Source organism: Amblyraja radiata, chromosome 9, assembly GCF_010909765.2.
Source record: "Amblyraja radiata isolate CabotCenter1 chromosome 9, sAmbRad1.1.pri, whole genome shotgun sequence".
NCBI lineage: Eukaryota > Metazoa > Chordata > Chondrichthyes > Rajiformes > Rajidae > Amblyraja > Amblyraja radiata.
In genome coordinates this window covers 62,801,588-62,873,275 of record NC_045964.1, presented here as the reverse complement: position 1 = coordinate 62,873,275, position 71,688 = coordinate 62,801,588, and the positions used below count along the sequence as shown (strand labels likewise).

The following is a 71,688-nucleotide window of genomic DNA, read 5'->3' as shown; positions in this document are numbered from 1 at the left end:
TGATCCCAGGAATGAGTAGGTTCAACTATGATGAGCGTTTGTCGGCACTGGGACTGTACTCGCTGGAGTTTTGAAGAATGAGGGGGGGAACCTCATTGAAACATACAGAATAGTGAAATGCTTGGATAGGGTGGATGTGGAGAGGATGTTTCCACTAGTGAGAGAGTCTAGGACCAGAGGTCATAGCCTCAGAATTAAAGGCCGTAGGAAGGTGATGAGGAGAAATTTCCTTTAATCAGAGGGGGGTTAAACTGTGGAATTCTTTGCCGCAGAAGGTTGTGGAGGGCAAGTCAGTGGATATTCTTAAGGCAGAGATAGATAGATTCTTGATTAGTACAGGTGTCAGAAGTTATGGGGAGAAGGCAGGAGAATGGGGTTAAGAGGGAGACATAGATCAGCCATGATGGGCCGAATGGTCTAATTCTACTCCTAACATTTATGACCCAAAACCTCACCCATTTTTTCCATCCAGAGATGCTGCCTGACCCGTTAAGTTGCTCCAGCATTTTGTGTCTACCTTCAGTGTAAAACAGCATCTGCAGTTCCTTCCTACACATTTAGTTTATTGTCATCTGTACTGAGGTACAGTGAAAGGGAATATAGGTTGTGGGATCACTTTACAAAGTATTTTGAAAATTGACGTTGGGTGGCCATGTTGCCGTTATCTTAAGACGTTGGCGAGGCCACATTTAGAGTACTGTATATGGTTTTGGTCACCATGTTATAGGAAAGATGTTGTCAAGCTTGAAAGGGTTCAGAGAAGATAATAGACAATATACAATAGAACAATAGGTGCAGGAGTTGGCCATTCAGCCCTTCGAGCCACCACCACCATTCAATGCGTTGGGGAGCACTTCGGGTCCAGTGATCACAATACCATTAGTTTCAATATAATTATGGAGAAGGTCAGAACTGGACCAAGGGTTGAGATTTTTGATTGGAGAAAGGCTAACTTTGAGGAGATGCGAAAGGATTTAAAAGGAGTGAATTGGGACATTTTGTTTTATGGGAAGGATGTAGAAGAGAAATGGAAGGCATTTAAAGGTGACATTTTAAGAGTACAGAATCTTTATGTCCCTGTTCGGTTGAAAGGAAAGAGTAATAATTGGAAAGAGCCATGGTTTTCAAGGGAAATAGGACACGGTTCAGAAAAAGGGAGAGATCTACAATAATTATAGGCAGCATGGAGTAAATGAGGTGTTTCAGGAGTATAAAGAATGTAAAAAGAATCTTAAGAAAGAAATTAGAAAAGCTAAAAGAAGGGCCACATTCTTTAAGACTGAGGTGAGAAAAACTTTTTCACCCAGAGAGTTGTGAATTTATGGAATTCCCTGCCACAGAGGGCAGTGGAGGTCAAATCACTGGATGGATTTAAGAGAGAGTTAGATAGAGTTCTAGGGAGTCAAGGGATATGGGGAGAAGGCAGGCACGGGTTATTGATAGGGGACGATCAGCCATGATCACAATGAATGGCGGTGCTGGCTCGAAGGGCCGAATGGCCTCCTCCTGCACCTATTTTCTATGTTTCTATATGAGGTTGCTTTGGCAAGTAAGGTAAAAGTAAATCCAAAGGGTTTCTACAGCTATATTAATAGCAAAGGGATAACGAGGGATAAAATTGGTCCATTAGAGAGTCAGAGTGGACAGCTATCTGCAGAGCAAAAAGAGATGGGGGAGATATTGAACAATTTATTTTCTTCGGTATTCACCAAGGAGAAGGATATTGAATTATGTGAGGTAAGGGAAATAAGTAGAGTAGCTATGGAAACTATCAGATTCAAAGAAGAGGAAGTACTGACACTTTTGAAAAATATAAAAGTGGATAAGTCTCCAGGTCCTGACAGGATATTCCCTAGGACATTGAGGGAAGTTAGTGTAGAAATAGCAGGGGCTATGACAAAAATATTTCAAATGTCATTAGAAACGGCAATGGTGCCAGAGGATTGGCGTCCTGCGCATGTTGTTCCATTCTTTAAAAAGGGTTCTAAGAGTAAACCTAGCAATTATAGACCTGTTAGTTTGACGTCAGTGGTGGGCAAATTAATGGAAAGGATACTTAGAGATAATATATATAAGCATCTGGATAAACAGGGTCTGATTAGGAACAGTCAACATGGATTTGTGCCTGGAAGGTCATGTTTGACTAATCTTTCGTGAATTTTTTGAAGAACCATGTGGAACCTTGCCAAAGGCCTTACTGAAGTCCATATAAACAACATCCACCGCTTTACCCTCATCAATTTCCCTAGTAACCTGTTTACACCCGTGGAGTAGCAAGATGGATCCAACAGTGGCTGAATGGGAGATGCCAGAGAGTAATGGTGGATGGCTGTTTGTCAGGTTGGAGGCCGGTGACTAGTGGGGTGCCTCAGGGATCTGTGTTGGGTCCACTGTTGTTTGTCATATACATCAATGATCTGGATGATGGTGTGGTAAATTGGATTAGTAAGTATGCAGATGATACTAAGATAGGTGGTGTTGTAGATAATGAAGTAGACTTTCAAAGTCTACAGAGAGATTTAGGCCATTTGGAAGAGTGGGCTGAAAGATGGCAGATGGAGTTTAATGCTGATAAGTGTGAGGTGCTACCTTAGCAGGACAAATCAAAAAAGGACGTACATGGTAAATGGTAGTGAATTGAGGAATGCAGTTGAACAGAGGGATCTAGGAATAACTGTACATACTGTAGTTCCCTGAAGGTGGAATCTCATGTAGATAGGGTGGTAAAGAAAGCTTTTGGTGTGCTGGCCTTTATAAATCAGAGCATTGAGTATAGAAGTTGGGATGTAATGTTAACATTGTACAAGGCATTGGTGAGGCCAATTATGGAGTATGGGGTACAATTTTGGTCACCAGATTATAGGGAAAATGTCAACAAAATAGAGAGAGTGCAGAGGAGATTTACTAGAATGTTGCCTGGGTTTCAGCAACTAAGTTACAGCGAAAGGTTGAACAAGTTAGGTCTTTATTCTTTGGAGCGCAGAAGGTTAAGGGGGGACTTGATAGAGATCTTTAAAATGATGAGAGGGTTAGACAGAGTTGACGTGGATAAGCTTTTTCCGTTGAGAGTAGGGAAGATTCAAACAAGAGGACATGATTTGAGAATTAAGGGACAGAAGTTTAGGGGTAACATGAGGCGGAACTTCTTTACTCAGAGAGTGGTACCTGTGTGGAATGAGCTTCCAGTGGAGGTGGTGGAGGCAGGTTCAATTTTATCATTTAAAAATAAATTGGATAGGTATATGGACGGGAAAGGAATGGAGGGTTATGGTCTGAGCGCAGGTAGATGGGACTAGGGGAGAGTAAGTGTTCGGCATGGACCAGAAGGGCCGAGATGGCCTGTTTCCGTGCTGTAATTGTTATATGGTTATTCTCATAATATTATTCACCTCAACTAAGTCGTTTCTCCACCTCAGTTGCTGCAGAGAATACAAACCCAGTTATCGAATCTTTCTTCAAAGTGAAAACAAATTTCCAGCCCTGCCAATCCGTATTTGGCCCATATCCCTTTAAACCAGTGTGTGTATAAGGGTGTGTGTTAGGTTGTGTGTGAGAGTGTGTGTCAGTGAAGCGGCGACAACGCTCGGAGTGAGCGGAGACTTGGCGATGCCCGGGGCGCATTTCCCCCCCTCCCCGGGAATGCGGGCCAGCCCAGGTGCTCTGTGTCCAGCTGGGGTCCGGGGGAGGTGAGGGTTCGTGACCCGGCGGTCTGGGGGAGCTGAGGGTCAGTGACCCGGGGGTCGGGCATCAGAGCGGAGCTATAGCCAGAGATTCATCCCCGCAGCTCCGGAGGTGGCACCGACGCCCACACTCACCCGGTTCGCTCCTGGCTCTGGGCCGGGGTTAAAACTCCATGCGGTGTGGACAGAGCGGCCGCCAGACAGAGCCGCCGAAGGCGAGGGTGGGAGGTGTGAGCGGTGTCTCGGTGGGGGGGGGGGGGGGTCGGTGCTGGGACCACCGCCGTGGCTCACCTATCACACCATCTGCACGGGAATGTGAATGCGGTTGAGGCAGCATCTATAGAGCGGTAGACAAAAATGCTGGAGAAATGCTTGGGTCTGAAGGTCAAACTCAGACATTGATGCTGCCTCACCTGCTGATTTTCTCCAGCATTTTTGTCTACATTGCCATTTTAAATAGTGTGCGATGGGCTTTAGCTCATTCTTTACGGGGAACCTGCCGACAGAAAACTATTCTCATTGGTGAGTGTGGAGGAGTGTGACAATTTATTTATTTATTTGTTTATTTTTATATATATGGGTGTTTTTAATTGAGCGTGAGAACTTCTGTCATCAGCGTGAGAATTTCGGCAAATGCGCCGAGTCTCACGCTCAATGCGTGAGTTGGCAGCCCTACTATCATGAGAGGAATAGATCGGGCAAATGCAACCCGTTGGATTGCAACCTTGTGGTGATCGGGGAGCTTGTGTGTCTCAGTGACCCCTAGAGCTATGCCAGCGGGAGATTCGCCTCCTGTTAGGGTCTCCCATGCTGGACAGGTCAAAGGGTAGAGGCGAGACGGAGAGCGATCCACTGGTCCTCCAGGTTGGAGGTTGAGCACAGGGACTAACAACCCTGTCTCGTAAAACAAATATGTTACGGAAACAGCAACTGAAGGAATCAACACTACTGAGTGGAGGACCTTCGTTGCTGCCCTACATGCGCGGAGGTTTAATAGGCAGTAAGTAAGTAAATGCACTGAGTCTTTTACCCAGAGTTCGGGAATCGATAACCAGAGGACGTAGGTTTAAGGTGAGGGGGGGAAATGTAATAAGGACCCGAGGGGAAACATTTTTTACACAAAGGGTGGTGGGTGTATGGAATGAGGTAGTTGAGGCAGGTACTATAGCAATGCTAAAGAAACATTTAGACAGGTACATGGATCAGATAGGTTAAAGGGATATGGGCCAAATGCAGGCAGGTGGGACTAGTGTTGATGGGACATGGTGGTTAGTGTGGACAAATTGGGCCAAAGGGCCTGTTTCCACGCTGTATCACTCTATGACCTCAGACTGTGAGGTTATTTATTCCTTATGTGTGTGAGATTGCAACACATCACTATGATGGTACTGGGGGTGAGCTACACTGACAGAGCAGCTGCCTTTCACACCAAAGCCTGGTCGGTTCTGTGTAGGGGGAAACTGCAGATGCTGGTTTACACCAAAGATAAGACACAAAATGCTGGAGTAACTCAGCGGGACAGGGCAGCATCTCTGGAGAGAAGGAACGGGTGATGTTTCGGGCAGAGAACTTTCTTCAGACTGAGAAACGGTCTCGACGCGAAACGCCACCCATTCCTTCTCTCCAGAGATGCTGCCTGGCCCGCTGAGTCACTCCAGCATTATGTGTCTATCTTCCCGGTCAGTTTTCGTGGATAGATACAAGCAATCCCGTGAGAGGCAATATTCCCGTCCGTTCCTGACTTTCCTGCTTCCACTGGAGAATGGCAGGAGATTGAGAGCAGGCTAATCAAGAAGCAAGCAGTGCAGTTGTACCATTGCAGCATCTTGTACAGCCAGCAACAAACAGTACATTCACTTGCACCAGCTGGGTGCAGAACAAAATCTGGAGAAGGGTCTTGACCCGAAACCTCGCCCATTCCATTTCTCCAGAGATGCTGCCTGACCCGCTGAGTTCCTCCAGCTTTTTGTGTCTATCTTCAGTTTAAACCAGCATCTGCAGTTCCTTCCTACACAAAGTCAAACAACTCCTCACTGTAACACACACACTGTAATGAGTTGCTGCCTTACAGCGCCAGAGACCCAGGTTCAAACACTGTGCTGTCTGTACAGTGTTTGTACCTTGTCCCTGTAACTGCCTGAGTTTTCTCCGGGTGCTCCGGTTCCCTTCCGCACTCTAAAAATCTACAGATTTGTCGGTTAATTGGCTTCTGTAAAATTGTAAATTGTCCCTTGTGTGCGTAGGATAGTGCTAGTGTATTGGGGTGATGGTTGGGCAGCGTGGACTCGACGGGCCGAAGGGCCTGTTTCCACACTGTATCTCTAAAGTCTAATACCCATTCTATCCCCATAGCACAATCTGCATAGCCCAATAATATAACGAGGCCACTCTGCCCCAACTCTGACACGAACCAAGTCTATCCCCACAGCACAATCTGCATAGCCCAATAATATAACGAGGCCACTCTGCCCCAACTCTGACACGAACCAAGTCTATCCCCACAGCACAATCTACTAACCCCAACTGTAGATTTAGTTCAGTTTAGAGATACAGCGTGGAAACAGGCCCTACGGCCCACCGAGTCTGCACTGACCAGCGATCCCCGCACATTAACACATTAACATACACAATAGGGACAAATTTTATACCCAGCCAATTAACCTACAAACCTGTATGGAGTGTGGAAGGAGTAACTCAGCAGGACAGGCAGCATCTCTGGAGAAAAGGGTGGGTGAAGTTTTGGGTCTTCAGAAAGCAGGGAAAGGTCTGATCCCAAAACATCACCCATCCTTTCTCTCCAGAGATGCTGCCTGTCCTGCTGAGTTACTCCAGCTTTCTGATCTGAAACAGGAACGAATGAATGAAGCATGTAATCATTTATTTAATTAATTAGTTGATTTATTGGATGCTTAATTAATATATTTCTTAATTGTTTCATGAATGAGTGAAAAATGCTTCATTTAGTCACATCAAAGACAGACACAAAATGTTGGGAGTACGTAACTCAGCGGGACGAGCAGCATCTCTGGAGAGAAGGAATGGGCGACGTTTCGGGTCGAGACCCTTCCTCCACTCAAAACATTACCTGTTCCTTCTCTCCAGAGATGCAGCCTGTCCCGCTGAGTTAGTCCAGCATTTTGTGCAAGGGTTCCCAACCGGTGGTAAATGTAACCCCCAGGGGGTACGTTTCGCCTACCCAGGGGGTAAATTTGTTGATTCTGGATTTGTACATAGTTTTTCTCATTGACTGACTGTGTTTGGTTGTGGTTTCTGTTCATCATTAGTTGTTCATAAATTAGTGAAATAGCTTTGTTATGTGCTATTAAAGTTTCCAGGGGTAAACGGGACGAAAAAGGTTGGGAAGCCCTGATTTGGTGTCTATCTTAGTATCTGCAGTTAATTCAATCGTCCATCGATTCTCTCCTTCCACAGATGCTGCCTGACACGATGAGTAGATTTCGAGTGCCCTGCATCTGCAGTTCCTCACGTCGCCTCTTGGTCCACCACCCCCCACCTCCCCCCAGCTAGAAGACTCCACGGGACCCACCCCAACCACCACAAAAAACCCTCCCCCCACCCTCTCCACTTTCAGAATATATCCTAAAAAGCACCCTAGATGGACACCACAAGCTGAACTCACTCAGCGGGCCAGGCAGCATCTCTGCAGAGAAGGAATGGGTGGCGCTTCGGGTCGAGACTCTTCTTCAGTCCAGAGATGCTGCCCGTCCCGCTGAGTTACTCCAGCTTTTCATGTCTACCTTCGGTTTAAACCAGCATCTGCAGTTCCTTCCTACTAAAAAAACCCCACCCTATCTGCTGGAACCCCTCCGTCTCCCACGACACTTGGAATCACAGAGACCTCTCTCTATCTCTCTGGGGACACCCATGATTAAGATATCTAGCTGAGCGATAGACTGGCCTTTTTATTTTCTCTTCTGGGGGTGGGGTGGGAGGGTGAATTAAATCTGCCCCAGGAAACCAGAAGATCCAAACTTCAACCAGGAGCGGGAGATGGGCATTTCATTGATATGAAGATAGGCACACACATTAAATAAAAAAAGCTGGAGTGATTTTCATTGCACGCGTTGTGCAGTTGGTTTCGCCCAGCTACCTGGGACTGGGGTTTATAGTGCCGGCAACGTAAGGGTTAAAATAATCACAATAAACTGGAGCCGCGTGGAGTGGCCAGACATTAGTACCTAGTTTGTCTAGCCTAATGTCTCTGGGTTGAAGATCTACAAGTCTAGTGCGAGGAAGCCCTGTGCTGAAATGACTGCATTTTGTGCGCTGCTTGGAGATATTGGCAGTGAAATTGGATGGTCTCTTGTTTACGTTTGAGCAAGCGAGTCTGATCAGTAGCCTTTTAAAACAACTTTGGGTGGCGCAGCGGTAGAGTTGCTGCCTTAACAGCGCCAGAGACCCGGGTTTAATCCTGACCACGGGTGCTTTCTGCACGGAGTTTGTATGTTGTTCACCCGGCGACCTGCATAGATTTGTATTCGAATTTCCTCCCACTCCAAAGACGTACAGGTAGTCTAATTGGCTTGGTGTAAAATTGTAAAATTATCCCTAGTGTGTGTGTGTGGGGGGGAGAGATAGTGTTGGTGCGGACTCGGTGGGCCGAAGGGCCAGTGTTTCCGCGCTGTGTCTCTAACCACAACTAAACTCCCGGGGGATGGGAAGCGACTTTGCAGCCAGTTCTTTGAGGTAATAGCAATCGCCAAGGCTACAGTAGACACAAGGAACTGCAGATGCTGGTTTACTAAATAAAAAGGCACAGATTGGTGGAATAACTCGGCGTCTGGCCCGCTGCGTTACTCCAGCATGTTATTGCAAGGATGGGTTTTTAAACGGGACGGTCAAATGAATTCCCATCCAGGATGCCCAGTCCCGACAGAGCCGTCAGCTTAGCCCAACTTTTATGTACATTCCACATGCCGCAAACCCATGGCGATGAGATTCCGCCAAACAAGAGAACCGTGCCTAATGAATTAAGTCAAACCCGAATGTAAAGCGTTTGGCAGTGGAGTTTGTTTTCCCCAAAACACTCGCACGCTATCTCTTTGTTTAAAACGACACAACGCTTGGACTCCACGGCGCTGTCCCAACGCCAGCACTCGGGATGTTCGTCCCTGACCTCCCCTCCTGAGCTTGGTCTTTTAAAAAATTAATTACACTCACCTTACATCAACCGGCCTCCCACACACATGTAGTTGAGGCGAGGGGATTGGGGCAATGGGCTCGCGTTTTCCCTCTCCGCCTCGCCTTGCTCTCCTGTGGCTTTGCGCTGTTACACACACACACACACACGCCGGTACCAATTTCAGACGTGAGCGGACATTCCCAATTCTGGAGTGTCCTGGGGCGGGCGTCTCAAGGGTGGAATCAGAGCTGTGTTAAACCCCGCCCCTGCAACGAAATGGTCACCCTGATCCCCTTCCCATCCACCCACTCACGCACACACACTCTCTGTCTCACACTCTCTCTCCCACACACATACATGCGCGCACACACACACACACTTCAGGATGAAAGGGCTCCACTGTCTCACTTTGGGTCACCTCCAATGGCAGGCGATAAACGACCTCATTGGTGATCCCTCATACTATCTTTGATCGGACTTTACTGACTTCACCTTGCCACTACACGTTATTCCCTTATCATGTGTAGGAAGAAACTGCAGATGCTAGTTTAAACCGACGATAGACACAAGTTCATAAGTTATAGGAGTAGAATTAGTCCATTCAACCCATCGAGTCCAGTCGGCCATTCAATCGTGTCTGATCTCTGCCTCCTATCCCATTTTCCTGCCTTCTCCCCATAACCATTACCCAAGATAGACAAATTCTAATCAAGAATCTATCTATCTCTGCCTTTAAAATATCCATTAACTTGGCCTCCACAGCGCCTCTGTGGCAATAAGTTCCACAGATTCACCACCCTCTGACTAAATAAGTTCCTCCTCACCTCATTTCTAAAAGAACGTCCTTTAATTCTGAGGCTATGACCTCTGGTCCGAGACTCTCCCACCAGTGGAAACATCCTTTCCACATCCACTCTATCTAAGGCCTTTCATTATTCTGTAGGTTTCAATGAGGTCCCCCATCAACCTTCTAAATTCCAGCGAGTAGAGGCCCAGTGCTGTCAAACGCTCGGTGCAGAGTCGGTGGGCATAAGGGCCTGTTTCCATGCTGTATCTCTAAACTAAACTAAACTAAACGTCCAATCGCACCATACATTAGTACAACTGGTAATGCAAAAGAGAAAATAAACAGGTGTAGAATATGGTGTTATTACTGCCACAGAGAAAGTGCAGATATGAAAAGTGCATAGGCAGCAACAAGGTAGATTGGGAGATCGGGAATATATCCTTGGCATATGGGTTGTCCGTTCAAGAGTCTGATAACAGCGGGGAGGAAGTAGTATTGAGAAGATCGTTTTTAGAGATATTTTATGTTGTGCCAGTTATACGAATATGAAACTTGCAGTGATGTTATTCTTCAGGTGACTACCAGACAGTGAAGAAGTCAGAAGAAGGGTTTGAAAACAAAAACGTCACCTATTCCTTCTCTACAGAGATGCCGCCTGGCCCGCTGAGTTACTCCAGCATTTTGTGTCTATCTCCTGCACACCTTATGTTCACCATGGAGAATTGTTAATTTCCTTGATGAATTTAGCCCGTGCCTGATGAGTTTCAGTCTGGACGTCATTGATCAGTTCAATTTCAGCACTGCCTTGATTAGGTTGGTTTCAGTCCTGGATTGATAATCCATTGTCACCGTATCAGCGCCAAATGTCCATCCACTGATTTGATCACAGGTTCTTTCTCATCAGTTTAGTTTGGTTTAGAAATGCATTGCGGAAACAGGCCCTTCGGCCCACCGGGTCCGCGCTGACCAGCGATCCCCGCACATTAACACCATCCTACACACACTACGAACAATTGACAATTATACCAAGCCAATTAACCTACTGCTTTTATTTATTAGTTGTTGATGGCTGTGGATGTTCACCGGCTGCGACATCATATGTTGCCCATTCCTAAATCGCCACTGACCCATGCGGTCTGCTTTGATGTTAGAGTTATAGAGTGATACAGCGTGGAAACACAACTTGCCCACACCGGCCAACATGTATGTCCCAGCTACACTAGTCCCACCCGCCAACATTTGGTCCATATCCCTCCAAACCTGTCCTATCCATGTACCCAGCAATTTTCCCCAGCAATTTTGTGTACCTATCCATGTACCCGTCTAATTGTTTCTTAAACACTAGGATAGTCCCAGCCTCAACTACCTCCTCTGGCAGCTTGTTCCATACACCCACCACCCTTTGTGTGGAAGAGTCAGGGAGAAATACAGCATGGAAACAGGCCCCATGGCCATCAAAGTCCCGGGATGGCGGGACTGTCATATGCTGAGAGAATGGAGCGGCTGGACTTGTACACTCTGGAGTTTAGAAGAATGAGAGGGAGGATCTTATTGAAACATGTAAGATTATTAAGGGTTTGGACACGCTAGAGGCAGGAAACATGTTCCAGATGTTGGGGGAGTCCAGAACCAGGGGCCACGGGTTAAGAATAAGGGGTAAGCCATTTAGAACAGAGACGAGGAAACACTTTTTCACACAGAGAGTGGTGAGTCTGTGGAATTCTCTGCCTCAGAGGGCGGTGGAGGCAGGTTCTCTGGATACTTTCAAGAGAGAGCTAGATAGGGCTTTTAAGGATAGCAGAGTCAGGGGATATGGGGAGAAGGCAGGAACGGGGTACTGATTGGGGATGATCAGCCATGATCACGTTGAATGGCGGTGCTTGCTCGAAGGGCTGAATGGCCTACTCCTACACCTATTGTCTATTGTCTAAAGTCCACTCTGACCAGCAACCACCCACTTACATTAATCCTTAGACCTCAGATCTTATCTTGGAGATACAGCGCGGAAACAGACCAGTGATCACCCCGTACACTAACACTATCGTACTAGGGACAATTTTACAACTCACAGATGCCAAGTAATCTACAAATCCTGTACGTCCTTGTAGTGTGGGAGGAAACTGAGCACCCGGAGGATACCCACGCGGCCACAGGGAGAAGGTACAAACTCTGTACAGACAGCACCCATAGTCAGGATCCAACCCGGGTCTCCGGCGCTGTAAGGCAGCAGCTCATAAGATCATAAGTGAGAGGAGCAAAATTAGGCCATTCGGCCCATCAAGTCTACTCCACCATTCAATCATGGCTGATCTGTCTCTCCCTCCTAACCCCATTCTTCTGCCTTCTCCCCATTACCCCTGACATTCGTGCTAATCAACTCTCCCACTGTGCCGCCCAAACCCTACACTCATCTGGTCCAATTTGTTTCTATTCTTTCCATATTGCCCACCTCATCTCCAGGTACTTTCCACTGCAACCACAGGAGATGTACCACCTGTCCCGACACTTCCCACTGCCTCCCTCCTACCCATCCAGGGAACCCCACAACCCTTCCACATGCACCTCTAACCTCGTCTAAGAGAGAGAGAAAGGCTTGGATAGAGAGGACGTGGAGAGGATGTTTCCACTCGTGGGAGAGTCTAGGACTGGAGGTCACAGCCTCAGAATTAGAGGACGTTCTTTCAGGAAGGAGATAAGGAGACATTTTTTTAGTCAGAGGGTGGTGAATCTGTGGAATTCATTGCCACAGAAGGCTGTGGAGGCCAAGTCAGTGGATATTTTTAAGGCAGAGATAGATAGAATCTTGATTAGTACGGGTGTCAGAGGTTATGGGGAGAAGGCAGGAGAATGGGGATAGGAGGGAGAGATAGAGCAGCCACGATTGAATGGCGGAGTAGAAGTGGTGGGCCGAATGGCCTCATTCTACTCTTATTCCTTGTGATCTTCTGTATTCAGTGCTCCTGATGAAGCCTCCTTTACATCGGCAAGACCATGCGTAGACTGGGTGACCATTTCCATGAGCCTGCAGGATCTCCCGGTTGTTCACCATTTTAACTCCCCTTCCCATTCCCATCCTGATCTTTCTGTCGTGGGCCTCCTCCATTGCCAGAGTCAGGCCACAGCACCTCATATTCCGCTTGGGTAGCTTTCAACCCTGTGGTATGAACACTGAATTTTCCAATTTTTGCTAACTAACCTACAAATACCCCCCCCCCCCCTTCTTCCTGTGCCCCACCTAGGAGGGTCCGGTTAAGGGGGAGAGATAGAGGGAAGTCCTAGAAACAGTGAGAGGAAAAGAGAGAATACGAGGGAAAGAAAGAGAGGGAGTTGTATGGGAAAGGGAGAGGAAGGGGTGAGAGAGGGGGAGAGAGGGAGAGAAAGAGAGAGGGAGAGTTGGGAGGGAGGAGTGTGAGTTTGGAGAGGGAGGGTGTAGGAGAGAGAGCGAGGGAGAGTTGGGAGGGAGAGGGGGAGAGGAGGAGAGAGAGAAATAGTTGGGAGGGAGAGGAGATAAGAGCGAGAGAGGGAGAGGGAGAGAGTGAGGGGGAGGAGAGGAGATGGGAGAGAGGGAGAGGGAGAGAGTGAGGGGGAGGAGAGGAGATGGGAGGGAGAGGGGAGAGGAGAGAGAGGACGAGAGCGATGAGAGGAATGTGCAGAGCAAGTAGACTAGGTCATGACGGAAACGAATTCCGGACGCAGGACCCCTGGAGAGAGCTCATGACGCTCCCGTAGGAGACTCACCGAGACGCATGAAGAGAGAACCGGAGATGGTGAGACTCGAGCCAACAAAGAAATGACATTGCGAGACTCGAGGACGCCAACCATCTTCAAGGTAATTAGCCGTGGGAAGGACCAGACGCCTGAGGCTAAGCACCACCTCCCTACGACGCCCTTGACGGAGTCCGTCACGACGAGAATAGAGAGGAAGAGAAGCCTAGAAATCCGAGACCACAGCGAGGTTCGACGAAGGAGCAGAGCGAGGACCGAGCAATCCCGGTGAACGGAACACCTGAACCTGACTGATGGGAGAGAGACTGAGGGGAGAGAGAGAGAGGAGCTAGATGGATGATGAGAGAGACCGACATATGGAGATGAGAGTGAGTGAGAGAGACGAGAGATGAGAGAGAGAGAGAGAGAGAGAGAGAGATGAGAAGAGAGAGAGAGAGAGAGAGAGAGAGAGAGAGAGAGAGAGAGAGAGAGAGAGAGAGGGAGAGAGTGAGAGAGAGAGGGAGGGAAAGTTGGGAGGCGAGGAGAGAGAGAGAGAGAGAGAGAGAGAGAGAGAGAGAGAGCGAGTTGCACTTCAGAGGAAGCATTGGGCCCGGTTGGACATCTCTTCACAGCTCTGACAAACCTGGTCATGGCCTGAGGGCAAACTGCAATTTGCTGTGATCTCTCCCCCGCACCCTGAGGTCCTGTTTAACAACTTAAGATTTCATTGCCAGAAAGTAAGAATAAAAACATGATATAAAATCTCTCATACGGCAAGACACTTTCATCTACTGCACATTTATATTCTTTTGGAAAACCGTGGTTGGTTAATAAATCGTGTGACATTATCTCGGAAGTTGTAACCTTGTCCTTTATGCACAGAGAGTGTGTCCTACACACAGAGTGGTGAATCTCTGGAATTCTCTGCCACAGAAGGTAGTTGAGGCCAGTTCATTGGCTATATTTAAGAGGGAGTTAGATGTGGCCCTTGTGGCTAAAGGGACCAGGGGGTATGGAGAGATGGCAGGTACAGGATACTGATCATATTGAATGGCGGTGCAGGCTCGAAGGGCCGAATGGCCTACTCCTGCACCTATTTTCTATGTTTCTATGCTTTACAAGGATGTTTCCAGGACTCGAGCGGCTGAGCTGCCGGGAGAGGTTGAGCAGTACAGGGCTTTATTCATTTGGAGCCCAGGAGGCTGAGGGGAGATCTGATAGACATCACTCTTGCACTATATTCAGCCTTGGATCACCCTGACAAAAAGAACACATTGGCTGCAACTCTCACCAACTTCTACAGATGCGCCATAGAAAGCATTTCACTGGGATGCATCACAGCATGAATGAATGAATGAATGAATGAATGAATGAATGAATGAATGAATGAATGAATGAATGAATGAATGAATGAATGAATACGTTTATTGGCCAAGTATTCACATACAAGGAATTTGCCTTGGTGCTCCACCCGCAAGTGACGACATACAGTGACAATAGACAATAGACAATAGGTGCAGGAGTAGGCCATTCGGCCCTTCGAGCCAGCACCGCCATTCCATGTGATCATGGCTGATCATCCCCAATCAGTACCCCGTTCCTGCCTTTTCCCCATATCCCCTGACTCCGCTATCTTTAAGACAGTTAGGAATGACACATAAAACATTAAACATTAATAATAAATCATGGTTTGGGGAACACCTTTGGGGAGAGTTGTGGACCCACTACAGGCCAGCACACAAACCAGCCTGCCTTCCATTGACTCCATTTACACCTCACGCTGCCTCGGCAAGGCCAGCAGCATAATCAATGACGAGTCTCGCCTCCGGTCATCTCCCTCTTCTCCCCTCTCCCATCAGGCAAGAGGTACAGAAGTGTGAAAACACACACCTCCAGATTCAGGCACAGTTTCTAAGCAGCTGTTATCAGGCAACTGAACCGGCCTCCCACCAGCTAGAGTGCGGTCCTGACTTCCCATCTAATACATTGGAAACCTTAAAACTATCTTTAATCGGACTTTATCTTGTACTAAATGTTGTACCGTGTATCCTTTATCTGTACACCGTGGACGGCTCGATTGTAATCTTGTATAGCCTTTCTTTGACTGACAGCATGCAAGCCAAAGCTTTTCACTGCACTTTTAGTTTAGACAATAGACAATAGACAATAGGTGCAGGAGTAGGTCATTCGGCCCTTCGAGCCAGCACCGCCATTCAATGTGATCATGGCTGATCATCCCCAATCAGTACCCCGTTCCTGCCTTCTCTTCATATCCCTTAACTCCGCTATCCCTGGAGGCTGGTTCTCCGGATACTTTCAAGAGAGAGTTAGATAAACTCTCTCTTGAAAGCATCCAGAGAACCGGCCTCCACCTCCGCTGTGTGAAAATGTTTTTCTTCATCTCTGTTCTAAATGGCTTACCACTTATTCTTAAACTATGGCCCCTGGTTCTGGACTCCCCCAACATCGGGATCATGTTACCTGCCTCTAGCGTGTCCAAACCCTTAATAATCTTATATGTTTCAATAAGATATCCTCTCATCCTTCTAAATTCCAGAGTATACAAGCCCAGCCGCTCCAATCTATCAACATATGACAGTCCCGCCATCCTGTTTAGTTTATTGTCACGTGTACCGAGTTACAATGAAAATCTATTTTGTTGCATGCTGACCAGTCAGCGGATAGACTATACATGATTACAATCAAGCCATCCACAGTGTACAGATACAGGATAGAGGGAATAATGTTTAGTGCAAAATAAAGTCCAGTGAGGTCCGATTAAAGATAGTCCGATGGTCTTCAATGAGGTGCACAGCAGCTCAGGACCGCTTTTTAGTTGTTGGTAGGATGGTTCAGTTGGCCGATGACAGCCGGGAAGAAACTGTCTCTGAATTTGGGGGTAATGTGTTTTCACACCTCTGTACCTCTTGTCTTATGGGGGGTGATCATCATCTCTGATGAAAGACACAAAATGCTGGAGTAACGAGGGGGGGACAGGCAGCATGTCTGGATAGAAGGAATGGGAGACGTTTCAGGGTGGAGACCCTGCTTCATCATCTCTAATAATCTGTCCTGGGCCCAGCACAATAATGCAATGAAATAGAAAGCTCACCAACATCTCTACACATCAGCTGTTTGTGGAGATGAGCTACTGTACGTCAGCAAGTGCCCAGCCAGAGGCCTCAATAGATAGATTTGCAATTCAAGGGGTGCTGTCTTTCCACCAACATTAGTTTAGTTTAGAGATTCTGTGTGGAAATAGGCCCTTTAGCCCACCGAGTCCGCGCTGAACTATGATCACCTGTACAATATATCTATGTTATCCCAGTTTCACATCCTACACACCAGGGCCAATTTATAGAAGCCAATTAACCTACAAACCTGCACGTCTTTGGATTTTGGGAGGAAACCGGAGCTCCTGGCGAAAACCCACATGGTCACAGGGAGAACGTACAAACTCCATAGAGACAGCACCCGTAGTCAGGATTGAACCCAGGTCGCTGGTGCTGTGAGGCAGCAACTCTACCACTGCGCCACCATCCACCCTGGACTGGGGAGGAGGGGGAGGTGGGAGGTGGGGGGGCGTACGAGTCGAGCATTATAGGTGTGCTGGAGATGGGGAGGCAACATGACCAATGGCACAAAGTGGCTTGTGAAGGAGGATAATAATAATAGTAATGGATGGGATTTATATAGCGCCTTTCTAATACTCAAGGCGCTTTACATCGCATTATTCATTCACTCCTCAGTCACACTCGGTGGTGGTAAGCTACTTCTGTAGCCACAGCTGCCCTGGGGCAGACTGACGGAAGCGTGGCTGCCAATCTGCGCCTACGGCCCCTCCGACCACCACCAATCACTCACACACATTCACACACAGGATGTGAAGTAATGTATGATGACGACAGTGAGCTGATGGGCAGCACGGTGGCGCAGGAGTAGAGTTGCTGCCCTTACAGCGCCCGAGACCCGGGTTCAATCCTGACCACGGGTGCTGTCCTCACGGAGTTTACACGTTCTCCCGTGACCGCATGGGTTTTCTCCAGGTTCTCCGGTTCCCTCCCACAGTCCAAAGACGTTAGAGGTTTTTGCAGGTTAATTGACTTTGGTAAAATTGTAAATTGTCCCCCGTGTGTAGTAGGATAGTGTTAGTGTACGGGGTGATCGCTGGTCGGCGCGGACTCGGTTGGCCGAATGGGCCTGTTTCCGTACTGTACCTCTAAACTAAACAGTCCGTAAATCAGTAGGAAGGAACTGCAGACGCTGGTTTAAACCGAAGACAGACACAAAGTGCTGGAGTAACTCAGTGGGGCAGGGAGCATCTCTGGATAGAAGGAATGGGTGACGTTTTGGGTCGAGACCCTTCGAGTCCGTAAGTCAGCGAGTCCTCTGCCACGCGGACGTTCGGGAAAGACCGTGACAAGGACCCTTGCCTCCTCTTCCAGATTCTCTTTGACATTCCCAGCAACGACTGCAGCATTCACAGAGCGAATAGGCTCCAGCCCATTGTAAAACAAGGTAAAGTGAGCCCTGCAGAACACAGTTGTGTACAAAGATCTTTGGTTGTGTTCAGCAGCTCCAGCATTCCTCAGCAGATTAAGGATGACATCAGGAAGATGGTCAGATCCATGCATAACAAAGAGCTGCCGCATTCTCCGACCACATTCAGCACACCTCAGGATGTCCAGTCCCTGCAGTGCATGCAAAGCAGATTAAACTGATTGATAACAGAGAGGAGATGATTTCAGCTGTATTTTGGCTATAAGGTTCGGAGCTGGGGTTTGGCAAAGTGGATGGGCAGCACAGTGGCACAGCATGGGTGACACGGTGGCACAGCGTTGGACAGTAGATAATAGGTGCAGGAGTAGGCCATTCGGCCCTTCAAGCCAGCACAGCCATCCACTGTGATCATGGCTGATCATCCGCAATCCGTACCCTATTCCTGCCTTGCCCCCATATCCCTTGACTCCGCTATCTTTAAGAGTTCTATCTCCCTTGAAAGCATCCAGTGAATCGGCCTCCACTGCCTTCTGAGGAAGAGAATTCCACAGATTCACAACTCTCTGGCTGAAAACGTTTTTCCTCATCTCCGTTCTAAATGGCTTATTCTTAAACTGTGGCACCTGGTTCTGGACTCCCCCAACATCGGGAACATGTTTCCTGCCTCTAGCAAGTCCAATCCCTTAATAATTTTATATGTTTCAATAAGATAGCCTCTCATCCCTCTAAATTCCAGTGTGTACAAGCCCAGTCGCTCCATTCTTTCAACATATGACAGTCCCGCCATCCCTGGGAATTAATCTCGTTAACCTACGCTGCACTCCCTCAATAGCAAGAATGTCCTTCCTCAAATTTGGAGACCGAGATCGCTGGTTGGTGCGGACTTGCTCTGGTTTCCTCCCAACTGTAGCACAAAGATGCTCTTGATTTCCCATACCCTGGGAGAAAGTCTTTGTACATTTACACCCTTTTCCTTCTCCACGTGATATTATACGTACACTTATAGTGGATACATTTTGAGGAGTGTTTAAAGAATTAACAGGGGTGGAAGGAAAGGCAATAGAACAATATTTTAGATCTGCAGGGAATGGAGGGAAATGGGTCACATTTAGGCAGAAAGACACAAAGTGCTGGAGTAACTCAACGGGTTCGGCAGCATCTCTGCAGAACATGGATAGGCGACGTTTCAGATCTGGCTACATGCAGTCTGCTGTCGGAAGACCTGGGTCCCGACCTGAAACGTCCATGTTCTCCAGGGATGTTGCCTGACCTGCTGAGTTACTCCAGCATTTTGTGTCTTCCCTAGGTAAACCAGCACCTGCAGTTCCTTGTTTCTGAACCCTTTGCTGCATCAACGTACAAACTCCGTGCAGAACTCATGAAAAAGACGCAATGTAGTTTGGCAGGCTTTGGTTTGGTTTGGTTTAGTTTAGTTTGGTTTAGTTAGAGATGCAGCACCATGCAGCCCGCCAAGGCCATCGATCACCCGCTCACACTTGTTTTCCTCATCCACTCCCTACACACTGTGGACTATTTACAAAGGCCAATTAAAGCTGCAAATCTTTGGGATATGGGAGGAAAGTGGAGAACCCATACGAAACCCACAGGGTCACAGGGAGAACATGCAAACTCCACACAGACAGCACCCCCGAGGTCAGGATCGAACTTGGGTCCCTAGTGCTGTGGGGCAGCAGCTCTACCCGCTGCGCCACCGTGCCCTCCAGGTAGAAAGACGCTGACTATCAAAACGTGAAAAATTGTTGAGGGTTGCAAGAACACACGTCGAGAGGTGAAGCCCACGAGCTCCTTCTTCTTCTTCTCGTGTCCATCTTGTTACAAATGTTGTCCTCGCTGTCATCGTCAGTCCTGAAAAGGACGCAAGCTTCCAGCGACAATCAGTGGGGAGCCGTCACTTGGGACGGTAGATGATGGTGGTAGCAGAATTAGCTCGGGATACTTCCAGTTTCCAGTTTCCAGTTTCCAGCCCCGATGCGTGGTCGCTTCTGCTGCGGGGCCATCCATGAGCTAAAGTGTTTGGTTTAGTGAAAAACCCTGACCTTCTGACACAGGGGTGAGAGTGCTATCCACCGAGCCATGACTAATGGTTGAGAGAATGACGGTCTTTGCCTGCACGGCAGGGGAGGGGAGAGTACATTGTGCCCACACCAGTCCCTGGGACCAACGTCCCCATTCATCCCTTTCAAAACCTCCCTTTTTACATCTTTCGCCTTTTAATCGCCATTAAGGACTCTGTTTGTACGCATCTCTGTCAATGCTCAATAACCTCGTTTTTTTAAACCAAAGATAGACACACAATGCTGGAGTAACTGAGCGGGAAATGCAGCATCTCTGGAGAGAAGGAATGGGTGACGTTTCGGGTCGAGACCCTTCTTCAGAAGGCTCTCGACCCAAAACGTCAGCCATTCCTTCTCTCCAAAGATGCTGCCTGTCCCACTGAGTTACTCCAGCATTGTGTGTCTATCTTTGGTTTAAACCAGCATCTGCGGTTCCTCCGTACAACCCTCTTTTTTTAGATTACTTTACATAGAAACATGGAAAATAGGTGCAGGAGTAGGCCATTCGGCCCTTCGAGCCTGCACCGGCATTCAATATGATCATGGCTGATCATCCAACTCAGTATCCCATCCCTGCCTTCTCTCCATACCCCCTGATCCCTTTAGCCACAAGGGCCACATCTAACTCCCTCTTAAATATAGTCAATGAACTGGGCTCAACTACCTTCTGTGGCAGAGAATTCCACAGATTCACCACTCTCAGTGTAAGAAATGATTCTCATCTCGGTCCTAAAAGACTTCCCCTCTTATCCTTAAACTGTGACCCCCTAGTTCTGGACTTCCCCAACATCGGGAACAATCTTCCTCCATCTAGCCTGTCCAACCCCTTAAGAATTTTGTAAGTTTCTATAAGATCCCCCCTCAATCTTCTAAATTCTAGCGAGTACAAGCCAAGTCTATCCAGTCTTTCTTCATATGAAAGTCCTGACATCCCAGGAATCAGTCTGGTGAACCTTCTCTGTACTCCCTCTATGGCAACAATGTCTTTCCTCAGATATAGGAAAAATACAGCGCGGAAGAATAGGCCCTTCAGGCCACCGAGTCAGAGGCGACCAGCGATCCTTGCACACTAAAGGGGTTGTCCCACTATACGAGGCAATTCAAGAGCTCTCCCGAGTTTAAAAAAAATCAAACTCGTGGTAAGTACGTAGAATGTACGTAGCAGGTACGTTGGAGCTCGGGATGTCTCTTAGCGGCTTGTAACGCTAACGGCAGATACTTGGGAAATGCGGTAAGCTCGTGAAGATTTTTCAACATGTTGAAAAATGTCCACGAGAGCCCCGAGTACCCACGAGCGGCTATTACCGTAATTCTCCGAGTTCGAATCAGGGGAAACTCGGGAAAACTCTTGAATTACCACGTACAGTGGGCCAAGCCCTTAACACTATCCTACACACTCTAGGGACAATTTACAACTGCACCAAGTTAATTCACCTACAAACCTTTACGTCTTTGGAGTGTGGAAAGAATAAAAGGGTTAGTGTAGGATCAGTATAAAAACGGGTGCTTGATGGTCAGTGTGAACTCTGCGGGCCGAATGGCCTGTTCCTGTGCTGTATCTCTTCATGACGCTGTGACACTAATGGCCTTTATTTAACATGTATCGACTTCATGAAGAAATCTGCAGTAATTTTAATATATATATATAACTTTATCTGTATAACACTTTTCATACAATTGAATGCAACCACAAAGAGCTTTCCATATAAACAGGTCTAAACAAAAATACAATTAAAAACAGCATCGCGGGGTGATGCCTGTATGGTCGTGACTAGTCGCCCAAAGAGTCGTACCTTTTTCTGGTCGCCGCTGGATTTTCAACATGTTGACATTTTTCGGTGACCTGCTGCGATTACGATGGGTGCCGGCACGTCGCCGAAAAGATCGCGTAAGTGGGACAGGCCCTTTAAGAACATAGGCAGTTAACAGCATAAATAGCACAGATTCATATAAAACTATAAAATATAAAATATGTTTTTTATATTAAATAATAACCTTGTTTCCCCCAGATAGAACAAACATCCTTGGCAGGAAGGAGGAAGAGGAAGGACTGCGGGAGTTCTGAACTGTCACACGTGCCACATTTCAGAGGAGCTGAACCTAGTCTCCACTTTCAGGTGAAAAGTTGTGCGCTTTTTGAAGTAGAAGAGCACTAGGTTTACTATGTGTGGGAAGGAACTGCAGATGATGGTTTACACCAAAGATAGACACAAAAAGCTGTAGTAACTCAGCGGGATCAGGCAGCATCTCTGGAGAGAAGAAATGGGTGAAGTTTCAGGTTGAGACTGTTCTCCACCACTAGATTTTTGTCTGTGAAGGGTTTTTGATCTGAAAAATCTTTTCTTCTCTCTCCACAGGTGCAAGATGGTGCCGGACGACCTGGCGACTCTTCGTGGCCTTCTCTCCAGAGATGCTGCCCGTCCCGCTGAGTTACTTCAGCATTTTGCGTCTGGCTTCGGTGTAAACCAGCATTACAGCGCCAGAGACCCTGGTTCGATCCTGACTACGGGTGCTGTCTGTACTGAGTTTGTACGTTCTCCCTGCGACCTGCGTGGGTTTTCTTCAGGAGCTCCTGTTTCCTCCCACACTCCAAAGACGTACAGGTTCGTAGGTTAATTGGTATAATTGTAAATTGTCCCTAGTGTGTGTGTAGGACTGGTGTTAATGTGCGGGGATCGCTGAACGGGTGTGGACTCGCTGGGCCGAAGGGCCTGAATCTTCGCTGTATCTCTAAACTAAACCAAATTAAATTACCTGTAATGGAAGGAACTGCAGATGCTGGTTTAGCCGAAGATGGACACAAAATGCTGGAGTAACTCGGCGGGACAGGCAGCATCTCTGGAGCAAAGGAATGGGTGACTTTCGAGTCGAGACCCTTCTTCAGATCGACTACTACCTTGTGTACTTGTATATGGCTTGATTGTAATCACAAGTAATGTTATCTGACTTGACTGGGTAACATGCAAACACAAGCTTTACACTGTATGACAATAATAAACCAGTAACTGAGAAGCTGACAGAACATTTCCTGCGTTTCTAGTATTGATTCTAATTCTCAGCACCTTCAGTTTCTTTCCATTTGCAATTATATCTTGGCCAGCATATTATTGCCAAATCCAGTTGTAAAGCAGATTGTTACGTTATTGTTACGTTTAGTTTAGTTTGGAGATGCAGCGTGGAAACAGGCCCTTCGGCCCACCGGGTCCGCACCGACCCAGCGATCCCCGCACATTAACACCGTCCTACACCCACTAGGGACAATTATTTTACATTTACCAAGCCAATTTAACCTACAAACCTGTACGTCTTTGGAGTGTGGGAGGAAACCGAAGATCTCGGAGGAAACCCACGCAGGTCACAGGGAAAATGTACAAACTGCGTACAGACAGCACCCGTAGTCGGGATCGAACCTGGGTCTCTGGCGCTGCATTTTACTGTCAGGCAGCAACTCTACATCTGCGCCACCGTGACTGCGTCTATGCACTAAATGCCTTACTCTTTACCCTTCATCTGTGCTCTGTGGAAGGCCTGATTATATTCATGTATAGTCTTTTATCTGACTGGATAACATGCAAACAAAGGCTTTTCACTGTATCTCCGTACACGTGACAATACTAAACTAAACTAAACCATTAGCCTACCTGCAATGAAATTTTCTAGTGATATAAAGTCCTGGAGCCATACGCACAGAAACTGGCTGAGTTAGTGCAGCAGTTTGTGTCCATGTTCTCCAGAGATGCTGCTTCATCTGCTGAGTTACTCCAATTGTCAGTGTCTATTCTTATATCCATGAGATCTGTGTATTCAACTGGGGTCTAACATCAATTCTTTCCAAAAATAAAGATGATAAAATTTACAATAGATCAGCCATGAAATAGATCATCCATCAGCCGTACTGACACCTCGGCACCCGGGACAATAAGAAACTCAACGAAAGCAGAAGACACAAAGTGCTGGAGTAACTCGGCGAGTCAGGCAGCATCTCTGGAGAACCATCTCTGGATAGGTGGCGTTTACAATAAAAGACACAGTGTTGGAACAAAAGGCAATTCGCCTGAGTTTGCCTGGGGACAGGGACAGTTAACATATGCATAGCGTGTATTAAAATCCTAATCCTAACCATCTCGTGTGTATTAAGGCAGAAGGCAGTGGAGGCCAATTCTCTGGATGCTTTCAAGAGAGAGTTAGATAGAGCTCTTAAAGATAGCGGAGTCATGGGGATATGGGGAGAAGGCGGGAACGGGGTACTGATGATCAGCCATGATCACATTGAACATTTACAAAATTCTTAAGGGGTTGGACAGGCTAGATGCAGGAAGATTGTTCCCGATGTTGGGGAAGTCCAGAACAAGGGGTCACAGTTTAAGGATAAGGGGGAAATCTTTTAGGAATGAGATGAGAAAAACATTTTTCACACAGAGTGGTGAATCTCTGGAATTCTCTGCCACAGAAGGTAGTTGAGGCCAGTTCATTGGCTATATTTAAGAGGGAGTTAGATGTGGCCCTTGTGGCTAAAGGGATCAGAGGGTATGGAGAGAAGACAGGTACGGGATACTGAGTTGGATGATCAGCCATGATCATATTGAATGGCGGTGCAGGCTCGAAGGGCCGAATGGCCTACTCCTGCACCTATTTTCTATGTTTCTATGTTTCTATGAATGGCGGTGCTGGCTCGAAGGACTGAATGGCCCACTCCTGCACCTATTGTCTATTGTCTATTAAAAATGATTGCGTTGCTGATAATGGACACAAAATGCTGGAGGAACTCAGCGGGTCGGGCAGCATCACAGGAGAAAAAGCACGGGTGACGTTTTTGGTCGGAACCCTTCTTCAGACCCGAAGCATCACCCGTCCTTTTTCTCCAGAGATGCTGCCCGGCCCGCTGAGTTACTCCAGCGCTTTGTGCGTCCACCTTCGATACAAACCGGCATCTCCAGCTCCTTCCCACACATTGCGGGTGGCTCTGGAATTTGGATTCCACTTGCTTCCGTGGATTCCACTCAGCAGGAGGGTCCGAGCCCCCTGGATTTCAAATCCTTTTCATTTCCAAAAGCAACCTTTATTCAGCGTAAAACATGTATGCAAAGCAAAGATGATGTGAAACAAACTTTCTCGTGGGTTTATGCATTCATAAGTGTGAAAACCTCCATTCTAAGTGTGTAGGAAGGAACTGCTTGCTCACACCGAAGATAGACACAAAATACTGGGGTCAGGCAGCAATGCAGCTCTGGAGAGAAGGAATGGGCGACGTTCCAATTCCTCCAGTTTGATGACCTGGAAAAGATCATCCACACATTCATCTCCTCCCGCCTAGATTACTGCAACTCCCTTTACACTGGCATCAGCCAATCTTCCCTGTCCCGCCTGCAACTGGTCCAAAACGCCGCAGCGAGACTCCTGACGGGCACCCGAAAAAGGGACCACATCACCCCGATCCTGGCCTCTCTCCACTGGCTCCCTGTGCGGTTCCGTATAAACTTCAAGATACTCCTCCATGTCTACAAAGCCCTCAATGGGCTTGCCCCCACCTACATATAAAGTCTTCTCACCCACCACTCCACCTCCAGGCCCCTCAGATCGGCCGACTTGGGGCTGCTGAATATCCCGCGGTCTAGGCATAAGCTCAGGGGCGACCGCGCCTTTGCGGTTGCAGCCCCTAGACTGTGGAACAGCATCCCCCTTCCCATCAGAACTGCCCCCTCCATCGACTCTTTTAAGTCAAGACTAAAGACTTATCTATACTCCCAAGCCTTTCCTGACGTCCTCTGAGTGAGGGCTACATGTATATATGTATGTAGTTTGTTTTGTTGTACTATTCTTATAACAAATGTAAAGCCCTTTGGCCAACGAGAGTTGTTTTTTAAATGTGCTATATAAATAAATGTGACTTGACTTGTTTGCTGGTTCTCGTTTGGCGGGGTATTTTGCGGAGGTTTTATAATCTTTTACTTCAGCTCTTTCAATTGCGCTTTATTCGGGTGCAGTACAAAACCATTTACAAGTTTGACTGGGCCTTGCTATTTGCAGCACAAAAGTGGACAAACACCAAATTTTTCATCAACTGTTTTTTTTGTTGTTCGGCGTTGTTTGCCCTGACCGACACTCTTGCTAGTAATCCCCGAATGAAAGACTCCGAGTCCCCTGTAAGGAATTTGGACAATTCAGCCCCTTATCAGGCTTTACACCTCGGCCCAATGCAGAGTCAAGATCAAAGGTTTCCTGTCCTCACATTGTCACCTAGGCACCAAATGCACCACCCCCCCCCCCCCCTTCCACAGCCATCTCGCTTCCAACCCTCCCCACCCCCCACAACCCCAGACCATTCCATTCACCATTCACCTTCTGAAGTGCGCAAGGACCTGGACATGAGGAGATGATGACATTTTTGTTTTTGATGTGCAAAAGACGGGCCGTAAAAGATGCAGATTGTGGGCAGGTCGGGTCGGCTCCAGAGGGGATGACACATGCGGAGCTTCAAAGGGTTTGGGGGGGGTGGTGGTGGTGGGGGGGGGGGGGCTAGGCCCCTCAGCCACAGTGTGTGCTGATATGCGGCTTTGTTCATGATCTTGGCCGAGCAGAGCCTAAGCAAATAGGCGGCTATTATACACTTGATGGATTTTCACAGCAGGCCGCCGCCTCTCGCTTCCACACCAATGTCTCCTTTTGTCTGCTGACACAATAGTCGCCGTACCTCCAGAAATAAAAGCTCGCCAAATGTATCATTCATGGACCTCAACCGCAGAGGGTTGTGGAGGGTGGGGGGGAGGCAGATGAGGGTGGGTGGATAGAGGGGGGTAATTGTGGGAGGTGCTGCATCAATGCAGCAGGGGGTAGGACCCCCTCTTTTGGAAAGGAGGTGAGGAGGAACTTCTTTAGTCAGAGGAGGGGATAATCTGTGGAACTCATTGCCACTGAGAGCTGTGGAGGCCAAGTCAGTGGATATTTTTAAGGCAGAGATAAGACAAATTCTTGATTAGAACGGGTGTCAGTGGTTAGGGGGAGTAGACGGGAAAATGGGATTAGGAGGCAGAGGTCAGTCATGATTGAATGGCAGAGTAGACTCGATGGGCCGAATGGCCTAATTCCACTCCTACAACCTGTGACTTGTGACTCCGCGGAGAGAGAGTAAAGGGAAGATAGACACAAAGGGCTGGAGTAACTCAGCGGGTCAGGCAGCATCTCTGGAGAAAATGAATAGGTGACGTTTCGGGTCAAGACCCTTCAGACTTCTTCATGGGGTGGGGGGGTTTTAGGGGGGGGCAGGCACGGCAAACAAAATGGAAGTAAAGATCTTTGCAAAACATTGGGCCAGGGCTGCTGTCTCACCAAATGAAACCGTTTTGAGTGTCGAAACAAGGAACTGCAGATGCTGATTTACAAAAAGGACACACTTTTTCACACAGAGAGTTGTGAGCCTGTGGAATTCTCTGCCTCAGAGGGGGCGGTGGAGGCCGGTTCTCTGAATACTTTCAAGAGAGAGCTAGATAGGGCTCTTAAAGATAGCGGAGTCAGGGGATATGGGGAGAAGGCAGGAACTGGGTACTGATTGGGGATGATCAGCCATGATCACATTGAATGGCGGTGCTGAATCGAAGGGCCAAATGGCCTACTCCTGCACCTATTGTCTATTGTCTATTGTCTGTTGAGACGTTGCCTTGCCTGTCCCGCTGAGTTACTCCAGCATTTTGTGTATATCTTTAATTCTGTTCAATAAGCCACTCAGTACTAGTCTAGGGTCCTTCCGCTGCTGGACATTGAGGGGCAGATGCTGGTGAACAGAGTCAAACAATGAAGGGATATCACCCCTGGGGGGGCCACATGAGTGGCAAGGGTGACAATAGACGATAGACAATAGGTGCAGGAGTAGGCCATTCGGCCCTTCGAGCCAGCACCGCCATTCAATGTGATCATGGCTGATCATCCCCAATCAGTACCCCGTTCCTGCCTTCTCCCCATATCCCCCGACTCCGCTATTTCTAAGAGCCCTATCTAGCTCTCTCTTGAAAGCATCCAGAGAACCTGCCTCCACCGCCCTCTGAGGCAGAGAACTCCACAGACTCACCACTCTCTGTGAGAAGACGTGTTTCCTCGTCTCCGTTCTAAATGGCTTGCTCCTTATTCTTATACTGTGGCCCCTGGTTCTGGAGCTCTGGCCCCTGGTTCTGGTGCTTTGTTGAAATGCGTAGGAAGTTACTGCAGGCGCAGGTTTACACCGAAGATAAACCCCAAATGCTGGAGTGACTCAGTGGGACAGGCAACATCTCTGGAGAGAAGGAATGGGTGCATTTTAACCCAAAGCATCACCCATTCGTTCTATCCAGAGATGCACCCGTTCCCGCTGAGTTACTCCAGCATTTTGTCTCTTTCTTTGTTAAAGGTTAGGTGCGAACACTACTGAGTGTGACACCACTGAATGTATGGACCCTGACAATGTATGAAGAGTTTTGCACTTTTTTTGGGTGTTCTGTACATATTTTTTATATTCCAAATAATCTTTATATTTGGAACAGAAAATGTCCCTGACTAATATGTCTCTTGTGGCACACATGGTACAATACTATTACAGCTCTTAAACAGCACTAACTCAAAGACACATGCAAAATTCATGACTTGAATGTACTGTGTATGTAAATTGCATTGCGAAGTAAATAAGTTCCTGGTTTAACCACCGACTTTAAAAGGATTCACAGACAAAGAGAAACCCACAATTCTGTTCAAGATACAACTCAGTATTTTCCACTTTGTGTACCCCTACAGATGCAACCAAACACATAATTCATCGTATGGGACTTGTAGGCTCAAGTTGTTGCAGAGGTTTCTCACAGAGTGGAGCGTGCACCGAGTGTGACTGGGAGACGCAAGGAACTGCAACTGCTGCTTTACCAAAAAAAAGGCACTTAGTGCTGGAGTAACACAGCGGGTCAGGTGGCATCACTGGACAACATGGCTAGGTGACGTATTAGGTCAGAACCCATCTTCGAACTGCGCACTGCAAGAAGGAATCAGCCATAGACTGTAAGACATAATACAGACACAAAATGCTGGAGTAACAGGCAACATCTCTGGGGAAAAGGGGTGAGTGACATTTTGGGTCAAGACCCTTCTTCAGCCCCATTCCTTCTATCCAGGGATGCTGCCTGTCCCGCTGAGTTCCTCCAGCATTTTGCGCCTATCTTTGGTGTAAACCAGCATCTGCAGTTCCTTCCTGCACAAGACATAATACAGCATCAGGCCAATGACTCCTCAAGGGCCATCAGTGTTTAATTGCCACATATACTGACAACAGAATAGATTGCAGAGACGATTTACGAAGATGTTGCCAGGACTCGAGGGTCTGAGCTATAGGGAGAGGTTGAGCAGGCTGGGACTCTATTCCCTGGAGCGTAGGAGGATGAGGGGCGATTTTATATATGTACAAAATCATGAGAGGAACAGATCGGGTAGATGCACAGAGTCTCTTGCCCAGAGTAGTAGAATCGAGAACTAGATGGCATAGGTTTAAGGTGAAGGGGGAACGATTTTATTGGAATCCAAGGGGTAACGTTTTTACACAAAGGGTGGTGGGAGCTGCCAGAGGAGGTAGTTGAGGCAGGAACTATCGCAATGTTTAAGAAGCAGTCTGAAGAAGGGTTTTGACCCGAAACGTTACCTATTTCCTTCGCTCCATAGATGCTGCTGCACCCGCTGAGTTTCTCCAGCATTTTTGTGTACCTTCCATTTTCCAGCATCTGCAGTTCCTTCTTGAACACAGGTACATGGATAGGACTGGTTTAGAGGGATATGGGCCAAACGGAGGCAGATGGGACTAGTGTAGATGGGGCCCGTTGGTCGGTGTGGGCAAGTTGGGCAGAAGGGCCTGTTTCCACCCTGTATGACTCTGTGACTCTATGAGATCAATGCAATTCTTCCTTGCAGCAGCACAACAGATCAGTAAATACAATAGACAATAGACAATAGGTGCAAGAGTAGGCCATTTGGCCCTTCAAGCCAGCACCGCCATTCAATGTGATCATGGCTGATCATCCACAATCAGTACCCCGTTCCTGCCTTCTCCCCATATCTCCTGACTGCTATCTTCAAGAGCCCTACCTAGCTCTCTCTTGAAAGTATCCAGAGAACTGGCCTCCACCACCCCCTGAGGCAGGGAATTCCACAGATTCACAACTCTCTGTGTGAAAAAGTGTTTCCTCATCTCCGTTCTAAATGGCTTACTCCTTATTCTTAAACTGGTTCTGGACTCACCCAACATTGGGAACATGTATCCTGCCACTAGCGTATCCAAACCCTTAATAATCTTATATATTTCAATTAGGTTCCCTCTCATCCTGTTTATTTTATTGGTGTGCTACAATGGCAACTCAAATTGCACTACACCAATTGGTGTATGTGACAATAAATGTCCTTTGTCCTTTGTCCTTTGTCCTTTGCCCTTCTAAACTCCAGAGTATACAAGCCCAGCCGTTCCATTCTCTAAGCATATGACAGTCCCGCCATCCCGGGAATTAACCTTGTGAACCTACGATGCACTCCCTCAATAGCAAGAATGTCCTTCCTCAAATTTGGAGACCAAAACTGCACACAATACTCCAGGTGTGGTCTCACTAGGGCCCTGTACAACTGCAGAAGGACCTCTTTTCTCCTATACTCAACTCCTCTTGTTATGAAGGCCAACATGCCATTCGCTTTCTTCACTGTACCTGCTGTACCTGCATGCTTACTTTCATTGACTGATGAACAAGGACTCCCAGATCCCATTGTACTTCTCCTTTTCCCAACTTTACACCATTTAGATGATAATCTTCCTTCCTGGTTTTGCTGCCAAAGTGGATAACCTCACATTTATCCACATTAAACTGCATCTGCCATGCATCTGCCCACTCCCCCAACCTGTCCAAGTCACCCTGCATTCTCATAGCATCCTCCTCACAGTTCACACTGCCACCCAGCTTTGTGTCATCTGCAAATTTGCTAATGTTACTTGTAATCCCTTCATCAAAATCATTAATATATATTGTAAATAGCTGCGGTCCCAGCACCGAGCCTTGCGGTACCCCACTAGTCCCTGCCTGCCATTCTGAAAGGGACCCGTTAATCCCCACTCTTTGTTTCCTGTCTGCCAACCAATTTTCTATCCATGTCAGCACTCTACCCCCAATACCATGTGCCCTAATTTTGCCCACTAATCTCCTATGTGGGACCTTATCAAATGCTTTCTGAAAGTCCAGGTACACTACATCCACTGGCTCTCCCTTGTCCATTTTCCGAGTTACATCTTCAGAAAATTCCAGAAGATTAGTCAAGCATGATTTCCCCTTCGTAAATCCATGCTGACTCGGACCGATCCTGTTACTGCTATCCAAATGTGCCGCTATTTCATCTTTTATCATTGACTCCAGCATCTTCCCCACCACCGATGTCAGGCTAACTGGTCTATAATTCCCTGTTTTCTCTCTCCCGCCTTTCTTAAAAATTGGGATAACATTAGCTACCCTCCAATCCACAGGAACTGATCCTGAATCTATAGAACATTGCAAAATGATCAACAATGCGTCGACGATTTCTAGAGCTACTTCCTTAAGTACCCTGGGATGCAGACCATCAGGCCCTGGGGATTTATCAGCCTTCAGTGTGGATTTCCTTCAGTTAATCCGTCATCCCAGATCCTCTGGCCACTACTATATCAGGAAGATTGTTTGTGTCCTCCTTAGTGAAGACGGATCCAAAGTACCTGTTCAACTCATCTGCCATTTCCTTGTTCCCCATAATAAATTCACCCTTTCAGTCTTCAAAGGTCCAACTTTGGTCTTAACTATTTTTTTTCCTCTTCACATACCTAAAGAAGCTTTTACTATCCTCCTTTATATTCTTGACTAGCTTATGCACATAGATGATATATAATAAACAAAAATGTAATAAGTTAATCATCCCAATACTCATGTAATTTATGTGCACAGGTGATCAATGGACCAATGGGCCTGTTTCCACTCTATATCGCTACACTAAACAAACTTCATAAAATCCTCTGATTTGTAATTCTATAATGTGCCACCAGGTGTCAAACACCATTTCCCTTAATCTTTATGATGATAACACTTCTTATGTCCAGATATATTAACTACAAAGTGATGGCTTGGGTTCAAGTTTTTGATTGTCACATATACTGAGGTACATTGAAAAGTTTATTTTGCATGCTATACAATCAGATTGGATACTACTGCACATAAATACAATCAAGTCAAACTCAAGTACAATAGATAGAGCAAAGGGGAAGATACAGAGTGCAAACTACAGTTCTCTGCATTGTAGAGCATCAGTTCCATGGAGAATGTCCAATGTCATAGAGACATCTCAGCCTTAGAGCCGTAGATCCCAAGAGCCATCTCAGCAAGACAGAACGCCACAGGAGATCCTTCTTCCCGTGGCTATCAAACTGTACAACTCCTCCGCCTTCTGTCGTAGGGTAGACTGACTCACCCTCCAACCCCCCCTCCTCTCCCCAATCTTTGCACATGCCCAATCCTGTACATTCCACTCGTCACTTTAATTTTAATGCTTCATGTATCTTGTTGTGTTTTTATGACTGTTGGCAGACCAATTTCCCTCCTGAGATAAATAAAGTTCTATCGCATCGCATCGTATCGTATCATCATGAAGCCATAGAGCATTAGATCCATAGAGCCATCTCCTTAGGCCTTAGTTCTGGAGATAATGGCCGAAGCAAAGACATTCATGTTGGGTTTTCATCCTTGCAGTGTATCTGGAAGCTTTTGCAGAGGATACATTGATGGTATCTATCTCCCCAGCCCTTTGCAGTTGGCATGTCAGCTGCAGGAGGCACCCCTCGGGGAACAAGATCTGAAGAGGGCCAGGCGTGGAGAGGGACATCGGTTCGCTGGATGATCAAAACTGAGGCGAAAGTTAGACATAGCTCTTAGGGCTAACGGAATCAAGGGATTTGGGGAGAAAGCAGGAACAGGGTACTGATTTTGGATGATCAGCCATGATCATATTGAACTGGCTCGAAGGGCCGAATGGCTTACTCCTACTCTATGTTTCTATGAACAGAGGGACAATGAAAAGCTTTTTGTTGCGTGCTAACCAGTCAGCAGAAAGACAATACATGATTACAATCAATCCATTTACTGTGTACAGATGCATGATAAGAGAATAATGTTTAGTGCAGGGTAAAGCCAGCAAAGTCTGGTCAAGGATAGTCCGAGGGACATCAGAGGTAGATAGTAGTTCAGCACTGCTCTCTAGTTGTGGTAGGATGTTTCAGTTGCCTGATAACAGCTGAGAAGAAACTGTGCCTGAATCTGGAGATGTGCGTTTTCACACATCTATATCTTTTGCCTGATGGGAGAGTGGAGAAGAAATTTGTTTGTGTGCTATTCCAAATAAATCAGTTCATAATATGCATGAGTGCAATCGAGTCATATACAAGTACAACATGTAGTGCACAGAGAAAAATCCCAAACAGCAGTTACCAATAGCAATAGGAAAATACCAAAGTGGATGGTGCAGTTGGTAGAAGTGCTGCCTCACAGCGTCAGAGACACGGATTCGATTCTGACCTGGAGTGTTATCCGTGTGGACTTTGCACATTCCCCCTGTGACCGGGTGAGTTTCTTCCATGCAGGTTATTAGGTTAGATAGGTAGACAAAAAATGCTGGAGAAACTCAGCGGGTGAGGCAGCATCTATGGAGGGAAGGAAATAGGCGACGTTTTGGGTCGAGACCCGAAGAAGTCTGAAGAAGGATCTCGACCCGAAACCTTGCCTATTCCTTCTCTCCATAGATGCTGCCTCGCCCGCTGAGTTTCTCCAGCATTTTCTGTCTACCTTTGTTTGTTCCAGCATCAGATGTTCTTTCTTATACACACAGGTTATTAGGCTTCTATAAATTGCCCCCTAAGAAATGGATGTGAAAGTGGGATAATATAGAATTAGTGTGAATGGGAAATCGATGGTTGGCATGGGCTCGGTGGGCCAAGGATGTGTGTAGGAACTGCAGATGCTGGTTTACAGCGCAGATAAACACAAAATGCTGGAGTAACTCAGCGGGACAGGCAGCATCTCTGTACAAAAGGAATAGGTGACGTTTCGGGTCGAGTCCCTTCTTCTAACTGAGAGTCAGTGAAAAGGGAAACCGAGAGATTTAGACAGTGATATAGAACAAATGGATGAAAATAGAAATAGACTGTTGCTGTGTCTCTGAATTAAACAATAGTTTACAGCATTGCCCCTACAAAGGGAACATAGAAACATAGAAATTAGGTGCAGGAGTAGGCCATTCGGCCCTTCGAGCCTGCACCGCCATTCAATATGATCATGGCTGATCATCCAACTCAGTATCCCGTACCTGCCTTCTCTCCATACCCTCTGATCCCCTTAGCCACAAAGGCCACATCTAACTCCCTCTTAAATATAGCCAATGAACTGGCCTCGACTACCCTCTGTGGCAGAGAGTTCCAGAGGTTCACCACTCTCTGTGTGAAAAAAGTTCTTCTCATCTCTGTTTTAAAGGATTTCCCCCTTATCCTTAAGCTGTGACCCCTTGTCCTGGACTTCCCCAACATCGAGAGCAATCTTCCTGCATCTAGCCTGTCCAACCCCTTAAGAATTTTATAAGTTTCTATAAGATCCCCTCTCAATCTCCTAAATTCTAGAGAGTATAAACCAAGTCTATCCAGTCTTTCTTCATAAGACAGTCCTGACATCCCAGGAATCAGTCTGGTGAACCTTCTCTGCACTCCCTCTATGGCAATAATGTCCTTCCTCAGATTTGGAGACCAAAACTGCACGCAATACTCCAGGTGTGGTCTCACCAAGACCCTGTACAACTGCAGTAGAACCTCCCTGCTCCTATACTCAAATCCTTTTGCTATGAAAGCTAACATACCATTCGCTTTCTTCACTGCCTGCTGCACCTGCATGCCCACTTTCAATGACTGGTGTACCATGACACCCAGGTCTCGCTGCATCTCCCCTTTTCCTAGTCGGCCACCATTTAGAACTGAGGCACAATTCTTGGGGGCTGGGTAGAACATAAAGTGGACAATGAATGAGCTACATTTGGAGCCAAGTTGCAAATTGGAAACATTGCCTAAAGGCAAGCACTTGATCCAAGGGGCCAAATGGTCTCTGCGTGTTGCGTCACCCATCTGCCAGTACTCCAGGCGCGGCTTCAGCACGACGCGGGTTTGCCAGCACTCTGCGCGTGGCGTCAGCGCGCAGAGGAGCCGGCGGCGTGTTACGTGTTGAGTGTTACGTCACCGCGCCGCTCAGCTGCCAGTACTCCAGGCACGCTTTTGCCAGCACTCTGCGCGTTGCGTCAGCGCGTAGGGGAGGAGGCAGCGGCGTGTTGCGCCAGAGTCACGTGACGCCAGTGTTCTGTTCCCGGAGGGAGTTGGATCCTGACCTCGGGCGTTGCCTGTGTGGAACCTTGGTCCCGTGCGGGTGATTGACAGGTCGCTGGTGCAGAGCAGAGGGCGATGCCGGGCATCAAAGGGCAGCAGGAGCGCAGCAGGTATGCAACGGGCAGGGCGATTGCAAGCAATGGGTGCTGCAGGCAGCATGGGACCACAGCATTAAAGCAGCAGCACTCCCACTAACGTGGGCATCATCCAGCCCTGCTCAGATTTGCATCGCTTTTGAGCCTGTCTGTGTCTATGGCAAGGAACGAGGGCACTGGCAGGGAATGGCCATTCTTCACCTGGGAACCCTGACAGTGAGCTATTCAACTGTGTGGAGGCGCCACAGACTTGCTCCCACTGTTGGAGATGCTGGATGCATTCAGACTTAGTTGACTTGAGACCTTAATTGGTACATGTGACAATAAAGTGATCTTGAAACCTTGAGACTAAGATCTCAAGAGATCTGCCCTTACCTCAAGTCTGATACATTGACTTGAAGCATCTCCTCCACTGCCTGGGCTGAGATCAGCTCACCAGTCCTAGTTGGCACCAGCCCCGGTGGCTGAGTTACAACTGTTGGGGCCAGGGTTCGATCCTGACCTCGGGCGTTGTCTGTGTGGAACTCCCTGTGTTTCCTCCCACTCCCCAAATACCTGCAGGTAGATCAAAGATCAAAGGGGAATTAATGGACATGTCAGAGGGAATAAAGTACAGGTCAGAGAGAAATAAAACAGGAAAAGGGCCGTGTGTTATGTATGCATGTAGAGGAGCAACAAGTACATGGATAGAAAAGGTTTAGAGGGATATGGGTCAAATGAACCACTAACCATTTCCCCACTGTTATTAGATACTTGAGCTGACTTCTAATATGCTAAGATAGACACAAAAAGCTGGAGTAACTCAGCGGGACAGGCAGCATCTCTGGAGAGAATGAATGGGTGACGTTTTGGGTCGAGACCCTTCCTCAGGCTCTGTATATGCTAAGGATGGATTCCCCATCTCCCAATCTAATTCGGTGCAAAATTTCCACTTTTTTAATATTTGCACTTTCTCTGCCGCTGTAAAGGGCCTGTCCCACTGTACGAGGTAATTCAAGAGTCCTCCCGAGTTCTCCCCTGATTCGAGCTCGTGTAATGTACGTAGCTGGTACGTAGGGGCTCGTACGAGTTAAAATTTTAATTTTTCATCACGAGTATTTTTTTACTCGTGGACTTTTTTCACAGTATTGAAAAAACGTCATGAGTTTACCGGATTTCCCAAGTACCTACCGTTACACGTACGAGCCGCTACGAGACATCCACGAGCTCCTGCGCACCCGCTACGAACATTACACGAGCTCGAATCGGGGGAGAACTCGGGAGAACTCTTGAATTACCTCGTACAGTGGGACAGGCCCTTAACCGTGTATTTTGCACTTTGTTTCCATTCTGACGTACTATACGTTGTGTTCATGTATGGGATGATATTCATGCATATCACGCAAAACAAAGTTTTTACACAATCTTGGTATACCTGATAATAACACCACGGTGGTGCAGCAGTAGAGTTGCTGCCTCACAGCGCCAGAGATTCGGGTTCGATCCTGACTGTGGGTGCTGTCTGTACGGAGTTTGAACATTCTCCTGGTGACCATGTTTGAACATTCTCCTGGTGAACATTCTCCGGGTGCTCAGGTTTCCCCCCCACACTCCGAAGACATACAGGTTTGTAAGTTACTGGCTTCGGTAAAATTGTAAATTGTCCCTAGGGTGTGTGGGATAGTGTTAGTGTACAGGGATTGCTGCGTCAGTGCGAACTCGCTGGACCGAAGAGGCCTATTTCCGCACTGTATCTCTAAAGTCTAAAGTCACGAACTGTTGTGGCCATATACGGAAGGATTTGCCGGGATATCATGCAAAACAAAGTTATTATTGCTGTAGGTACACAAAATTGCTGGGGAAACTCAGCGGGTGCAGCAGCATCTATGGAGCGAAGGAAATAGGCGACGTTTCGGGCCGAAACCCTTGGTTTCGGCCCGAAACGTCGCCTATTTCCTTCGCTCCATAGATGCTGCTGCACCCGCTGAATTTCCCCAGCAATTTTGTGTACCTTCGATATTCCAGCATCTGCAGTTCCCTTTTGACAACTTATTATTGCTGTATCTTGGTGCATGTGACAATAACAAATCAATACCTAAACCTGTAGGAAGGAACTGCAGATGCAGGTTTATACCAAAGACCAATACAAATTGCTGGAGTAACTCAGCGGGACAGGCAGCATCTCTGGAGGGAAGGAACAGGTGACGTTTCGGGACGAGACTGAAAAAGTCCTGTCTGAAGATTTGGGTCACCCATCCTTTCTCCCCAGAGATGCTGCCTGTCCTGCTGAGTTTCTCCAGCATTTTGTGTCTATCTTCAATGCCTGAACAAAAGAGGACTCGAGCTCGAGGAGACATGTTGGCCGGTATGACGGAGTTGGGTCGAAGGGCCTGTTTCCGTGCTGCTGCGTGACTCTACGCTTCTCCTTTCAGGCCGAAGCTGGACGTTCTGCTGTTGAAACGATTCCTGCGGATCCAGGCCATCCTCTTCCCGTCATGGTCGTCGCAGAGTGTGCTGATGTTCGCCACGCTGCTCTCTGTAGCATTGCTGGGTGAGTGTCCCTCCTCTTCCCCACCTCGGCGACCCGTCACCTTACGGCCACAGCGACTCCCGCGGCAGCCAGCATGGGGCCTTAGCACCGCCGGCCGACTCCCGGACCAGAGACACTCTGCCTCAGAGGGCGGTGGAGGCCGGTTCTCTGGATACTTCAAAGAGAGAGCTAGATAGGGCTCTTAAAAATAGCGGAGTCAGGGGATATGGGGAGAAGGCAGGAACGGGGTACTGATTGGGGATGATCAGCCATGATCAGATTGAATGGCGGTGCTGGCTCGAAGGGCCAAAAGGCCTACTCCTGCACCTATTGTCTATTGTCTTTTGTCATTGGGTATCCATGCGGAATTCCGAGGCCCGCCTGAGTCACTTGCTAACGTCCATATGTTCTCGGATCAGAATTAGGCCATTCAGCCCATCAAGTCTACTCTGACCAGTTTCAATCTACTCCTGATTAAACTTTGCTGCTTGTATGCCTCGTTGTCACCTTCCCCTGAAAAAACATTGATCCGTTCTACATTTCCCTTGATTGACGTCTCCTTTGATCTCTCGTTTTCACACTTTACCCATCCATATCTCTAGTCTCCCTCTCCCCTGACTCTCAGTCTGAAGAAAGGTCTCGACCCAAAACGTCACCCATTCCTTCTCCAGAGATGTGCCTGTCCCACTGAGTTACTCCAGCATTTTGTGTCTATCTTTGGTGTATCTATCTCAATTTTACCAGCATCTGCAGTTCCTTGCTGCACAAGTCTACTCTGCCATTAAATCATGGCTTATCCATCTTTCCCACTCAACCCCATTCTCCTGCCTTCTCCCCATAACCCCTGACACCCGCACTAATCAACAACCTATCAAGCTCCACCTTAAAAAATATTCATTGACTTGGCAACGAATTCCACAGATTCACCTTCCTCTGACCAAATAAATTCTTCCTCATCTCCTTCCTAAAAGTACTACCTTTTATGTGTAAGAAAGAACTGCAGATGCTGGTAAAATCGAAGGTAGACACAAAATGCTGGAGCAACTCAGCGAGTGAGGCAGCATCTATGGAGAGAAGGAATGGGTGACGTTTCGGGTCGAGACCCTTCTTCAGACTGATGAAAGGTCTCGAGCCGAAACAGCGCCCATTCCTTCTTTCCACAGATGCTGCCTCACTCGCTGAGTTACTCCAGCATTTTGTGTCTCCTTACATCCTTTTATTCTGAGGCTGTGGCCTCTGGTCCTCGACTCTCCCACAAGTGGAAACATCCTCTCCACATCCATTCTATCTGCCTCTACCTGAACCCAGCTTCAGATCTGTGACGTGGATAAGAAGAGAGAGGGATAAGATGCAACTCACACCAGGGTCTGGCTTTACCTCAGGAAAGGTCAGCAGAAGACCTGGCATCATGTTCGGCACAGACATTGTGGGCCGAAGGGCCTGTTCCTGTGCTGTATTGTCCCATGTCAACCCTGGTCCCATTCATTTGAATGTCATCACCCAGCCTGTGAAACGGGGCAGTTTCTGAATTGTTTTGTGTTACTTTTGTGCTGTTCAATTATTCGTTAGTTTCCTTTTTTGACTCTCGAAATCTATTTCAATTGTGAAATAGTGAAAAGGCCAGAAGAGGTAAAAACTCAGTAGAAATAGAAAAATGAAAGGTGTTTGCAATTTAAGAAGGGACAGATTAATGAAGGTTCTGTTGAAGTGAAATGTGAATCTGGCTGTGGTTTAGTTTAGAGATGCAGAGATGGGATGTCAGGACTGTCTTATGAAGAAAGACTGGATAGACTTGGTTTATACTCTCTAGAATTTAGGAGATTGAGAGGGGATCTTATAGAAACTTACAAAATTCTTAAGGGGTTGGACAGGCTAGATGCAGGAAGATTGCTCCCGATGTTGGGGAAGTCCAGGACAAGGGGTCACAGCTTAAGGATAAGGGGGAAATCCTTTAAAACCGAGATGAGAAGAACTTTTTTCACACAGAGAGTGGTGAATCTCTGGAACTCTCTGCCACAGAGGGTAGTCGAGGCCAGTTCATTGGCTATATTTAAGAGGGAGTTAGATGTGGCCCTTGTGGCTAAGGGGATCAGAGGGTATGGAGAGAAGGCAGGTACGGGATACTGAGTTGGATGATCAGCCATGATCATATTGAATGGCGGTGCAGGCTCGAAGGGCCGAATGGCCTACTCCTGCACCTAATTTCTATGTTTCTATGCAGTGTGGCAACAGGCCCTTCGGCCCACCAAGCCCACGCCAACCAATGATCACCCATGCACTAGTTCTTGTGTACTAGAAAAAACTAGTGTATTGGTGTAAAAACATCAGTAGAAATAAATGAAAGGTGTTTTTGATTTAAGAAGGGAAGGATTAATAAAGGTACACAAAAATGCTGGAGAAACTCAGCGGGTGCAGCAGCATCTATGGAGCGAAGGAAATAGGCAACGTTTCACCCTAGAAGAACCTGTGCGCGAAGAGCAAGTTGCTTCTAGCGGTGTGCAGCTCTGCCTCGGGCCGGTGGGAGGGACTAAGGCACGGACTACTCACGGCTGAGCTGGTGCACGCGGGCTCTGGATGGACACTGTTCTGACTGTCCCCCCGGTTTTATTCCTTCACAGAGCAGCTGGTGGTTTACCAGGTGGGGATTGTCCCCAGCCGCTTCTTCAAAGTTCTGGGCAGCAAGGACCTGGTTGGTTTTAGAGACCTGACCTCCGTAGCCATCTGCCTCATCGTGGCCAACTCTCTGGTGAGTGAGTGAGTGAGTGAAGCAGATATTCCCAAAGCAACTGAAGGTACAGAGAAGGAGGGCATTATAAGTCAAAATGTATGTTGCTTCTGGTTTCCACGTTCAGCTCTTTCCTGCTTGATGCATTGGGCTGAAGATGTTTGCAAGATGCCTGTTGTTCTGCATGGTAATTAAGATTCTGTGGAGTTTTGTAGAGCAGAGGGGATCTAGGAGTGCAGGTGCATGGTTCCTTGAAGGTGGAGTTTGGCACTTTGGCCTTCATCAGTCAGAGTAATGAACATTGAACTAGGGAGGTAATGTTGCAGTTGTGTAAGACGTTGGTGAGGCCGTATTTAGAGTATTGTGTTCTGTTCTGGGCACCATGTTATAGGAAAGACGTTGTCAAGCTGGAAAGGGTACAGAGAAGATTTACAAGGTTGTTGCCAGGACCAGCGGGTCTGAGCTATAGGGAGAGGTTGAGTAAGGTGGGACTCAACTTCCTTGGAGCGCAGGAGGATGAGGGTGATCTTATAGAGGTGTATACAATCATGAGAGGAATAGAGCAGATAGAGTCTCTTGTCCAGAGTGGGGGAATCGAGAACCAGAGGGCATAGGTTTAAGGTGAAGGGGGAAAGATTTTATCAGAATCCGATGGTGACATTTTCACGCACAGGATGGTGGGTGTATGGAACGAGCTGCCGGAGGAGGTAGTTGAGGCTGGGACTATCACAACATTTAAGAAGCAATTAGACAGGTACATGGATCAGACAGGTTTAGAGGGATATGGGCCAAACGCAGGCAGGTGGGAATAGTGTAGATGGGACATGTTGGTCGGTGTGGGCAAGTTGGGCTGAGAGGCCTGTTTCCGCACTGTATCACTCTTCCACAGTCAACAATGGACCATTGTGAGCTCCATCTTTCCTTGGTCATAGATGCCTGCTCTGATTTGCTCTGTACCTTTTCATACCTCTAATTTCCCTCTCCCCTGACTCTCAGTCTGAAAAAGGGTCTCGACCTGAAACATTACCTATTCCTTTTCTCCAGAGATGCTGCCTGATCCCGCTGAGTTACTCCAGCATTTTGGGTCTATCTTCAGTGTAAAATGGCATCTGCAGTTCCTTCCTACAGACAAACCAACCTGCCTTCCATTAACTCCATTTACATGTTACGACATCTCACAAGGGCCACTCCCTCTTCTCGCCTCTCCCATCGGGCAAGAGGTATAGAAATGTCAAACGCACACCTCCAGATTCAGGGACAGTTTCTTCCCAGCTGTTATCAGGCAACTGATAGACCCTACCAACAGTGGATATTTTTCCTTTCCTTTTCCCGCCCCCTCCCCACATCAGTCTGAAGAAGGGTCTCGACCCGAAACGTCGCCTATTCCTTCTCTCCATATATGCTGCCTCACCCGCTGAGTTTCTCCAGCATTTCTGTCTCTCAACAGCTAGATAGCGGTCCTGAACTACTATCTACTTTATTGGAGACCTTCGGGCTATCTTTAATCGGACTTTACTGGACTTTCTCTTGCACTGAACATTATTCCCTTTATCCTGTATCTGTACACTGTGGATGGCCTAACTGTAATCATGTATAGTCTTTCCGCTGACTGGTTGGCACGCAACAAAAGCTTTTCACTGTACCTCGGTACACGTGACAATAAACTAAACTAAACTATGGTGAATCTGTGGAATACATTTCCAAGTCAATGGATATTTTTAAGGTGGAGATTGATAGATTCTTGATTAGTACGGGTGTCAAGGGTTATGGGGAGAAGGCAGGAGAATGGGGTTGAGAGGGAAAGATAGATCGGCCATGATTGAATGGCGGAGTAGACTTGTTCGGCCGAATGGCCTAATTTTGCTCCTAGACCGTGTTGTCACTTCAGATTTGCGGCCTATAACTTATGAACGTATCTTGCAGTCCATCTCGTTCCCATTGTTGACCCCCCTCCACCACAAACCCTGCTCCAGCCCAGCAGTTACTTCCCGGGTCCAGGGGGGATTCTCCATCCCCGGCCCAGAGAGAGAATGGCTCCTCGGCCCATCGTCTTGTGGCGCGGGTGGGATGACCTTGCCCGTTGAGTTTGACTCCAAGGGACGGCTTTTCTCTTTCAGCTGAAGAGTTTTGACCAATACATCTCGAACCTGATGTACATCAGATGGAGGAAGAGCCTGACCCAGACACTGCACCGGATCTACTTCAGGAGGAAGGTCTACTACACACTGAACGTTCTCCACACCAGCCTGGACAACCCGTAGGTGGAACCTGAGTTTTATTACAAGGTGGTCTCCCATTAGCCTGATCGATGCGGACTGCCCATGGACAACCCAGTGTGGCTGGGCTAGGAATGGGGAGGATGTGGGAGACACTTGCTCCCCAGCTTACCAATGCCCGACTTATGAACAGCGAGCACTTGGGAGACTGGCGAGATGGATTTAGTTTAGTTTAGAGATACAGCGCGGTAACAGGCCCCTTTCGGCCCACCGGGTCCGCGCCGACCAGCAATCCCCGCACATTAACGCTATCCACACACTAGGGACAGTCTTTTACATTTATACCAAGCCAATTTACCTACAAATCTGCACGTCTTTGGAGTGTGGGAGGAAATCGAAGATCTCGGAGAAAACCCACGCAGGTCACGGGGAGAACGTACAAACAGCACCCGTAGTCTGGATCGAACCCGGGTCTCCGGCGCTTGCATTCGCTGTAAGGCAACAACTCGACCACTGCGTCACCGTGCCGCCCATTTGTTGGTCTGCAGGCATCTTCATAAGCGACAGGAGCAGAATTAGGCCATTCGGCCCATCAAGTCTACTTCGCCATTCAATCATGGCTGATCTATCTCTCCCTCTCAACCCCATTCTCCTGCCTTCTCCCCATAGCCCATGACACCCGTACTAATCAAGAATCTATCCCTCTCTGACCTTGAATTATCCATTTACTTGGCCCCCCGCAGCCTTCTGTGGCAATAACTCAGTTCGTGGGCATATTTCCCAATCGCAAATTCTATGCGTCCATCCAAACTTGCATTCTCCCCGTGACAGCGTGGACTTCTCCGGGTGCTCTGGCTTCATTCCACATTGTAAAGATGTGCAGGTTTGTAGGTTTAATTGGACTCGTGTGTAGGATGTGAAACTGGGCTGACATAGAACTAGTGTTGATGGGTGATCGCTGGTCAGCATAGACGGTGGGCTGAAGGGCCTATTTCTAAACTAAACTCGAAGCTAAATTTAGAATAATAGGTACATGGGAGCTTGTTACAGATGGAAATCTAATAGATGGGTTTGGGCGATTGATGCAGAAAGAAAAATGGAATCTGTTTGAGGGCGTACAGTTTAGTTTTACAAAATTGCTGGAGAAACCGGGTGCAGCAGCTGAGTTTCCCCAGCAATTTTGTGTACCTTCGATATTCCAGCATCTGCAGTTCCTTTTTGAACAGTTTAGTTTTAGTCTAGTTTCAGTTGTATTGTCATGTGTACTGAGGTACAGTGAAAAGCTTATGTTGCCTGCTACCCAGTTAGTGGAAAGACTATACATGATTACAATCAAGCAGTCCACAGTGTACAGATGCAGGATAAAGGGAATAATGTTTAGTGCAAGATGGGAGGCACAGTGGCGCAGCAGTAGTGTTTGTGCCTTGCAGCACCAGAAACCAGGGTTCGATCCTGACAGTGGGTGCAGTCTGTATGGTCTTTGTACGTTCTCCCTGTGACCGCCTGGGTTTTCTCCAGGTGCTCTGGTTTCCCCTCGTACTCCAAAGAAGTACAGGTTTGTAGGTTCATTTGGTTTTATTAAAAATTGTAAATTGTCCCTGTGGGATGGGGCTAGTATGCGGGGTGATCGCTGGTCGGCGCGGACTCGGTGGGCCAAAGGGCCTGCTTCAGCACCGTTACTCTGAACTAAACAAAACTAAATAAAGTCCGAGGGTCTCCAATGGTAGGTCAGGACCGCTCTCGAGTTGGTGCGAGGACGGTTCGGTTGCCTGATAACAGCTGAGACTATGAGCCAGGCTTGAGATGTTAATTGTGTAGGAAGGAACTGCAGACGGTGGTTTAAACCGAAGATAGACACAAAGTGCTGGAGTAACTCGGCGGGTCAGGCAGCATCTCCGGAGAGAAGGAATGGGTGACTCTTCGGGTCGAGACCCTTCTTCAGATGTTACTTGATCGATTGATACTTTATTGTCACGTGACTTATCACAGTGAAACTCTTTGTATTGTGGACAATACACAAGTATGCAAAGAGTCGCCACGTAACGGTGGTCGACAAAGTTACAATAGTAGTAAATATTGACCCCATGTTCCGTCCTCCATCTCCCCCCCCCCCTCCCCCCTCCCCCCGCACGCTGGGTCCCTCTTCATTCTCTGCGGCCCTCTCTTCTCTCGCTCCCCACCTCTCTCCCCCCTCCCCCCTCCCCGCTGAGACCACCTCCGTATCTGCATTTACACATCGTTGCTTCAGCTGCGTAGACCTGTTGGTGTCATTGTCCACAGCGACCAGCGCATCAGCCAGGACGTGGAGAGGTTCTGCCGAGGGATGAGCACGATGGCCACCAACCTCATCATCTCACCCTTCACCCTGACCTACTACACCTACCAGTGCTTTTACAGGTAACGCCGGGAGGGGGAGGGGGCAGGGGATGGGGTGGGGGAGGGGAGGGGGGAGATGAGACAGACTCGTCCAATCTGGGTCAGGGCACCTTTATCTCCAATGTACATACCTTGAGATGTCTGACCCAATGTGTTGGAAGGAACTGCATGCAGATCGACACAAAATGCTGGAGTAACTCAGCGGGACAGGCAGAATCTCTGGAGAGAAGGAATGGGCGACATTTCAGGTCGAGACCCTTCTTCAGACTGATGTCAGGGGAGTGGGCGGGACAGAGATAGAATGTAGTCGGAGACAGTAAGGCTAGTGGGAGAACTGGGAAGGGGGAAGGGGATGGAGAGAGAGGAAAAGCAAGGGCTATGTGAAGTTAGAGAAGTCAATGTTCATACCGCTGGGGTGTAAACTACCCAAGTGAAATATGAGGCGCTGTTCCTCCAATTTGCGCCGGGCCTCACTCTGACAATGGAGGAGGCCCAGGGCAGAGAGGTCAGATTGGGAATGGGAGGTGGAGTTGCTGAGCCGCTGGGAGAACAGGTAGGTTAAGGCTGACTGAGCGGAGGTGTTCAGTGAACCGGCAGCTGATTTCACCCTTTGTGTGAAAACGTTACCCCTCAGATTCCTGTAAAATGTTTCCCCCTTCACCGTAAACCTGTGCCCTCTGGTCCTCCATTATACCTGTCCAAGTGTTTCTTAAACGCTGTCATCGTACCTGCCTCAACCCACCCTATTTGCCACCTCGATGCCCACTTTGAGCTAAGCTTCATGCCACAAATACCTTGGCACAGTTCCGCTCCTGCCTCAGTCCCACTCCCAGAGATGAAACCCCATCCCATCTCTTGTGTAACTTTTCACTCCCAACTCACAGGCAGCATTAATCCATTCTCTTAACAAAAAATCATCCGTCTACTAACACACACCGACTCCCATTCGTGCCTCACCGCATTGGGCACCTGACTACGGGTGCTGTCTGTGTGGAGTTTGCACGTTCTCCCCGTGACCACGTGGGTTTTCCACATTCCCAAGACGTACAGGTTTTTTCACACCGTACCCTTCCGTATCTCTGTGTCTCCCTCTCCCCCGACTCTCCGTTTGAAGAAGGGTCTCGACACGAAACGTCACCCATTCCTTCCATCCAGAGATGCTGCCCGTCCCGGCTGAGTTACTCCAGCATTTTGTGTCTATCTTCAGCATCTCCAGTTCCTTCCTACACATTTGTAGGTGAATTGGCTTCGGTGAAAACTGTAAAACTGTCCCTAGTGTGTTTAAGAGAGTGCTAATGTACGGGGATCGCTGGTTGGCAAGGTCGCGGTGCGCCTGTTTCCGAGCTGTGTCTCTAAAGTGGCCTTAGCCTAGTTTGCCTGGTGGTTTTGTGCTGGTGAAGTGCCTTGTGTCTCTACAGTACGGGCTGGCTGGGCCCCGTCACCATCTTCATATACTTCATCATCGGCTCCGTGGTCAACAGGGCTCTGATGGGGCCCATTATCCCAACCCTCGTACAACAGGAGAAGCTGGAGGGAGACTTCCGGTGAGAAGTACTTGAATTCTCACTCTCATCAGTTCTCGCAGCAGAATAAGGCCGTTCGGCCCATCAAGTCTACACCGCCGTTCAATCATGGCCGATCTATCTCTCCCTCTCAACCCCATTCTCCTGCCTTCTCCCCATAACCCCTGACACCCGTACTAATCAAGAATCTATCACAGGCAACGTTTTGGGTCGAAACCTTCCCTCAGACTGGGAAAGGGACTCAGAAAGGGTCTGAGGTTGGGTTTCCACCCAAAGGTCGCCTATTTCCATCGCTCCATTGATGCTGCCTCACCTTCTGAGTTTCTCCAGCATTTTTGTCTACCTTCGATTTTCCAGCATCTGCAGTTCCTTCTTAAACAAGAATCTATCACAGGTTTCTTTGCCTTAAAAATATCCACTGACTTGGCCTCCACAGCCTACTGTGGAAATGAATTCCACAGATTCACCACCCTCTGACTAAAGAGTTGGGATTGAGGGTGTTAAAGGTCTAAGTGATTAATCGACAACCGCACTAATCAAGTATCTGCCAATCTCCGCCTTAAAAATACCCATTAACTTGGGCTCCACAGCCGTCTGGAAATAAATTTGCCACCTCATTCCTCCTCATCTCTAATTTCTTTGGTCAGAGGGAGGCCAAGTCAGTGGGTATGTTTAAGGCAGAGATAGGTATATACTTGTGCGGGTGTCAGGGGTTACAGGGAGAAGGCAGGAGAATGAGGTTAGGAGGGAGAGACAAATCAGCCACGATTGAATGGCGGAGTAGACGTGATGGGCCGAATGGCCTAATTCTGCTCCTATCACTTGTGAACTTTAAATCGCTGCAGGCTGGGTGACGGGGCTGCCATTTTGTATGGGGGGGGGGGGGGGAAGAGGACTTGACCTATGAGTAGAAAGTGTGGAGGAAGGAACTGCAGATGCTGGTTTACACTGAAGATAGACACAAAATGCTGGAGTAACTCAGCGGTACAGGCAGCATCTCTGGAGAGAAGGAATGGGTGACGTTTCGGGGCCTGCTGAGTTACTCCAGCATTTTGTGTCTGTATCTTTGCGTGGATCTTCTCTGGGTGCGTTGAGCTGTGGGTGGGGGGGGGGGGGGGGGGGGGGGGGGGGGAGAGGATGGAGTGCATGCCTGTATTTGTGAGGAGAATTCTAACCCTCTTCTTGCCCCTCTCTGCCGCAGATTCAAACACATGCAGGTCCGTGTCAACGCCGAGTCAGCAGCTTTCTACCGGTACGGCCACAGTGCACCCCAGGGCTGGACAATCGGTCAACCATACCGGCTGCCCATCACATGGCCCGGAATCCCAGCGCGTACCTCTTGTTAACTTTGAGGGCTGAAGTGTAAACGGGAGGAAGTCCACTAGGGGGCGGCACAGTATCACAGCAGGTGGAGCTGCTGCCAGGTGCTGTCTGTATGGAGTTTGCACGTTCTCCCCGAGCCCGCGGGGTTTTCTCCGAGATCTTCGGTTTCCTCCCACACTCCAAACACGTACGGGTTTGTAGGTTAATTGGCTTGGGTTTGTATACTGTGTATAAGTGTTAATTTTCCCTAGTGTGTGTGTGCAGGATAGCATCAATGTCCAGAGGTCGGTGGGCCGAAGGGCCTGTTTCTACACTGTATCTCTCGAAACTAAAACGGTGCAGCAGGTTTAGTTTAGCATGGAAACAGGGATCCCTTCAGCCCACCGAGTCCATGCTGAACACTGATCACCTGTTCACAGTAGCCATAGAGCCAAACAGAATGGAAACAGGCCCTTCGGCCCACCGGGTCTGTGCCTACCAGCGATCCCCGCACACTAACACTATCCTACACCCAGCAGGGCAATTTTTACATTTACCAAGCCAATTAACCTACATACCTGTACGTCTTTGGAGTGTGGGAGGGAACCGAAGATCTCGGAGAAAACCCACGCAGGTCACGGGGAGAACGTACAAACTCCGTACAGACAGCGCCCGTAGTCAGGATCGAACCCGGGTCTCCGGCGCTGTAAGGCAGCAACTCTACCACTGCGCCACCGTGCCAGTGTGTGGGGAGTGGATGTGAAAGTGGGATAAAATAGAACTGAGAGAACTACCGTTTAAGAAGTATTTACGCAGGAACATGTATAGGACAGGTTTGGAAGAATATGGGCCCAACGCAGGCAAGTGGGATAAGCTGGTGTCGATGGGACAGGTTGGTCGGTGTGGGCAAGTTGGGTTTGAAGGGCCTGTTTCCATGCTGTTTGGCTATGGCTACTGTGATCGGTGTTCGGCATGGACTCGGTGGGCTGAAGGGCCTGTTTCCATGCTGTATCTCTAAACTCCAAGTCAGTATGTAGAATGGCTGACGGATCTATGGGGGGGACCTCATTGAAACATACAGAATAGTGAAAGGCCTGGACAGAGGGGATGTGGGGAGGATGTTTCTACTAGTGGGAGAGTCTAGGACTAGAGGTCACAGCCTCAGAATTAATGGATGTTCTTTCAGGAAGGAGATGAGGACAACATTTCTTCAGTCAGAGGGTGGTGAATCTGGAATTCTTGGCCACGGAAGGCTGTGGAGGCGATTAGTACGGGTGTCAGAGGTTATGGGGAGAAGGCAGGAGAATGGGGTTAAGAGGGAGAGATAGAACAGCCATGATTGAATGGCGGAGCAGACTTGATGGGCCGAATGGCCTAATTCTACTCCTATCCCTTATGACCTGAACCACCATGCTGTCTGAGTAGAATGGGTTCAGTCAAGGGGTGAGAGTAGAAAGGTGTCTAGTGGGGAGGTGGGGCGTGCAAGGTGACGCGGAGCGCCGGATGTCAGGGTGGGACGTGGATGTCCGCACCCTCGGCTGGGTGGGAGCGGACCCTTCAGCCCGGGCTGAACCGTACCGTACCGTCTCTTTGCAGAGCAGGACGGGTGGAGCAGATGCGAACAGACCGGATACTCCAGGAGCTGCTTCGTACACAGGGGAGGCTGGTGACCAGGGAACTGCGGCTCTACAGTGAGTAGAGGCTGGACCTGACAAACCTAACACTGTATACTGAGCCCTACACCGGCCGAGATCTGATCCACTATTATTGATTGCTTTTTACGTGTATGTGTGTGTGTGTCTTTATATGTGTGCGTGTCTGTATATGTGTGTACATGTGTATGTGTGTGTGTGTATATGTGTGTGTCTTTACATGTGTGCGTGTCTATATGTGTGCATGTCTAAGTGTGTGCATGCCTATATGTGTGCATGTCTGTATATGTGTGTGTATGTATGTGTGCATACATGTGTATACATATATGTGTGCATGTGTATACGTGTGTGTATGTATATATGTGTATATATATGTATATGTGTGCATACATGTGTATGTACAAATATGTGTGTATATTTATATATGTGTGTAAGTGTGTTTATATGTATATGTATGTGTGTATGTTACTTCTCTTTCCCTCGTTTATTATATTGTTTGCAGTGTACTATGTTTCTACATTCTGTTGTGCTGCTGCAAGTAAGAATTTCATTGTTCTATCTGGGGCAGAGGACGATAAAACACTCTTGATGCTATTGATCTCGTGTCTCCCCACCTCACCTCTATGTAACCCTTGGTCTGTGGCTCTTCCTTCCTCAGTCGGAGTGAACATCTTCAACTACCTGGGCAGCATCGTCAGCTACTTGGCCATAGCCATCCCCATCTTTGCCGGCCGCTACGACGGTCTTGCCCCGGCTGATCTGATTGAGCTCATCAGCAAGGTACGGCCTTGGTCCCTGTCTCTCAGCGTCGGTCTGAAGCCAAAGCGTAGAGTGGATGTGGAGAAGATGTTTCCACCAGTGGGAGAGTCTAGGACCAGAGGTCACAGCCTCAGAATAAAAGGGCGTTCCTTTAGGAAGGAGATGAGGAGGAATTTCTTTAGTCAGAGGGTGGTGAATCTGTGGAATTCATGGCCACGGACAGCCGTGGAGGCCAAGTCAATGGATGTTTTAAAGGCGGAGATAGATAGATTCTTGATTAGTGCATGTGTCAGGGGTTACGGGGAGAAGGCAGGGGAATGGGGTTGAGAGGGAGAGATAGATCAGCTATGATTGAATGGCGGAGTAGACTTGATGGGCCGAATGGCCTAATTCTGCTCCTATCACTTGTGCACACTTAAGAACAATGTTGCTTGATCAACGTGCAGCTTCCCTCCCCCTAACCTAGACCAACACAACATACACGTTGCAATGAAAATGTCGTCAACCGTTTCGCTGGACACTTGTGCTCGGTCCGCCAAGGCCTGCTGGATCTCTCAGTTGCTGAAGATTTCAATTCCCCTTCCCATTCCCATACTGACCTTTCCGTCCCGGGCCTCCTCCATTGCCAGAGTGAGGAACAGCACCTCATATTTAGTTTGGGCAGCTGACAGCCCAGCGGTAGTCTGACGAAGGGTCTCAACCCGAAACCTCACCCATTCATTCATTCATTCATTCATTCATTCATTCATTCAAAGATGCTGCCTGTCCCGCTGAGTTACTCCAGCAATTTGTGTCTACCTTTGGTGTGAACCAGCACCTGCAGTTCCTTCAACTTTAGGTAACTTCTACACAAACACTCCTCATCCTTGTAAATCCTCTCTGCACTCTGGAGAGAGCTGCCGGGGATTCTCGCCATTCTCCGAGGATCACAGCCTTCTCCTAAAGCCGTACAGCCGGGAAACAGGCCCTTCGGCCCAACTTGCCCACGCCGACCAACATGTCCCATCTACACTAGTCCCACCTGCCTACATTTAACCTGTCCTATCCACGTACCTGTCTAACTGTTTCTTTCTTTCAAAATCTTTTTATTCGTTTTTTTCAAAAGCAAAAACAAAAGAACAAAGAGGTAATGATAAACATAACTGTTTCTTAAACATTGCGACTGTACCTGCCTCAACTACCTCCTCCGGCAGCTCGTTCCATACACCCAGCACCCTTGGTGTAAAAAAAAAGGCCCCCATAGATTCCCATTAAATCTTCCCCCCCCCCCTCACCTTAAACCGATGTCCTCGATTCCCCTGTTCTTGATGAGCCAAAGGGCCGAATGGGTGAGTGTTGGACACTCCATGGCTGGAGTTTGCATTTCCAGAGTGTGCCACTGGGTGGTGCTGCCGGACGTGAATAGAAGCACCAGGAAAGACACAAAGTGCTGGAGTAACTCAGCGGGTCAGGCAGCATCTCTGGAGAACATTGGGCACCAATGTTACAGGAAATCAGCTTCGGTCACCATGTTATAGGAAAGATGCCGCCAAGCTGGAAATGGTGCGGAGAACGTTTGCGAGGATGTTGCCAGGACTCGAGGGCCTGAGCTATAGGGGCAGGCTGAGCAGGCTGGGACTCTATTCCTTGGAGCGCAGGAGGATGAAGGGTGATATTATAGAGGTGTACAAAATCATGAGCGGAATAGATCAGGTAGATGCACAGAGTCGCTTGGCCAGAGTGGGGGACTTGGGAACCAGAGGACATAGGTTTAAGGTGAGGGGGGGGGAAAGATTTTGTTGGAATCCAAGGGGTAACGTTTTATGTGGGTGTATGGAACGAGCTGCCGGATGAGGTAGTTGAGGCTGGGACTATCCCAACATTTAAGAAACATTTAGGTACATGGATAGGACAGGTTTAGAGGGATATGGGCCAAACGCTGGGCAGGTGGGTCTAGTGTAGCTGGGACATGTTGGTCGAGGTAGGTAGGTTTGGCCGAAGGGCCTGTTTCCACGCTGTATCACTCTGTGACTAGCCAGGAACAATATTGGGCATTTTATAGGACACAGGGTAGGGGAAAGGACTGAGAGGCTGTGTGACTCTATAACGCCCAGTCTCAGGTGTGAGCAGGTAGGGCACAGTGGTCAGCGTTTGCCAGGGGAGCCTTGTCTGTCGCTGTTTAGTTTAGGAATACAGCGTGGAAACAGGCCCTTCGGCCCATCGAGTATGAGCGGACCAGGGATCCCCGCACACTACCACGATCCCACACGCACGAGGGACATTTCACATTTGTACCAAGCCAATTAACCTGCAAACCTGTGCGCCTTTAGAGTGCGGAGAAAACCCACGCGGGTCACGGGGAGAAAACCCACGCAGGTCACGGGGAGAACGTACAAACTCCGTACAGACAAGCACCGGTAGTCAGGATCGAGCCCGGGTCTCTGGCGCTGTGAGGCAGCGACTCTACCCCTGCGCCAACGAGCCGTGTCGTGCCCCGTCAGGTCCAGGCAGCCAGTGATTCACTCCTTGTCCTCTCTCCTTCACAGAATGCCTTTGTGTCCATCTACCTCATCAACTGTTTCAGCCGTCTCATCGACCTCTCGACCACTGTCTCTGAGCTTGCCGGCTACACACACAGGTAGGTAAAACCATGCCGGTACATGGGAGATTTATTTTTTTGGGATAGAGTATATTTATTTTATTTTACCTTCTAAGTCATGTTCATGAGGTCATAAGCAATAGGAGTAGAATTAGGCCATTCGGCCCATCGAGTCTGCTCTGCCATTCAATCTATCTTTCCCTCTCAACCCCATACTCCTGCATTCTCCCTGGGTTTACTAACCAAGAACACAGTGTGGAAACAGGAGGTAGACACAAAGTTCTGGAGTAACTCAGCGGTTCAGGCAGCATCTCTGGAGAAAAAGGATGGGTAACGTCTCTGGGTCGGGTCTGAAGAAGGGTCTCGACCTGAAACGTCTCCCATCCCTATTCTCCGGAGATGCTGCCTGACCCGCTGGGTTACTCCAGCACTTTGTGTCCACCTTCAGTATAAACCAGCATCTGCAGTTTCTTCCTGCAGAGCGTGGAAACGGGCCCTTCGGCCCACCGAGCCCCCCCCCCCGACCAGCGATCCCACGTACACTATACTATCCCACTGTCGCATCCTACACACTGTGGGGAGGGGGGCGAGATGGCGGGGTAGAGAGGGCAAGGTGAGGGAGAAGGGTGGGGGAGAGGGGGCAGGGGAAAGGGGCGAGGGCGAGAGAGGGGGGGCAAGGAGTGAGGGAGGGCTGGGGGGGAGGGGGTGAGCGAGGGTGGGGGGGGAGAGGGGTGGGATGGGGGTAGTGACCGCGCGGGGGAGGGGGTGAGGGCAGAGAGGGAGGGGTTTTGAAGGCAGGCAGGGAGAGGGGGAATTAGAGCAGGCGGGGGGGAGATGGAGAGGGAGTGAGAGTGCGTGCGGGAGAGGGGGTGTGGGAGGAAAGACAGGAGTGTGGGACAGTGAGCCCAGTGCTGAACTATAAACTCGCCAGTGCAAAATAAACCTCGCCTCCAGCCCTCGCTTCCCCCGGTCTCCCCTCCGTTCTCCAAGGGTCTCGGATTGTCAGACCCTCTCCACCTCCCGCCGATTCTCACTCGCTCTCTCCTTCCCTCCTCCGCTCCGTGACGGACAGAATCGGGGAACTGCAGGAGGCGATCGGCCGTCTCTCCGCATCACGCGGCAGGCGCGGAGCCTCCACGCTCGAAGACCCGCCCGCGTCGCATGAGTAAGTCTTAATTAGTTGGTGGACACAAAATGCTGGAGTAACTCAGCGGGTGAAGCAGCATCTCTGGAGAGAAGGAATGGGCGACGTTTCGGGTCGAGACCCTTCTTCAGACTTCTTAATTAGACGGGTTCAGTTTAGTTTATTGCCACGTGTGCCGAGGTACAGTGAAAGGTTTTTGTTGCATGCTAACCAGTCAGTGGAAAGACAATACATGATTACAATCGAGCCGCCCACAGTGTACAGACAGTGATGAAGGGCATAAGATTTAGCGCCAGGTAAACTCCGATTAAAGATAGTCTGAGGCCTTCATTGAGGCAGACATTAGTCATTAACTGATGCGTCGCCAATTTACCTGCTAGTACATCATTAAGATGTGGGAAGAAACTGGAGCATCTTTATAGTCAAAGGGAGAATGCACAAACTCCACACTGACGGGACCACGGGTCAGTTCACAAGTTGGAGGAGTAGAATTAGGCCATTCGGCCCATCGGGTTTATTCCACCATTCAATCATGGCTGGTCTCTCCTAATCCCTCCTACAGAGAAGGTTCACCAGAATGATTCCTGGGATGTCAGGACTTTCATATGAAGAAAGACTGGATAGACTCGGCTTGTACTCGCTAGAATTTAGAAGATTGAGGGGGGATCTTATAGAAACTTACAAAATTCTTAAGGGGTTGGACAGGCTAGATGCAGGAGGATTGTTCCCGATGTTGGGGAAGTCCAGGACAAGGGGTCACAGTTTAAGGATAAGGGGGAAATCTTTTAGGACCAAGATGAGGAAAACTTTTTTCACACAGAGAGTGGTGAATCTCTGGAATTCTCTGCCGCAGAAGGTAGTTGAGGCCAGTTCATTGGCTATATTTAAGAGGGAGTTAGATGTGGCCCTTGTGGCTAAAGGGATCAGGGGGTATGGAGAGAAGGCAGGTACAGGATACTGAGTTGAATGATCAGCCATGATCATATTGAATGGCGGTGCAGGCTCGAAGGGCCGAATGGCCTACTCCTGCACCAATTTTCTATGTTTCTATGTTTCTAATCCCATTCTCCTGCCTTCTCCCCATAACCCTTGTAATGAGTGGAGTCGTACACACATCAAAATACAACACATATTTATTAAAGTCCACTTACAGCATTGGTCTGCAGAATGTTACAGTACCTAACGGCTACTCAGACTGAATTATGTAAGCAAGCTCTTGGTAATATATAGATCGCATATTAGAAGGAGCTACTACTAACAAGCATTACAATTGGTTAGTAGGAAATAACCAATCTACAATCCTTGACCCTCGTTCTAATCAAGAACTTGTCTATCTCTGCCTTAACAATATCCACTGACTTGGCCTCCACAGCCCTGTGTGGCAGTGAGTTCCACACATTAACTACCCTCTGACTAAAGCAGTTCCTTTCTAAAAGAGCGCCTTTTTCATTCTGAGGCTGTGACCTCTGGCCCTAGACTCTCCCACCAGTGGAAACATCCTCTCCACATCCACTCTATCTAGGCCTTTCATGATTCTGTAAGTTTCAATGGGGTTCCCCCCTCAACCTTCTAAACTCCAGCGAGTAGAGGCCCAGTGCTGCTAACAGGATCGGCAGCTGCAAGGAAGCAGGACTTTGTATGGAAAACACACAAAGGGGGACCCTGCGTGGGGGGGGGGGGGGGGGGGGGGAGAACAAAGGCGGACCTGATGCGCGGGGTATTTTGTAACTTTGTCACCGCTCTTTTCGTGGCGACTCTTCCCATACCTTGGGTATGCACGTATACAATATCACTGTGATTGTCACATGTGATAATAAAGCATTCGTTCATGCATTCATCCATTCATTCAAGTGCTGGAGTAGCTCCTCACATCAAGCAGCATCTCTGGTGAACTTTGAGTCCTGATCTGAAACAGCTTTTGTTTTCATGAACCCAGTTTCCTCAGATCCTTGTGTCTCCAGGATTATGGAGGGATATGGATCACGTGCAGACACTGGAGATTAGTTTAATCCGGCATCATGTCCATCACGGACATTGTGGGCCGAAGGGCCTGTTCCCGTGCTGCACTGTCTTCTATGTCCACCTGATGCATAGGAATCAGAATAAATGAATGAATAAGTTTATTGGCCAAGTATGTTCACATACAAGGAATTTGCCTTGGTGCTCTGCTCGCAAGTAACAACACGACATACAGTAAACAATTAAGAATGACACTTAAAACATTAAACATTAATAATGAAACATAGTTTAAACATGAAACATGCCAGAGCAAAAGGAGGCTACAGATTTTTGGTTATTGAGCAGAGCTACTACCCTTGGAAAAAAAGATGTTTTTATGTCTGGCTGTGGCAGCTTTGACAGTCCGGAGTCGCCTTCCAGAGGGAAGTGATTCAAAGAGTTTGTGGCCAGGGTGAGAGGGGTCAGCGATGATCTTCCCCGCTCGCTTCCTGGCCCTTGCAGTGTACAGTTCAAAAGGAATAGATCGGGTAGATGCACAGAGTCTCTTGCCCAGAGGAGGGGAATCATAAGGTGCAGAGCACATTGGCTTAAGGTGGGGGGGGGGGGGGGGGGCGCTTTAATAGGAATCTGAGGGGCAACTTTTCCACACAAAGGGCAGTGGGTGTATGGAACGAGCTGCCAGAGGAGGTAGTTGAGGCAGGTACTATCGCAACGTTTAAGAAACATTTAGACAGGTACCTACATGGACAGGACAGGTTTGGAGGGATATGGGCCAAACGCGGGCAGTTGGGACGAGTGTAGATGGGACGTGTTGCTCGGTGCGGGCAAGTTGGGCCACAGGGCCTGTTTCCACGCTGGGAGACTCTATGGTAAAGCTCACAGCTATCTTCTCCAGGAGCGGCTTGGATTCGTCGGAGGAGGAGGGAGAGATGGATGGGCAGGGGCAGTCTGACCACACTGCTTTCATCCTGGAGGGGGTTTCCTTCACCGCCCCCTGGTCTGAGGAGTTGTTGGTGAAGAACCTGACCCTGAAGATCACGTCGGGACAAAGCCTCCTGATCATCGGCAACACAGGCACCGGGAAGACCACTCTGCTCCGGGTCCTGAACGGATTAAGGGAGATTACTCAGGGTAAGAATTATTCGTAGAAGCGAGGAACTGCGGATGCTGGTTTACTAAACATACGGGGGGTCAGTGGTAGAGTCGCTGCAGCAGAGACCCGGGTTCGATCCTGACCACGGGTCCTGTCTGTACGGAGTTTGTACGTTCTCCCCGTGACCTGTGTGGGTTTTCTCCAGATTCCTCCCACAGTCCAGATACGTACAGGCATGCAGGTTAATTGGCTTCTGTACATTGCCCCGAGTGTGTAGAAACTGGGACCACATAGAACTAGTGTGAACGGATGTTGCATGTCTAAAACTAAAGACACTAAAAGCTAAAACACAAAGAGCTGGAATTACTCAGTGGGCCAGGCTGCGTCTTTGGATGACATGGATAGATAACGTTTCGTGTCGGGACCCTTCTTCAGACTGATTGTCTGGGGTGGGGGGGGGGGTAGAAAAAAAGCTGGAAGTTCATATGTTCTAGGAGCAGGATTAGGCCATTCGGCCCATCAATTCTACTCCGCCATTCAATCATGGCTGTTCTATCTCTCCATCCTAACCCAATTCTCCTGCCTTCTCCCCATAACCCCTGACACCCGTACTAATCAGAAGAGAGAAGGGTCAGGACCAAGTGTGGCAGGTAATGGGTGAACACAGGCTAGGGGAGGGTGGGGAAGATGGGGGGGGGGAGGGATGTTTGGCTGGACAAAGGCCAGAGATGAAAAAGAAACAGAAGGTCTGAGACTAAGGGATTGAAGGAAGTGTAGGAAGGAAACCGTCTGAAGAAGGGCCTCGAACCGAAACATCACCTATTCCTTCTCTCCAGAGATGCTGCCTGACCCGCTGAGTTACTCCAGCATTTTGTATCTATCCCTGATCTGCTGCTTCCCTGGGTGCAGTGAAGCCTCCACGCGTCTGAGCGATAGAGTTGCTGACTTACAGCGCTTGCAGCGCCAGAGACCCGGGTTTGATCCCGTCTACTGGCGCTGTCTGTACGGAGTTTGCACGTTCTCCCCGTGACCTGCGTGGGTTTTCTCCGAGATCTTCGCTTTCCTGCCACACTCCAAAGAAGTACAGGTTTGTAGATTAGTTGGCTTTGTATAAATGTAAATTGTCCCTAGTGGGTGTAGGATAGTGTTAGTGCGCGTGGATCGCTGTTCGGCGAGGACTCGGTGGGCTGAAGGGCCTGTTTCTGCGTTGTATCTCTAAACTAAACCAAGCTAAAGCTGTTGGTGGGGGTTGTGCCTGGGGTGTAACCTTCTGCTCCTGATCCCCCCCTCTCCTTGCTTGCAGGCTCTCTCCGCATGGCCACCTGCTTTGGGCCTCGAGGGGTTCTCTTCCTCCCACAGAGGCCCTACTTCACTGACGGGACCCTCAGGGAACAGGTAAAGGTGGGGGCACCTGCCGGGAACCCATCCTGGAACGGCCCAAGGGGGACCCAGAGTTGGAGCGATTTGTTTCGGGATGGGAGCGGCGCGGTGGCGCAGCGACAGAGTCCCGGGATCCTGACTGCGGGTGCTGTCTGTACGGAGTTTGCACGTTCTCCCTGGGTGCTCCGAATTCCTCCCACACTACAAAGATATACATGTCTATGTTAATTGTATAATTGTAAATTGTCCTACAATCAATCTCAATAATGCTTCATTAGCCAAGTATGTTTTGCAACATACGAGGAATTTCATTTGCCAAGTCAGTCATACAAATAAAAAGCAACGGAACACACAAAACACATTTTAACATAAACATCCACCACAGTGACTCCTCCACATTCCTCACTGTGATGGAAGGTGAAAAAAAGTTCAATCTCCTCCCTTTGTTCTCCCGTGGTCAGGGGCCTCGAGCCCTCCGTTGACGGGACGATCTTGACTCCCGTAGCTGGCGGCGTTTGGGCCCCCCCGCGTCGAGGCGATCTGCTCCTGCATCGGGGGGGATGTCAGCTCCCCCGCGCCGAGCGATCGAACCCCGCGTCGGGGCTGATCGAACCTTCCGCAACGTTGTAGCTCCCGACATCCACGGCCTCTCCCGAGACTGCGAGCTCCCGATTTAAAGTCCGCAGGCCGCGGTTGGAGCGATCCCGGGCAAGGGATCGACTCCGATGTAAGTCCACGCCCCGCGGTGAGGCCCAAGGTCAGTCCGTGGAGGCCTCCAGCTCCGTCGATGGTAGGCCGCAGAGCGACCGGAGAATGCGGTCCGAAAATTAATCGCATCTCCGGCAAGGTAACAAACTGAAAAAAAAGTTTCCACCGACCCCTTCCCCTCCCCCCATAAAACAAACCGGAGAACATTTACACAAACTTTAAACACACTAAAAAAATGTTTAGAGACGAAAAAACAAACGGGGCTGTTGGCGGGGCTGCCAATCTTGCGGCGCCCCCTGGTGGTGAAATACTGGGCGTAAGATAGTGTTAGCGTGCGGGAATCGCTGGTCGGTGCATACTTGGTGGGCCGAAGGGCCTGTTTCCGCGCTGTATCTCTAAACTAAACTAAACGTAAGATACACCATGGAAACTGGACCCAATCTACACTAATTCTACGCCATCCCCATTTTCCCATCCGCTCCATACACACTAAGGGGGCAATTTACAGAGGGCCGGTTAACCTACAAACCCACACGTCTTTGGGGGTGAAACCGGAGGAATTCCTTGCGGTGACAGGGAGAACGTGCAAACTCCACACAGGCAGCATCCACAGTGTGGTGTGGGACGATCCAGGGCTGGAGATTTATGGGAGCCCAGTGCAGGCAGTGGCGGGGCTGGGGTCAGCTGTGGTGTCACACTTGCCCCCAAGATAGCAACACTCCTGTTTAAAAATCTGGGCAGGGCTTGGGATGAGCTCGCAATGGGGAGACAGACAAAAAAGTGCTGGAGTAACTCAGCGGGTCAGGCAGCATCTCTGGAGAACATGGGTAGGTGACGTTTCAGGCCGGGACCCCTCTTTATTGTCGGGAGAGAGGATGAGAACTTCTTCACAGTGGGCATACCTGGAGGAGATTTCGCAGTGGAGCAGACGAAATGTGTAGGAAGGAACTGCAGATGCTGGTTTACACCGAGGATAGACACAAAATGCCAGTTCATCATTCCTTCTTGCCACTCCCTCTTCTCCCCTCTCCCATCAGGCAAAAGGTACAGAAGTGTGAAAACGCACACCTCCAGATTCAGGGACAGTTTCTTCCCAGCTGTTATCAGGCAACTGAACCATCCTATCACCAACTAGAAAGCAATCCTGAACTACTATCTACCTCATTGGAGAACCTCAAACTATCTTTAATCGGACTTTACTGGACTTCAACTTGCACTAAACGTTATTCCCTTTATCCTGTATCTGCACACGGTGGATAGTTTGATTGTAATCATGTATAGTCTTTCCGCTGACTAGATAGCACGCAACAACAAGCTTTTCCCTAGTTTCACTGGTTGCTAAACGCTTTAACTCCCCCCTCCCATTCCCACACTGACCTTTCTGTCCTGGGCCTCCTCCACTGCCAGAGTGAGGCCCAGCGCAAATTGGAGGAACAGCACCTCATATTTAGCTTGGGCAGCTTACACCCCAGCAGTAAGAACATTGAGTGTAAGAAAGAACTGCAGATGCTGGTTCAAATCGAAAGCAGACGCAAAATGCTGAAGTAATTCAGCGGGTGAGGCAGCATCTCAGAACGGAGACGAGGAAATTAAAACGGAGACGAGGAAATACTTTTTCTCACAGAGAGTGGTGAGTCTGTGGAATTCTCTGCCTCAGAGGGCGGTGGAGGCAGGTTCCTTGGATGCTTTCAAGAGAGAGCTAGATAGGGCTCTTAAAAATAGCGGAGTCAGGGGATATGGGGAGAAGGCAGGAACGGGGTACTGATTGGGGATGATCAGCCATGATCACAATGAATGGTGGTGCTGGCTCGAAGGGCCGAATGGCCTACTCATGCACCTATTGTCCATTGTCTATTATCTCAGGAGAGAAGGAATGGGTGATGTTTCGGGTCGAGACCCTTCTTCAGACTGGGTCTTCTTCAGTTTGAAGAAGGGTCTCGACCCGAAACGTCGACCATTCCTTGTCCCCTGAGATGCTGCCTGTCCCGCTGAGTTTCTCCTGCATTTTGTGTCTGCCTTCGGTATGCAAATTGACTTCTCTAACTTCAAATAACCCTTGCTTTCTCTCTCTCTCTCTCTCTCTCTCTCTCCCCGTCCCTCCCACACCCCAGTTCTCCAACTAGATCCACTCTCCTCCGAATTAAATATTACTGGTTGTATGCCCTTCCCCTCAGCCAACAATGAATCATTCTAGAGTTACTTGATCATCGTCTGCTTTGATCTGTCGTTTTCACACCTCCATATCTCCCCCTCCCCGAGACTCTCAGTCTGAAGAAGGGGGTCGACCCGAAACGCCACCCATTCCTTCTCTCCAGAGATGCTTGCTGTCCCTCTGTGTTACTCTAGCATTTTGTGCCTATCCACCTTTTCACTGTAAGTCGGTACACGTGACATTAAACTTAACTAAACTGGTATAATATACATTTCCCAGTTCTCCCACTAGATTCACTTCAGATAGCCTCTTGCTTTCTCTCTCCATCCCCTTCCCCTTCCCAGTTCTCCCACCAGTCTTACTGCCTCCCCGACTACATTCTATCTTTGTCCGGCCCCCTCCCCTGAAATCAGTCTGAAGAAGGGTCTCGACGCGAAACATCGCCCATTCCTTCTCTCCAGAGATGCTGCCTGCCCCGCTCAGTTACTCCAGCATCTTGTGTCTACCTTTGATTTAAACCAGCATCTGTAGTTCTTTCTTACACATGGTGTAATATATAAATGGACACAAAAAGATAGACACACACACACACACACACACACACACACACACACACACACACACACACACACACACACACACACACACACACACACACACACACACACACACACTACCATTGGGAGTGCACGATTCTTGACAGTGTACAAGAGATTCAGCACAGACAATGCAATGATATGGGTAATAGGTCTGAAGAAGGGTCTCGACACGAAACATCACCTATTCCTTCACTCCATAGATGCTGCCTCACCTGCTGAGTTTCTCCAGCAATTTTGTCTACCTGGGAATTAGGTCATTAGGTTTTGCTGGCTGGGGACATTGTTGGCTTTACCCTGCACTAAGCGTTATTCCCTTGTGTATCTATACACTGTAAATGGATAGATTGTAATCATGTATAGTCTTTCCGCTGACTGCTTAGCACGCTACAAAAGCATTTCGCAGCACCTCGGTACACGTGACAATAAAATAAACTGAACTGAACGAAATTAGGCACAAAATGCTGGAGTAACTTAGTAACAGGCATCATCTCTGGAGAGAAGGAACGGGTGATCTTTCGGGTCGAGACCCTTCTTCAGACCATACGAATGTTTCCTTGAGATCCCCTACACTCCCAGATTCCATCTTGTCTTCAGTGCAGTTTTGTTTATTGTCCAGGGTACCGAGGTACAGTGAAAAGCTTTAGTTGAGTGCTAACCAGTCGGCCTGCGCCTTGTAAGGACGTAGAGGCGTTTGTGGGCTTTCCTGCTGCTGTGAAGCTGCTTTGTGCGTAGTGTTAACCTTCTTGTGTTTCTTTGTACAGGTGATTTACCCTCTGAAGGAAATCTACCCTCTTTCAGGTACCACATTGCACACCGTTCTGTATCGCAGGCGCTGCGGCCTGATGGAGTTGTGACACTGTTGAATTATATCTCCTAGGGTCAGCCGATGACAAAAGAATTCTCCACTTCTTGGAGGCCACCGGCTTGGTAAGTTCTTCCCTTGCTCATGAGTTCATAAGAGATATGAGCAGCATTAGGCCATTCGGCCCATCAAGTCTACTCCTCTGTTCAATCATGGCTGATCTATCTCTCCCTCCTAACCCCATTCTCCCCATAGCCCCTGACACCCGTACGAATCAAGAATCTATCTATTTCTGCCGGAAAAATATCCATTGCTCATTCCTCCCACAGAGTCCAGAGGTCAGCACTTCCATTGTCTCATTAATGTCAGTGCTCCTTGGAACCCCATCTATTAGCAGTCTACTGAAATGTCCTCCCATAAGTAAGGCCGTGGTGCTGATCTTCCAACCTACCTCTTTGGAGTCCTTGCACTTTTTTTTTAAAATTTGCACTTACTCTGCAACTATCTTCCACACTCTAACTTCCACACTCTGGTATGTTTCTCTTTCCACTACATAGAAACATGTGTATAGCTTGATTGTACGCGAGGGGATGGGTTGATAGGCAGATAGTTGGACCTGCCTCGCTTTGCCCTGCCCCTCCACTCTTAGTTTCAGTTTAGTTCAGAGATACAGCGCGGAAACAGGCCCTTCGGCCCACCGAGTACGTGCCGACCAGCGATCCCCGCACACTAACACAACCCGACACACACAAGGGGCAATTTTATATTTACACCAAACCAACTAACCTACAAACCTGTACGTCTTTGGAGTGTGGGAGGAAACCTGAGCACCTGGAGAAAACCCACGCAGGTCACAGGGAGAACACGCAAACTCCGTACAGGCAGCACCCGCAGTCAGGATCGATCCTGGGTCCCTTGCACTCTGAAGCAGCAACTCTACCACAACGGCACCATGCCACCCACTCTTCTAGCTTTCTTTTCCCCCACCCTGCAGTCGGTCTGTAGACAGTAGACAATAGGTGCAGGAGTAGGCCATTTGGCCCTTCGAGCCAGCAGCGCCATCCACTGTGATCATGGCTGATCATCCCCAATCAGTACCCCGTTCCTGCCTTCTCCCCATATCCCTTGACTCCGCTATCTTTAAGAGCTCTATCTAACTCTCTCTTGAAAGTATCCAGAGAACCGGCCTCCACCGCCCTCTGAGGCAGAGAATTCCACAGACTCACAACTCTGGGTGAAAAAGTTTTTCGTCGTCTCCCTTTTAAATGGCTTACCCCTCATTCTTAAACTGTGGCCCCTGGTTCTGGACTCCCCCAACATCGGGAACATGTTTCCAGCCTCTAGCATGTCCAATCCCATAATAATCTTATATGTTTCAATAAGACTCCTTCTCATCCTTCTAAATTCCAGTGTATACAAGCCCAGCCGCTCCATTCTCTCAGCATATGACAGTCCCGCCATCCCGGGTATTAACCTCGTCACCTATCCATGTTCTCCAGTGATGCTGCCTGACCCGCTGAGTTACTCCAGCACTCTGTGTCATTCCTTGGTAAACCAGCATCCTTGTTTCTACCTGTTGCACTACCTGATCCACACGGTGAATGTGGGCACATCCTGTCTTTCAGGGGCCTCTGCTGAAGAGGACGGGCGGGCTGGATGAGATAGTTGGTTGGAACTGGTGAGTCACTTTTAATCTTCTCCAAGTGGTGCAGCAGCAGAGGTGCTGCCTGTACGGAATTTGTACGTTCTCCCCGTGACCTGCGCGGGTTTTCTCCGGGATCTCCGGTTTCCTCCCACACTCGATAGACGTACAGGTTTGTAGGTTAATTGGCTTGGGTGTAAATGTAAAAATTGTCCCAAGTGTGTGTGTGTAGGATTGTGTCAGTGTGCAGGGATCGCTGGTCGGCGCGGGCTGAGGGGCCTGTTTCCGCGCTGTATCTCTAATCTAAAATAAGGCTTCAAGTCAAGAGAATCCCTGAGGAATGAGCTTTGGTTCCGAAGGTCCCAAGATCTGTTGCCATCACGATTCACAGCCCACACTTGAGTCTCTGTGAGTGACCCAGAGTCCGGACAGTGTGGATCCTCTACTGAAAGGCATGAATAGAATGGATGTGGAGAGGATGTTTCCACCAGTGGGAGAGTCCAGGGGCCAGAGGTCGTACTCTCAGAATTAAAGGACGTTCCTTTAGGAAGGAGATGAAGAAGAATTTCTTTAGTCAGAGGGTGGTGAATCTGTGGAATTCATTACCAAAGAAAGGCTGTGGTGGCCAAGTCAATGGATATTGTTACATTATATATTGATAGATTCTTGATTAGTACGGGTGTCAGACGTTAGGGGGAGAAGGCAGGAGAATGGGGTTAGGAGGGAGAGATCAGACACGATTGAATGGAATTGAATGACCAAAGAGAGATCAGCCATGATTGAATGGCGGAGTAGACTTGATGGGCCGAATGGCCTAATACTGCTCCTAGAACTTATGAACCTGCTCCCCACCGTGTCCACAACAGTTAATACGGGAGAGGACCTCGGAGCAGGAGCTGAACATCCTCTGCCTCGATCAGCGATTATAGTTTTATTGTAGAGATACAGCGCAGAAACAGGCCCTTCGGCCCACCGAGTCCGTGCTGGCCAGCGATCCCCACACATTAACACTATTCCCGCACGCACCAGGGAACAATTTACAATCACACAGAAGCCCATTAACCTGCAAACCTGTACGTCTTTGGAGCGTGGGAGGAAACCGGAGCACCCGGGGAAAACCCACAAGGTCACGGGCAGAATGTACAAACTCCGTGCAGACAGCGCCCCGTAGTCTGGATCGGACCCGGGTCTCTGGCGCTGCAAGGCAGCAACTCTACCGATGCGCCACCATGCTGCTCATGTCTGCGGGATGTCTTGCCGACTAGTCGGGCGTGACGGAGGTTTGATCTCATGGGGCAGAGGACTGAGGGAGGATTGGGCTGGCGATGAGGGGAAAGGATTGCAACCCTTGTGTGTTGAAGGAGCTGTGCATCTGATGGGCTTTAGGTTAGTTTAGAGACACAGCGCGGAAACAGGCCATTCGGCCCACTGAGTCCGCACCGACCAACGATCCCCGCACCCTAACACTACCCTCCACTACCCAAGGGACAATTTTTACATCTGCACCAATAGACAATAGATGTAGGAGTAGGCCATTCGGCCCTTCGAGCCAGCACCGCCATTCAATGTGATCGTGGCTGATCATCCCCAATCAGTACCCCGTTCCTGCCTTCCCCCCATATCCCTTGACTCCGCTATCTTTAAGAGCCCTATCTAGCTCTCTCTTGAAAGTATCCAGAGAACCGGCCTCTGAGGCAGAGAATTCCACCGACTCACCACTCTCTGTGAGAAAAAGTGTTTCCTCGTCTCCGTTCTAAATGGCCGACCCCTTATTCTTAAACTGTGGCCCCTGGTTCTGGACTGCCCCAACATCGGGAACATGTTTCCTGCCTCTAACACTACCCTCCACACACGAGGGACAATTTGTACATCTTCACCAAGCCAATTAACTTACAAACCTGTACGTGTACGGAGTATGGGAGGAAACCGAGGATCTCGTTTTTTGTTTTTTTACTGGTGTTTGTTCTCCCCAGAGAATGGATGGGGAGGATTGGAACCCTTGGGCGGAGGAGGGTGGTGAGGGAGGAGCTGTTCATCTGATGGGCTCGCCGGTGTTTGTTCTCCCCAGGTACGACGTGCTGTCTCCGGGAGAGATGCAGCGGCTCACCTTCGCCAGGCTCTTCTATCACCAGCCGGAGTTTGCAGGTCCGTGTCCACCCTCCCATCGGTCACGTCCACCACTCCGTTCAGTTTAGTTTATTGTCACGTGCACAGAGGTTCAGTGAAAAGCTTTCCACGCTTGCTAACCCAGTCGGCAGAAGGACGATTCATGATTACAATCGAGCTGCTGTCAGGGTAGAGATACATGATGAGGGAATAACGTTTAGTGCAAGGTAAACTGGGAGTTGTGAGTCTGTGGAATTCTCTGCCTCAGAGGGCGGTGGAGGCAGGTTCTCTGGACACTTTCAAGGGAGAGCTAGATAGGGCTCTTGAAGATGGCGGAGTCAGGGGATATGGGGAGAAGGCAGGAACGGGGTACTGATTGTGGATGATCAGCCATGATCACATTGAATGGCGGTGCTGGCTCGAGGGGCAGAATGGCCTACCTCTGTACCTATTGTCCATTGTCTATTGTAAAGCCAGCAAAGTCCGATCAAGGATAGTCCGAGGGTCACCAAAGAGGTAGATGGTAGTTCGGGACTGCCCTCTGGTTGCGGTGGGATGATTCAGTTGCCTGATAACAGCTGGGAAGAAACTGTCTCTGAATCTGGAGGTGTGCGTTTTCACAACTTCAAGCTAGACCATAGAGTCTCCCTGGTAGTTGGTGCACACTGACTTTGTCAGGATGTCTCATCCTGGGCACATTCCAAACCCCACAATCTGCAGACCTTCATTAGTGGCCGTGTGGGCTAGTGGTTTGGGTTGGAAGGGTGCATGGAGCGGAGAACGTTGAGAGGTGAGAGAGTGTAGAGATACAGTGTGGAAAGAGGCCATTTGGCCCATCGAGTCCAGGCCGAACATTAATCGCCCATTCACTAGTTCTATGTCCTACACACTAGGGGTGATTTACAGAGGCTGATAAACCTATAAACGTATGTCTTTAGAAAGTGGGAGGGATCCAGAGCACACACGCAGTTACGGGGAGAACGTACGTACAGACAGCACCCATGGTCAGGATCGAACCCGGGTCTCTGGCGCTGTGAGGCAGCAACTCTACCGCTGCGCCACCGTGCCACCCCAGGTTCTGGGGCCTTATTCTTGCTTTCTGCGGCTGAGGCATCAGTGAAGCCAGATCAAGTGGGACTAATGTAGATGGGACATGTTGGTTAGTGTGGGCAAGTGGGGCTGAAGGGCCTGTTTTCACACTCTATGACCATGACTAGTGTAGATGGGACATGTTGGTCGGCATGGGCAAGTGGGGCTGAAGGGCCTATTTCCATTCTGTGTGACTGTGAGACAGGTTCTAGTGAAGGAAGTGACAATGCAGTGCTCCTAGACCCCCCCCCCCTTTAAACCCGGTCTTCTCCTCCTCCTTGTCTCCCAGTGTTAGACGAAGCCACGAGTGCCCTGACTGAAGAGACGGAAGCGGAGCTGTACCACATCTGTACACATCTGGGGATGACTGTGGTCAGCGTGGGACATCGCAGCAGCTTGGAGAAGGTGGGAGTGAGTGACGATCCAACCCCAGGGCACTGAGCTCCGGGTGGGGGGGGGGGAGGGATGGGAGCGCGGGACTCCGTCTAACGGGGCAGGAGTGAGCTATGTCTCCGCATCACAATTCAAACTGTCTGTGTCGGCCACAGTGGCGCGGCAGTAGAGTTACCGCCTTTACAGCACTTGCAGCACCGGAGACACGGGTTCGATCCCGACCACGAAGCTTGTACGTTCTCCCCGTGACCGCGTGGGTTTTCTGAGAGATCATCGGTTTCCTCCCACACGCCAAAGACGTACACAGGTATGCAGGTTAATTGGCTTCGGTAAGTTGTAAAATTGTCCCTGTAGGAGAGCGTTAGTGTGCGGGGATCGCTGGTTGGCACGGGCTCGGTGGACGGAAGGGTTGTTTCCGCACTGTAACTCTAAGCAAAACTAAACTGTCTCAGCAAGGATGGTTGGGTCAGTGCAGGTGAAGCTGAGTGTTCCCAAACAAGGGTGAGCTCAGGTTCCTATTCACTGATAGCAGCTGGGAAGCAACGGTCCCTGAAACAAATGTTTAGCTTATTTGGGTTTAGTTTTAGAGATACAGCGCGAAAACAGGCCCTTCGGCCCACCGCGTCCACACCGACCCGCGATCCCCGCACACGAACACTACCCTACACACACTGGGGACAATTTGCATTTATACCAAGCCAATTAACCTACAAACCTGTTCAAAAGGGAACTGCAGATGCTGGAATATCGTAGGTACACAAAATTGCTGGGGAAACTCAGCGGGTGCAGCAGCATCTATGGAGCCAAAAGGGAACTGCAGATGCTGGAATATCGAAGGTCCATAGATGCAGCTGCACCCGCTGAGTTTCCCCAGCAATTTTGTGAACCTACAAACCTGTATGTCTTTGGAGTGTCGAAGGAAACAGAAGATCTCGGAGAAAACCCACGCATGTCACGGGGAGAACGTACGAACTCCGTACAGAGGGCACCCGGAGTCAGGATCAAACCCGGGTCTCTGGCGCTGTAAGACAGCAACCCTACCACCGTGCCGTGTTTTCTCAAGAACCTGTTGGTTTTGTGGCGGTTAATACGAATGACTGGATCGTGGTTGAATTCCACGTTATTACGGAATTAAAGTCCACGGTGGTCTTGGTGGGGATTTGAACACAGACCCTCTGGAGTGTTAGTTCAGGCCTTCAGATCACCCATCTTGTCACCTGCATCATGGATGCTGACCAGCGGTAGAGTCGCTGCCTTCCAGCGCCAGAGGCCCTGGTTCGATCCTGACTGCGGGTGTTGCGTGCACATATTTTGTGCCTTCTCCCCGTGACCTGCGTGGGTTTTCTCCGGGTGCTCCGGATTCCTCCCACATTCCAAAGACGTGCAGGTTTGTAGGTCAATTGGCTTCGGGAAATAACCGTTAAAAAAACTTGTCCCTGGTGTGCGTGGGATAGCGCTAGTGTGCAGGGATCGCTGGTCGGCGAGGACTCGGTGGGCCAAAGAGCCTGGGTCTGCGCTGTATCTCTAAAACTAAAATATCTAAAGATCGAGAAGCAGCACTAATAATGTGGGACTGGCGGCTCTTTCGTGCAAGTTGATTATTTTGTGCCTCGTGGGTTAATGCTTACCTTCCTCTCTCCCCTTGGACAGTACCATGACTCAGTGTTGCATCTACTGGGAGATGGGAAATGGGAGCTGAGTGCAGTCCAGCACCACACCTGATCTCCTCCAGGGACAGGCTCCTCATCCCCACTCGTGGAAGCCCAGGATGAAACCTCTGCCCCAGCTATCCCCTTCGACATTGTGATTAACTCTGATTGCTTTCACATCGGTGGCACGGAACAACTGAGAATGGCCCTGGGATCTCAAGCACGTCTTGCTCCGTAGCTCGAAGGACAATATCGTGCAAACTTTACAATCCAAGACCATCTCGGATCAGCTCCTTCCGAATGTCCACGCAAGGAACTGCAGATGCCGGACTCTTGCGTAGAACAAAAAGCGCTGGAGTAACGCAGCGGGTCAGGCGGCAGCTCTGGAGAAAAGGCATAGGTGACGTTTCGGGTCAGAACTCTTCTTCATTCTGCTGGACACAAAGTGGTGGAGTAACTGAGCTGGTCAGGCAGCATCTCTGCAGAACCTGGGAAGGTGACTATTGCGCCAGGACCCTTTGGTTTAGTTTAGTTTAGATATCTGGAACAGAAACGAGCCCTTCGGCCCACCGAGACCATGCCGACCAATAGACAATGGGTGCAGGAGTAGGCCATTCGGCCCTTCGAGCCAGCACCACCATTCAATGTGATCATGGCTGATCATCCACAATCAGTACCCCGTTCCTGCCTTCTCCCCATATCCCCTGACTCCACTATCTTTAAGAGCCCTATCTAGCTCTCTCTTGAAAGTATCCAGAGAACCGGCCTCCACCGCCCTCTGAGGCAGAGAATTCCACAGACTCACCACTCTCTGTGAGAAAAAGTGTTTCCTCGTCTCCGTTCTAAATGGCTTACTCCTTATTCTTAAACTGTGGCCCCTGGTTCAGGACTCCCCCAACATCAGAAACATGTATCCTGCCTCTAGCCTGTCCAAACCCTTAATAATCTTATATCTTTCAATAAGATACCCTCTCATCCTTCTAAACTCCAGAGTGTACAAGCCCAGCCGCTCCATTCTCTCAGCATATGACAGTCCCGCCATCCCGGGAATTAACCTTGTAAACCTACGCTGCACTCCCTCAATAGCAAGAATGTCCTTCCTCAAATTAGGGGACCAAAACTGCACACAATACTCCAGGTGTGTTCTCACTAGGGCTCTGTACAACTGCAGAAGAACCTCTTTGCTCCTATACTCGACTCCTCTTGTTATAAAGACCAACATACCATTCGCTTTCTTCACTGCCTGCTGTACCTGCATGTTTACTTTCATAGACTGATGAACAAGGATCCCCAGATCCCGTTGTACTTCCCCTTTTCCCAACTTGACGCCATTTAGATAGTAATCTGACTTCTTGTTTTTGCTACCAAAGTGGATAACCTCACATTTATCCACATTAAACTTCATCTGCCATGCATCTGCCCACTCCCCCAACCTGTCCAAGTCACCCTGCATTCTCATAGCATCCTCCTCACAGTTCAACTGCCATCAAGTTTTGTGTCATCTGCAAATTTGCTAATGTTACTTTGAATCCCTTCATCCAAATCATTGATGTATATTGTAAATAGCTGCGGTCCCAGCACCGAGCCTTGCGGTACCCCACTAGTCACTGCCTGCCATTCTGAAAGGGTCCCCTTAATCCCTACTCTTTGTTTCCTGTCTGCAAACCAATTTTCTATCCATGTCAGCACTCTACCCCCGATACCATGTGCCCTAATTTTGCCCACTAATCTCCTATGTGAAACCTTATCAAATGCTTTCTGAAAGTCCAGGTACACTACATCCACTGGCTCTCCCTTGTCCAGTTTCCTCCCGTAGGTCATCCGTACACTAACACTATCCTACACACAATTTACAAAAGCCAATGAACCTGCAAATCCTGACTACGGGTGCTGTCTATACAGAGTTTGTACGTTCTCCCCGTGAACGCC

At 48.8% G+C, this 71,688-nt stretch overlaps 2 protein-coding genes across 4 annotated transcripts in view; one reads left to right on the top strand and one right to left on the bottom strand.

Annotated features, from left to right (window-relative positions):
- vrtn (vertebrae development associated) overlaps positions 1–9,008 on the bottom strand; it is a 13,130-nt gene extending 4,122 nt beyond the window's left edge. Inside the window, exon 1 of the mRNA XM_033026470.1 lies at positions 8,862–9,008. The gene's annotated coding sequence lies outside the window, so the exon portion shown is untranslated. The remainder of the gene's footprint in view (positions 1–8,861) is intronic.
- Positions 9,009–35,264: 26,256 nt separating this feature from the next.
- Positions 35,265–70,341, top strand: abcd4 (ATP binding cassette subfamily D member 4). 3 transcript variants are annotated; one of them, XM_033027643.1, is made up of 19 exons: positions 35,265–35,418; positions 37,815–37,933; positions 40,531–40,658; positions 42,755–42,894; positions 45,134–45,250; positions 46,648–46,773; positions 47,954–48,004; positions 49,651–49,745; positions 50,365–50,486; positions 52,991–53,082; positions 54,116–54,208; positions 57,042–57,277; positions 58,543–58,634; positions 62,840–62,876; positions 62,956–63,005; positions 64,506–64,558; positions 66,591–66,667; positions 68,007–68,122; positions 69,761–70,341. In XM_033027643.1, exons 1-19 carry the CDS (start codon positions 35,384–35,386, stop codon positions 69,830–69,832), a joined length of 1,851 nt encoding a protein of 616 aa, XP_032883534.1. In that variant the 5' UTR covers positions 35,265–35,383; the 3' UTR covers positions 69,833–70,341. The 3 variants fall into 3 exon arrangements, with proteins under 3 accessions (XP_032883534.1, XP_032883535.1, XP_032883536.1); XM_033027644.1 differs by lacking the exon at positions 46,648–46,773; XM_033027645.1 differs by lacking the exons at positions 35,265–35,418; positions 40,531–40,658 and having other exon boundaries at positions 37,831–37,933.
- Positions 70,342–71,688: the final 1,347 nt, after the last annotated feature.

Excerpts from the sequence above, each read along its gene's own strand:
- abcd4 (XM_033027643.1), top strand. The coding sequence starts at position 35,384 with ATGCCGGGCATCAAAGGGCAGCAGGAGCGCAGCAG. Across the intron at positions 57,278-58,542 it reads ATTAAGGGAGATTACTCAGG|GCTCTCTCCGCATGGCCACC; the intron begins GTAAGAATTATT and ends CCTTGCTTGCAG. Across the intron at positions 64,559-66,590 it reads GAGATAGTTGGTTGGAACTG|GTACGACGTGCTGTCTCCGG; the intron begins GTGAGTCACTTT and ends TGTTCTCCCCAG.